At 42.9% G+C, this 71914-nt stretch overlaps 5 protein-coding genes across 6 annotated transcripts in view; 4 read left to right on the top strand and 1 right to left on the bottom strand.

Annotated features, from left to right (window-relative positions):
* Positions 1-5866, bottom strand: part of trim46a (tripartite motif containing 46a) — a 39715-nt gene extending 33849 nt beyond the window's left edge. Inside the window, exons 1-2 of the mRNA XM_038977049.1 lie at positions 5779-5866; positions 3973-4231 (exon numbers count right to left, since the gene is read on the bottom strand). Of these exons, the coding sequence (XP_038832977.1) occupies positions 3973-4231; positions 5779-5838 (319 nt within the window). The 5' untranslated portion in view covers positions 5839-5866. The remainder of the gene's footprint in view (positions 1-3972; positions 4232-5778) is intronic.
* Positions 5867-7592: 1726 nt separating this feature from the next.
* On the top strand, positions 7593-10660 carry LOC120031246 (transmembrane protein 107-like). 2 transcript variants are annotated; one of them, XM_038976911.1, is made up of 6 exons: positions 7593-7788; positions 8052-8177; positions 8397-8464; positions 8644-8744; positions 9198-9294; positions 9677-10660. In XM_038976911.1, exons 2-6 carry the CDS (start codon positions 8091-8093, stop codon positions 9744-9746), a joined length of 423 nt encoding a protein of 140 aa, XP_038832839.1. In that variant the 5' UTR covers positions 7593-7788; positions 8052-8090; the 3' UTR covers positions 9747-10660. The 2 variants fall into 2 exon arrangements, with proteins under 2 accessions (XP_038832839.1, XP_038832838.1); XM_038976910.1 differs by lacking the exon at positions 9198-9294 and adding an exon at positions 9355-9451.
* Positions 10661-11731: 1071 nt separating this feature from the next.
* On the top strand, positions 11732-15993 carry LOC120031192 (keratinocyte-associated protein 2-like). Its single transcript, XM_038976829.1, has 5 exons — positions 11732-11868; positions 12394-12548; positions 13531-13594; positions 13763-13829; positions 14758-15993. Exons 1-5 carry the CDS (start codon positions 11865-11867, stop codon positions 14876-14878), a joined length of 411 nt encoding a protein of 136 aa, XP_038832757.1. The 5' UTR covers positions 11732-11864; the 3' UTR covers positions 14879-15993.
* A 6134-nt stretch (positions 15994-22127) lies between these two features.
* Positions 22128-26023, top strand: LOC120031236 (protein S100-A1-like). Its single transcript, XM_038976900.1, has 3 exons — positions 22128-22211; positions 25379-25538; positions 25745-26023. Exons 2-3 carry the CDS (start codon positions 25398-25400, stop codon positions 25907-25909), a joined length of 306 nt encoding a protein of 101 aa, XP_038832828.1. The 5' UTR covers positions 22128-22211; positions 25379-25397; the 3' UTR covers positions 25910-26023.
* A 12506-nt stretch (positions 26024-38529) lies between these two features.
* Positions 38530-42177, top strand: LOC120031267 (protein S100-A1-like). The gene is made up of 3 exons (XM_038976944.1): positions 38530-38616; positions 41601-41762; positions 41991-42177. Exons 2-3 carry the CDS (start codon positions 41622-41624, stop codon positions 42153-42155), a joined length of 306 nt encoding a protein of 101 aa, XP_038832872.1. The 5' UTR covers positions 38530-38616; positions 41601-41621; the 3' UTR covers positions 42156-42177.
* The last annotated feature ends 29737 nt before the right edge of the window (positions 42178-71914 follow it).

Genomic DNA, 71914 nt, shown 5'->3' on the forward strand with positions numbered 1-71914 from the left:
GGTGAACGAATGATCTCCGTATGTGTAGTTCCCACCTTGAAGCATGGAAGAGGAGGTGTGATGGTGCTTGCATGTGACAGTGTCTGTGATTTATTTAGAATTCAAGGCACACTTAACCAGCATGGCTACCACAACATTCTGCAGCGATTCGACATCCCATCTGTTTTGCACTTAGTGGGACTATTATTTGTTTTTCAACAGGACAATGACCCAACACACCTCCAGGCTGTGTAAGGGCTATTTGACCAAGAAGGACTGCCCGTTCCATGATCTCGCCATCACGGTTGACAACTCCATTGTGTCCTCCTCCCAGAGTGCTAAGAACCTTGGCGTGATCCTGGACAACACCCTGTCGTTCTCAACTCACATCAAGGCGGTGACCCGTTCCTGTAGGTTCATGCTCTACAACATTCGCAGAGTACGACCCTGCCTCACACAGGAAGCGGCGCAGGTCCTAATCCAGGCACTTGTCATCTCCCGTCTGGATTACTGCAACTCGCTGTTGGCTGGGCTCCCTGCCTGTGCCATTAAACCCCTACAACTCATCCAGAACGCCGCAGCCCGTCTGGTGTTCAACCTTCCCAAGTTCTCTCACGTCACCCCGCTCCTCCGCTCTCTCCACTGGCTTCCAGTTGAAGCTCGCATCCGCTACAAGACCATGGTGCTTGCCTACGGAGCTGTGAGGGGAACGGCACCTCCGTACCTCCAGGCTCTGATCAGGCCCTACACCCAAACAAGGGCACTGCGTTCATCCACCTCTGGCCTGCTCGCCTCCCTACCTCTGAGGAAGTACAGTTCCCGCTCAGCCCAGTCAAAACTGTTCGCTGCTCTGGCACCCCAATGGTGGAACAAACTCCCTCACGACGCCAGGTCAGCGGAGTCAATCACCACCTTCCGGAGACACCTGAAACCCCACCTCTTTAAGGAATACCTAGGATAGGATAAAGTAATCCTTCTAACCCCCCCCTCCCCCTTAAAAGAGTTAGATGCACTATTGTAAAGTGGTTGTTCCACTGGATATCATAAGGTGAATGCACCAATTTGTAAGTCGCTCTGGATAAGAGCGTCTGCTAAATGACTTAAATGTAAAATGTAAATGTAAGGAGAGTGATGGAGCGCTGCATCAGATGACCTGGCCTCCACAATCACCTGACCTCAACCCAATTGAGACGGTTCGGGATGAGTTGGACCACAGAGTGAAGGAAAAGCAGCCAACAAGTGCTCATCATATGTGGGAACTCCTTCTAGACTGTTGGGAAAGCATTCCAGGTGAAGCTGGTTGAGAGAATGCCAAGAGTGTGCAAAGTTGTCATCAAGGCAAAGGGTGGCTACTTTCAAGAATCTCAAATATAAAATATATTTTGATTTGTTTAACACTTTTTTGCTTACTACATGATTCATCATGACTGGTTGCATCACTGCCTGGTATGGCAACTGCTCAGCCTCCGACCGCAAGGCACTACAGAGGGTCGTGCGTACGGCCCAGTACATCACTGGGGCCAAGATTCCTGCCATCCAGGACCTCTATACCAGGCGTTGTCAGAGGAAGGTCCTAAAAATTGTCAAAGACTCCAGCCACCCTAGTCATAGACTGTTTTCTCTGCTACCGCACGGCAAGTGGTACCAGAGGGCCAAGTCGAGGTTCAAAAGGCTTCTTAACAGCTTCTACCCCCAAGCCATAAGACTCCTGAACAGCTAATCAAAGGGCTACCCAGACCCCTCGTTTACGCAGCTGCTACTCTCTGTTTATAATCTATGCATAGTCACTTTAACTCTACCTACATGTACATATTACCTCAATTAACCGGTGCCCCCGCACATTGACTCTGTACCGGTACCCCCTGTATATAGCCTCCACATTGACTCGGTACCGGTACCCCCTGTATATAGCCTCCACATTGACTCTGTACCGGTACCCCCTGTATATAGCCTCCACATTGACTCTGTACCGGTACCCCCTGTATATAGCCTCCACATTGACTCTGTACCGGTACCCCCTGTATATAGCCTCCACATTGACTCTGTACCGGTACCCCCTGTATATAGCCTCCACATTGACTCTGTACCGGTACCCCCTGTATATAGCCTCCACATTGACTCTGTACCGGTACCACCTGTATATAGCCTCCACATTGACTCTGTACCGGTACCCCCTGTATATAGCCTCCACATTGACTCTGTACCGGTACCACCTGTATATAGCCTCCACATTGACTCTGTACCGGTACCCCCTGTATATAGCCTCCACATTGACTCTGTACCGGTACCCCCTGTATATAGCCTCCACATTGACTCTGTACCGGTACCCCCTGTATATAGCCTCCACATTGACTCTGTACCGGTACCCCCTGTATATAGCCTCCACATTGACTCTGTACCGGTACCCCCTGTATATAGCCTCCACATTGACTCTGTACCGGTACCCCCTGTATATAGCCTCCACATTGACTCTGTACTGGTAGCCCCTGTATATAGCCTCCACATTGACTCTGTACCGGTACCCCCTGTATATAGCCTCCACGTTGACTCTGTACCGGTACCCCCTGTATATAACCCAGCTTGTTATTTTACTGCTGCTGTTTAATTATTTGTTACTTCTATTTTCAATTTTTTACTTAACACTTATTTTCATTTGTTTTTGTAACTTCTTAAAGCATTGTTGGTTAAGGGCTTGTAAGTAAACATTTCACTCTAAGGTCTAAGCCTGTTGTATTCGGGACATGTGACAAATAAAATTGGATTTGATTCCATATGTGTTATTTCATAGTTTTGATGTATTCACTATTATTTTACAATGTAGAAAATAGTACAAATAAAGAAAAACCCTTGAATGAGTAGGTGTGTCCAAACCTTTGACTGGTACTGTAAATACACTACCGTTCAAAGGTTTGGGGTCACTGAAAAATGTCCTTGTTTTTGAAAGAAAAGCACATTTTTTGTCCATTAAAATAACATCAAATTGATCAGAAATACAGTGTAGATGTTGTTAATGTTGTAAATGACTTTTGTAGCTGGAAACGGCATATTTTTTTATGGAATATCTACATAGGCGTACAGAGGCCCATTATCAGCAACCATCACTCCTGTGTTCCAATGGCACGTTGTGTTAGCTAATCCAAGTTTATCCCTTTAAAAGGCTAATTGATCAGAAGAAGCAATACAACTGGCCTTCTTTAGACTAGTTGAGTATCTGTAGCATCAGCATTTGTGGGTTCGATTACAGGCTCAAAATGTCCAGAAACAAAGCCCCTTTTTCTGAAACTTGTCAGTCTATTCTTGTTCTGAGAAATGAAGGCTATTCCATGCGAGAAATTGCCAAGAAACTGAAGATCTCGTACAGCGCTGTGTACTACTCAACGTCAACCGTGAAGAGGCGACTCCGGGATGCTGGCCTTCTAGGCAGAGTTCCTCTGTCCAGTGTCATACATACATTTACATTTAAGTCATTTAGCAGACGCTCTTATCCAGAGCGACTTACAAAGTGTCTGTGTTCTTTTGCCCATCTTAATCTTTTCTTTTTATTGGACAGTCTGATATATGGCTTTTTCTTTGCAACTCCGCCTAGAACTCCGCCTAGACTGACGAGTTTCAGAAAAAGGGGCTTTGTTCGGAACACAGGAGTGATGGTTGCTGATAATGGGCCTCTGTACGCCTATGTAGATATTCCATTAAAAATCTGCCGATTCCAGCTACAATAGTCATTTACAACATTAACAACATCTACACTGTATTTCTGATCTCTTTCTTTCTGATTTAATGGACAAAAAATGTGCTTTTCTTTCAAAAACAAGGACATTTCTAAGTGACCCCAAACTTTGGAATGGTAGTATATATATGGCTCTGGTATGAAAACCATCTTCACTGGCCAGTAAAACAAAGTCAGATGCTGATCTGATGATGATGTCACTCTCATCTGCAGGCACTGGCACACAAGTGAGATCGACATCAGCATTCACACACACGTTAACCCACCTGGTCTGAGGACGCGGTCCAGGCGGTCGGTGGTCTTGGGCGGGGGTCTGCGTGCCCCGCGCGGGGAGCGTGTGTTGGGGGAGGCAGCCGGGGAGTTGGGCTCTGGGGGGAGGTCTGGGGGAGGGTATCCTCTCTGGATTAACACCTCAGCAGCACACAGCAGACACACACTGTGCTGGCACGGCAGGATGATGGGCTGCTTCACCATCTCAGTACACACCGGGCAATGCAGCTCCCGCTCCATACTCTTTATGTTAGACTGGAGGATGAGAAAGGGAGGGGGGATAAGGGGTTGGAGATAGAAGAGAGACGGGGAGAGGAGTTAGAGGAGCAGGGAGGGGGGAAGCAAATAAAGGGTGAGTGAGCAGGGGAGAGGGTGTGAGGAGAAAGAGGGGGAAGTGAAAACAGGAGTGAGAATGAGGCAGAGGAATAATTTAACTGCTCTAAATAGAGGAGAGAGAGAGAGAGATGAGAGAGAGGGAGAGGGAGAGAGAGAAACAGCATCTTACATTATTTAACCATTCCTGGTTTAGAATTTATGTTGGACACATGAAAGGAGAAAGCAGGTGTGTGTGTGTGTGTATAAATACCCAGGCCAGGGCTGACTAAGGCGCTAAGGCGCTACAGCCAGTCTCCTTAAATATGAGTCTAATCACTTCATTCCAGCTGTCTGGCCAACAGCATGATGTAAACCCAGTATAGAGGAGTAATAGATCCTTTTATCTATAGCTTTGTTGTAGGACTAGTTGCTTTTAACCTTCCTCAGTTCAGTTAACACAAGCCACCATGATGGTGGGAAGAGATTAATTTTATGGGAACAACTAATTACATTAAATTGTATTTCAACGCACAAAATAGGCTATATTACCGGGCAAGGCCTAGCCGACTTCACCTTCCCTAGGCCGGCTATGGACATTTCAATGGGATTCATGATAGGCCACCGGGAAAATAGCATTCACATCGATTAGGCTTCGATAAGAATGATTACACCTCTCTCTCTCCTCTATCAATGTTTTTTCTTTCCCTGGCTCGGCAGAATAGTCGGTGTCAGCGGGTCCTTTCTGCGCCCAGGGGGGTTTCTGCACCTATGTTGCGCGAGAGCCAAGACCGCCGCCGCGTGCTGGCGCTCCCTGAATAACGTTTCTATGGCGACAAACATCATCCGTTCCCTGCTCACCGTGTTGCGAGATAGCAAATCATATCAACGGACCCCTTGTTTTTGTCTGTGCATGCGGGGGTACGCATTCGACCGATAGGCTTCAAAAATATATATATTGGCTATCCATTTAATCCTCCTTTCACCCTTTACCTCATAGCTAGGTGTGTCAATAACCAGCCGATAGTGACCAGCCGCTGGCGTCAAGCCAAAGTGTTGGAGCCAAATACCACCCATTTCTAATTTATAGCTCAGACTTATTAATGAATGTCTGGTTCAATTTTAGTCAATCTAAGAACAAAAGCAGACCATTTCACATTGAAGAAAAATATAGCCTAAGAATTATGTATGAAGGATGATGAAATGTTGATGCCAAAATGTATGTGAAGGCCTCTATATCTTATGTAGGCTAGCCTACGTGGCGTGCTGAACAGTTTAACTAAAAACATTATGCAATATTAATAACATTATATATATAGCTTAGCTGAGGAATTTCTCTTTGAACGGCCAGTTGAAATAAAGGTAACCTTACCACATTTATGTTTGCTATAGCCTCGGTCTGGTGGCCTACAGAATAACAAAATAGGCTCCAGTCTCCACATCACATTTATGGTAAACAAATAGGTCTAATTAACCATCACCACACTTACGCTGATTTGAACGAGTGCGTCCATCATAGACGTAAACGCCTGTAGTTCTGCTTCAGCCATCCTTTAGGATCAAAACGCGGTGTTGATGTTGAATGTAGCCTGGTCTGTCAAATTCACAATCGTAGCCTAGGCCTAGTAATATATTCAAATATGTTGTCCTAGGGTGAATGAAAAAAAAATGTTAAAAGCTTGGTCAATCAACCATATGTAGCCTAGGTATAGGCTATCGCATAATAGTCTGACCGGATGTATATGGTCTGGAGTGCGCAGCGTTGACTTCTGTCCCTTTCCACTGGGCTCGCGCTGATAAGCTGATGTTCAATAGTGGGGGATAGAGCATGCGTGGTGATTTCTGCTGAGTGAAACAGGTTCAAGTGCTCTCTCTCTCCCGCTATCTGTGTGTGTGTGTGTGTGTGTGTGCGTGTGCAGTGGCGGTTCTAGCACCCCACCCAAAAAAGCACCATTCTGCACTAACTGTCATTTTTATTCTGACATTTGGAACAACACAAATAAATAAACATAACATTTAAAAATATATAAATATAAAAATATATTAAAAAATAAGACTCATAAATAACAAAAATTTGTTACAAAGACAAATAGAAACAAATTTGGGTTGATTTGTCACTCGACCATCAATACATTACCCATCCCCCAACACTGTCAACCAAGAGTCAAGACTAAACCAATTCACCTTGGTGTTGTGCAGACTGGTTTTATTTTATTCTTAACAATTTCGCACACACCAGAAAAAAATGCAACAATATGTCTGTGAAACTATATATTATTCACAGTATTATGAATGAATTGTGGTTTATTTGGTAGCATTTCGTAGTGTGAATGATTTTACTAATTGCATTTGTACTGTACAAAGTTAGAGGTGCGCTATTTCATAGATTCCCCTGCTCCCCCTACCTCCGGCTTCCAGTGGGGAGATCTGAGGTCACCTACCCCCGCCCCCCTCCCCATCTCATACTTCTGAGTGGGAGACCTTCCCAGGCAGTAGCCTGCCTAGCTCACAAACTAGAATCAGGGCGCCCACTCCGACAAGGTTAATTGACCCACAGTCCCACACGGTGACATGATATAATTGACGTGACGTGCAAATGAGCGATAGAAAACTGATCGCGCAAATGCCACCATTCCAAAAAAAAATTGTGCGGGCGCCTCGTGCTGCCCCCGGCAAGATGCCCATGTCGCCTATACCTACATCCGCTACTGTGTGTGTGTGTGTGTCACTGTGTAGGCCTATACACGTAATCATTCTGAATATTTTGGGCAGATTTGGTTTGAAATGTAATTGTCACAAAAATGAATTACATTATTTTACTGCCACTGCATATCATGTCTGGTGAAAACAAAACACTGATATTGATGCATACATTGCATATGACCCTACCTACATGACAATTGTTTCACTTTAATAATATTTACATACTGCTCTACTTATCTCATATACTGTACTCTATTCTACTGTATTTTAGTCAACGCCACTCCGACATTGCTCATCCTAATATTTATATAATTCTTAATTCCATTCTTTTACTTTTAGATTTGTGTGTATTGTTAGAAACTACTGCACTGTTGGAGCTATGAACACAAGCATTTCGCTACACCCGCAATAACATCTACTAAATATGTGTATGTGACCAATAAAATTAGATTTTATTCTTGCCACTAGATGGCAACGTGAGATTATAAAACGCTACTAAAATGACGCGTTCACGAAGAAGCGTTCCTCATCCTCAACTGGTCTGTTTCCGTCCTAAATCGTTAACGAAACCCTACGTTCTTGAACGCACCCCAGATTTAAGTTGTTGTAGCAACGAGCTAAGCCATGCCTGCAGCTGAAGCGTCTGTTGTTTCTAGTCCTAGACACAGTTGTTTCAATTAATGGTAAATAAATCATCAAATGTGGCTAGTTTTTGGCTCCAAATATTGACTAACAAGTTGAACAACGTCGTATGTTCTGTATTGGGTACATTAGATAGCTAAGTTAGCACTATCAAGGTGAGTGTGCGGAAAAATTAGCTTATACATTTACTAATAGTAACGTTACTTAGTCTACACATTGTATGTAAAGTGCTGTTAACATTCATTTGTGTAGTCTTAACGTTAACGTTAGTAGTCTAGCTAACTAGCTAACATTTACAGCCAATATTGTGTTGCATTGTAGCAGGCTCAAGTCAACACACGGATTTTGTTGTTTCTATTGGAAATATTAACATTAACGTTACTTGTCAACGTTTGCCTATTCCGCCTCTTTATTCTAGGTACCATAGTACCCATACAGGCACATCTTTGCTGGAGCAATGTCTGCAGTCAGCAGCCTGGTCCCAGCTCGATTCCTGACTCTCACTGCTCACCTCGTCATCGTCATCACCATTTTCTGGTCACGGGTATGTTCACGAGTTCTGAGTACTGTCAAGGTTCTGGACAAACCATATCCTCTGTGTGTGACATGTCTCATGTCTGTATCTGGCATCTAGAAGACACCAGTTGTTCTTCACGACATCATCAACATGCTCGTCTATAATATATTGTGTCTCAACCGTGCTCAGAATCTAGTGATACTGTGTAGATCTATCTCTGAAGTAATCATACTCATTGTCCCACAGGAGAACAATGTTGAAGCTTGCCTGCCTTTGGATTTCACACAGGACCAATACGACAAGGAGGACACCAAGTAAGCATCTTTCACCCAGGACAGGACTCCTAACCCTGCACCCACACAGTCTATCCAAAAATAATTGCTATAGGTTTTAATAAATCACTTGTCTTACACACTCTCTCTCTATATATATATATATCTTTCTCTCCTCTATCTTTCTCTCCTCTCTATCTTTCTCTGTCTCTCTCTTCTAGGTTGGTGGTAGCGTTGTCAGTCACCATGGGTCTGTTTGCTATAGAGCTGGCTGGCTTCTTCTCTGGTGTGTCTATGTTCAACTGCACCCAGGGCCTCCTCTGTATCCTTTACATGTTCTCAAAACTCTTCCACAAAACCCTGTACATTACCAAAGTACACATAATGCATAGTACAGCAGTGGTCACCAGTCCTAGTCCTGGAGAACTACAGTTTGTTTTCGTTCTTGCCTAGTCCTAATTTTGTGTGGCCAGTCACATCAACAAGTAGGCTACTCAAGGTCTTGATGTTTTGTTGAGTAGCTGAGTGTTGGTGCTGGGCAAGAATGAAAGCCTGCACACAGTGTGACTCTCCAGGAATAGTGAAGAACATGGGAGGGAATCGATAGATGTAAGCAATATGCAGGAAGTTATACCCTTCTTTCAGATCAGCAAGGAGACATTAATATGGGCACAGATATAAGGTTGAGGAAGTAATCTTTTTATTGGTTTGGTTAAGATTCCCTGACTCAGGACTCCCTCCCCATACACCATCCATCTCTCCATCCACACACTAGCGACTGCAGCCCATGCCAGTGCCTCTTTGGCTCTGCTGTTCTTTCTGTTTGAACAATGGGCATGTGAAATATACTGGTGGATCCTTGCTTTCTGCAGGTCAGTGTGTGTGTGTGAGATTCTCAGAGGTTTTGTTTCCCTGACTGACGTCTCCTCCAGCGTTGGCTGTCCACTGCAGTGCATCCGTCTCCCTGTCTTTCTTTGTCTTCCAGAGATGGGAGTGTTGGACATACTGGCTTATTTTTGCCTTCTGCAGGTTTGTGTGTGTGTGACAGACAGACAGACAGACATCGTGTGTGTGTGACAGACAGACAGACATCGTGTGTGTGTGACAGACAGACAGACAGACATCGTGTGTGTGTGACAGACAGACAGACATCGTGTGTGTGTGTGTGTGTGTCCTGGAGTTATTTGGGTCATTTTTGCCTCGTGCAGGTTGATGCTTTGCTTATAATGCTGCCATCCTCTCTATCTCCTGTAGTGTTCTCCCTGCGTTTGTGGAGATCCTACTCTTCATCGCAGTGTTCGGACTGAAGAAGAAGCCACTATAACCGAGAGCAGTGTTTCACATCGATGTTCGGTCTGGAATGTAGTGTCCATCCTTCCCAGCACTTGTACACAGCTGTCCAAGTGTGTGACACATTGTGACTGTTCAACAGTGTCAAGGAGACATATCGGATGTTAGTGATGTTGGATGGTGATCGTAGTGACAAAGACAAAAGAGCTGGTTAAGATGTGGGTGGTCGTAGCTGCAGTATCCGATACGGTGACAGCATAGGTTCGAATCTGGCCTTCTGACACAACCTTTCTCTATCCATCAATAGTCAGATTATTTTATTTATTAATTTAAAGCTGTGGTCTGTGTTTCAGGATTCAACGGTTGTGTGGACTGTGGACGTTGTAGATGGAAACAGAGCTACTGTATGTACCAAGTGTAGGAGTTATTGTTACATATAGAGGCGGATATCACACTATTGAGCAAAAGAGGAGAAGGAGGAGAAGGCAACACGTGAGTGCATTTGCCATTCTGGTAAAAAACAGGAAACCAAAGATTAAACAGATAGTAAAATGGCTGAAGCCATACGTGCTTTAAAGTGCATTTATGGAAAGAGCAGGACACCATTATGAAGATTAAATAGAGAGGAAAGGCCATAAGTGCTTAGGGTAAAGGCCATAAGTGCTTAGGGTAAGATAGACATATATTAATTTTAGGACACGAGAGGGTCCTGCCACCATTATAATCGAATCAAGAGCGGATACAGGCGTTATTGGGCGTAAACAAGCAGGAAGCCGAAATAAAAGATAATGGTGGCAGATGACCTAGGAGAAGTAATTGAATTAACATATGTGATGAACTCATGTGCTGTGTGTGTATAAAGACAGAGCCAGTGCTCTGGGAAGGTGTGTGTCCCGCGGACCATCTAGGCTAATGATATACTTTGTATTAAAGCCTATATTGAATTTACAAGTTCTTGTAAGAGTGTTATATTTCTGAGACGATTATCCACGACACAAGGCAGAGAGGACAATTTCTAAAAACTCCAGCGTAGTGATCCTAATTGCTACGCTGAATGTATAGACACAAGTAACCATCTTTCTCTTCACCATGCTAAATGGTGAACCATAGGATTTTAGTACCACCTTTTTAAAACGTTTACCTAAAAAATATGTTTTATCAAGCTGTAGCTATTGTAAGAAATACCATTGTAAATAACACAAGCATATTGCTATTACATTGTTATAACTAACTTCTTTCTAAGCAGGGTTTCTCACACACCCAAAGATAGATGGCTGGCACAGACCTTTCATAAACACTGATAAGGAAAGGCCTTGATCAAAAGAGTGCTTGGGTCCGCATTTCACGAAATAATGAGACACACACATAACCAAGGACAGAGGGCTGACTACGCACACACAAAATCTCCTGTTTTAGCTGAACATTTGATAACAAAGAACTTTTGCTATAAGACTCAGAAGGATGACGCACAGCTCATCAGGACCAATCTGAGAAGACAACAACCTGATCAGGACCAACCAGAAAACCAGATCTACCAGACTCTACCTACTTTCTGTGCTGTATAAAATGACTATGTATTTCTGTTATCTGGGCTCTGTCTGCAGGTTCCTTAAGAGCTGAATGAACGAGTCCAAGCATGCTTGTATCAGATATCTTTACCTCTGAATAAAACTGCTTTTTATTATACGAATATCCACCCTGTCCAGAGTCTCTACTTCGTCTCAGTTCTCCAGTAAACTTGTGTCATCAACACTATCCCAGTTTGTTTTGCATTTCATTGTAGTCACTCCATTCCTTCGCTTTTAATATGCTTTTTAAATGAATCTAAAATGTGGTGATATCTTATGGTAGCTACACCCCTATATGTCAAAGTGTTAATAATTTTTTTTTACGATTAAAGTATTTTACCTGTGTAATCTAGTATTTATTTCATAAACCCCCCTTGAAAAATGTGTGCAGTGGGTCTTGACGCAGGTTTTGCGTTGCTATAATCTGATTGGCACTTCACATTCGACTCCTACGTATGCCACCTCTCACCGGTTCCGGGTAGCAGAAACGGAGCTTGTTCCTGGAGCTGCCTGTGTTTTGAAAGGATATCGAAAACGCATGATCTTTTGTGTCAAAAACGTAATTATTGATAAAATATCAAAACATGGGTAAGTTCTGCAAGGCTAACGTTACTGTTTAATTTTGATCAATGTTTGTGCGTTGAAAATCAATATTGAGGGATAGAAAACGTAAAGGTATCTAGCTGTGTAACGGTAGGCTTGCCATTTATTGCTAACTTTGTTAGCTACGTAGCTATTTTGTGCAGAATACACTTGCCAACAATATATATTTCTTCAGTTTAACGTTAGGTAGGCTGTGTTGTCAAAATGTATGATAAAGTTCTCTTGTAGCTACCTAGCTAGGTATTTTCAGTATTCGAGAGAGGTTGTTTCCACACGGGAATCTTTCAATAGTGTACACTGACGTGGCGCAAAGATTGCGGTTAGGATGCAGTGAAATGTTTCGTATAGGCTAGTTATTTTATGTTTCTGTCACTCAAAGATTAAATATAAACCCAATTGTTGATATTATTATTATGTTAGAATCTGGCATCTTCAGTCCAGCTGCAGCCCCTTAGATGATTGTTCTACTACTTTCACAAACTATGTGTAATCTGCCTCCCCTCCCTCCAGCGGTGAACACAGGCACATCCCTGGTTCTGTCCAGTCTGTTCTCTGTGTTGGTGTTTGCTGGGATGCAGATGTTCAGCAGACAGCTGGGCTCTACAGAGTTGCTCACCATCCTGGGAGGCTTCCTGGGCTCTGTCCTCTTCATCTGCTCCCTCACTGTATCCTCTTTACACCAAAACACACCACAACATAGCAGCACTGCATACAATGCAATTTAGGTAGACCTCAGATAGGCTTAGGGTTTTAAACTTGTCCGAGTAAGCTGTTTGTAAAGCCAGACAGCTAAAGTATTTTGTTTATGTTCTGTGCTCCCTTGAGTTCCCAAGTGATGGAAGCAGACAGTCAGATGGTTGGTTCTATAGTCCACATGCAGCACTGTGAGTCATGGTGGCAGGATTTTTTTTATTTATTATTTCACCTTTATTTATCAGGTAGGCTAGTTGAGAACAAATCAAATGTATTTATATAGCCCTTCTTACATCAGCTGATATCTCAAAGGGCTGTACAGAAACCCAGCCTAAAACCCCAAACAGCAAGGAAAGCAGGTTTAGAAGCACGGTGGCTAGGAAAAACTCCCTAGAAAGGCCAAAACCTAGGAAGAAACCAGGCTATGAGGGTTGGCAAGTCCTCTTCTGGCTGTGCCGGGTGGAGATTATAACAGAACATGGCCAAAATGTTCATAAATGACCAGCGTGGTCAAATAATAACAAGTTCTCATTTACAACTGCGACCTGGCCAAGGCTAAAGCAAAGCAGTTCGACACATACAACAACACAGAGTTACACATGGAATAAACAAACATACAGTAGGAAAAAAAATCTACATACAGTGTGTGCAAATGAGGTAAGATAAGGGAGGTAAGGCAATAAATAGGCCATGTGTGCGAAGTAATTACAATATACCAATTAAACACTGGAGTGATGAATGTGCAAGTAGAGATACTGGGGTGCAAAGGAGCAAGACAAAAATAAATACAGTATGGGGATAAATAAATACAGTAAAGGGATACATAAATACAGTAAGGGGATAAATAAATACAGTAAGGATCACTGAACGTCTAAAGGTCTAATGAAGCCACCACATTAGGTGTCTCTTCTCTCCCACTGTGTGTTTCCCTCCTTAACCCTTTCTCCAACCCAGGCCTTCAGTAACCTGGAAAACCTCATCTTCGGCAAGGGATTCCAGGTCAAGATCTTCCCAGAGAGTAAGTCTGTCTCCACAACTACAGAGTGATGCACAGAATCTATTTCCTGTGTTTCACACACATTCACTGAGCCTCTTGTCATGTGTATGGGTGCATCTGAATAGTATAGCGGCTCAGCACGCACACAGTCCTGTTTTAATGGGTGTTCATTTCTCTCCTCTCCACCAGTCCTGGTGTGCCTGTGCCTCTCTCTGTTTGCCTCTGGGCTGGTGCACCGTGTGTGTGTCACCACATGGTAAGTATGAACTCAGACTACTGACAAACCCAGGCGCACCACACCCAGAAACTCTCTTGACAACTGAACTCAGTGATGAAATGAAGGACTTATGGAATAGCAGAGAGCCTATCCAACTGACAATCTCTTAGAAGAAATAGAAACTATTGGAACCAAGATTTTAAAATTACTTCCATCTTGTGCCAATAACAGTTATGTTGGATCATAACTAACGAGATTACAGTTAACTAAAATGTATGCTTAATCCAGTATAAATTAATGTATTGAATTTATTATACAAGAGACAAAATTCACAAATTCTACAGGACAACAGCAGAGATGTCTAAAGCGTAAAACTACTACTGACTCAATAATTCATGACCTTCTGAAAATGTTATAAAATCCAAAAGTTATGGGTGGAGTTGGAAAGATGGCTCAGAAGTATTACAATGTAAATTAGCTTTTAATTAGTCTGCCTGCATATTTAAAGACATGGCATATGAGGGTGCAGTGAGATACCCAATGGGTAGGACAACACTTTTCTCATCAATCATTTAAAAAACATATACTTCAACTGGAAATCAACCAATCATCTGTCGTTCACGCAATGGAAAGGTCAAATGCTTTAGGATGTAAAAATTGAAAGTGCGCGGGTGACGGAGAGAAACAAATGTGTGCTGTTTGAGGCCATGTGGCAGAAAGTGATAAGGGGGTGAGGGCTGGTGGGTCTGGGCAGGACTGATGTAGTTGATGTTTGTATGATGTCGTCGTTTGTTTGTGTATGTTTTGTATTGTTGATCAAATAAAATCTTATAGGAAAAAAGGAATAGTAATGATGATGATAACAGTACTACTATTATCAATGAACTTGGGGTGAAGTTTTTTTTCTTCTCCTCAAACCATATTGTGCTGTTGCTGTACTGACTGTTTTATTTTGTTCTTTCTCCAGTCTGATATTCTCTCTGTTCGCCCTCTACTACATCAACAAAGTGTCTGCTGCTCTGTACCAGGCAGGCGTTCCCACGGTAATGCCAGCCAAGGCTGCCAGCAAGGGCAAGAAAAAGAACTAAGTCACTAATTAGATCAAACTTTCATACCGTCATCCAATCAGCATCCACTACAACGGCTAACCAGTCAAGGGAGAAATGGTGTAGGTTAGCCAATGACAGCGTACCCCAGTTTCCATTTTGTAGGTCGTGCCAACCAGCGTTCTTACATATTTTCCTTGACTTCTTAACTCTATGATCACTGATCTCCAAGGACTGGACATCTCTCAGCACTATAGATAGCCTGAGACCTACCCAGCCCATCCATACACTGTTCTCAGCACTATAGATAGCCCGAGACCTACCCAGCCCATCCATACACTGTTCTCAGCACTATAGATAGCCCGAGACCTACCCAGCCCATCCATACACTGTTCTCAGCACTATAGATAGCCCGAGACCTACCCAGCCCATCCATACACTGTTCTCAGCAGTATAGATAGCCTGAGACCTACCCAGCCCATCCATACACTGTTCTCAGCACTATAGATAGCCCGAGACCTACCCAGCCCATCCATACACTGTTCTCAGCACTATAGATAGCCCGAGACCTACCCAGCCCATCCATACACTGTTCTCAGCAGTATAGATAGCCTGAGACCTACCCAGCCCATCCATACACTGTTCTCAGCAGTATAGATAGCCTGAGACCTACCCAGCCCATCCATACACTGTTCTCAGCACTATAGATAGCCTGAGACCTACCCAGGCCATCCATACACTGTTCTCAGCACTATAGATAGCCTGAGACCTACCCAGGCCATCCATACACTGTTCTCAGCACTATAGATAGCCTGAGACCTACCCAGGCCATCCATACACTGTTCTCAGCACTATAGATAGCCTGAGACCTACCCAGGCCATCCATACACTGTTCTCAGCAGTATAGATAGCCCGAGACCTACCCAGCCCATCCATAAACTGTTCTCAGCAGTCATGAGGCCTGGGGTGGAGGAAAGGAAGTAGTTTGGGATCTAGCCAGAATCATGTCTCTACATTCCCTACATCATCCCCATGTACTGAGCACTTGTTTCAAACTGCTTGTCTACAGATCCATATTTTTGATTGATTGTCCTTTTTGTTTTGGTATGAAAACTTTGTTGTTAAGGGAATTTGTAATTAAAACCCATTGAAAATAGTGTCTGTCTCTAGATTTTTCTTGGTTTAAGCTACTTGAAACAGACAAGTCCAGGTAAGCACTGTCGCTTCAGTGCTGCTATGGGCAAAGTTCCCCTTATAGATGCTCCAGGTACACACACATCTGACATCCCTTTTACAGAGCAACCATGTACTAAGATGCTACATGACTCCATATGTGTTATTTCATAGTTTTGATGTCTACACTATTATTCTACAATGTAGAAAATAGTCAAGATAAAAACCCTGGAATAAGTAGGTGTCCAAACTTTAGACTGGTACTGTACATCACTGAAGACAAAACCAAGCCTACTCTCAAATGTGAACTTTCACTAGAAAACTAGCAGACCCACCCCTCCTACCACAGACACATGGAGAGAACCAGCAGACCCACCCCTCCTACCACAGACACATGGAGAGATCCATAGAAAACTAGCAGACCCACCCCTCCTACCACAGACACATGGAGAGATCCAGAGAAAACCAGCAGACCCACACCTCCTACCACAGACACATGGAGAGATCCATAGAAAACTAGCAGACCCACCCCTCCTACCACAGACACATGGAGAGATCCATAGAAAACTAGCAGACCCATCCCTCCTACCACAGACACATGGAGAGATCCAGAGAAAACTAGCAGACCCACACCTACCACAGACACATGGAGAGATCCATAGAAAACTAGCAGACCCACCCCTCCTACCACAGACACATGGAGAGATCCATAGAAAACTAGCAGACCCATCCCTCCTACCACAGACACATGGAGAGATCCATAGAAAACTAGCAGACCCATCCCTCCTACCACAGACACATTGAGAGATCCAGAGAAAACTAGCAGACCCACCCCTCCTACCACAGACACATGGAGAGATCCATAGAAAACTAGCAGACCCACCCCTCTTACCACAGACACATGGAGAGATCCATAGAAAACTAGCAGACCCATCCCTCCTACCACAGACACATGGAGAGATCCAGAGAAAACTAGCAGACCCACCCCTCCTACCACAGACACATGGAGAGATCCATAGACAACCTGCCGATGTGCCCTTGAACAAGGCATTTAACCCTAATTTGCTCATAAACAACACATTTCACGGCACCTAACTGGTGTACGTGACAAAAAAACATATATTGTTTATGTGCAGAATGAAAGAAAGTAAAAGAGGCAAACAATATACAGTGAAGTCGGAAGTTTACATACACCTTAGCCAAATACATTTTAACTCAGTTTTTCACAATTCCTGACATTTAATCCAAGTAAAAATTCTCTGTCTTAGGTCAGTTAGGATCACCACTTTATTTTAAGAATGTGAAATGTCAGAATAATAGTAGAGAGAATGATTTATTTCAGCTTTTATTTCTTTCATCACATTCCCAGTGGGTCAGAAGTTTACATACACTCAATTAGTATTTGGTAGCATTGCCTTTAAATTGTTTGACTTGGGTCAAACATTTCGGGTAGCCTTCCACAAGCTTCCCACAATAAGTTGGGGGAATTTTGGCCCATTCCTCCTGACAGAGCTGGTGTAACTGAGTCAGGTTTGTAGGCCTCCTTACTCGCACACGCTTATCAAGTTCTGCCCCAAAATTCTCGATGGGATTGAGGTCAGGGCTTTGTGATGGCCACTCCAATACCTTGACTTTGTTGTCCTTAAGCTATTTTCCACAACTTTGGAAGTACGCTTGGGGTCATTGTCCATTTGGAAGACCCATTTGTGACCAAGCTTTAACTTCCTGACTGATGTCTTGAGATGTTGCTTCAATATATCCACATCATTTTCCTTCTCATGATGCTATCTATTTTGTGAAGTGCACCAGTCCCTCCTTCAGCAAAGCACCCCCACAACATGATGCTGCCACCCCCGTGCTTCACGGTTGGGATGGTGTTCTTCGGCTTGCTAGGCTCCCCTTTTCTCCTCCAAACATAACGATGGTCATTATGGCCAAACAATTATATTTTTGTTTCATCAGACCAGAGGACATTTCTCCAAAAAGTACTATCTTTGTCCCCATGTGCAGTTGCAACCCGTAGTTTGGCTTTTTTATAGCGGTTTTGGAGCAGTGGCTTCTTCCTTGCTGAGCGGCCTTTCAGGTTATGTCGATATAGGACTCGTTTTACTGTGGATGTAGATACTTTTGTACCTGTTTCCTCCAGCATCTTCACAAGGTCCTTTGCTGTTGTTCTGGGATTGATTTGCACTTTTCGCACCTAAGTACGTTCATCTCTAGGAGACAGAACGCGTCTCCTTCCTGAGCGGTATGACGGCTGCGTGGTCCCATTACGTTTATACTTGCGTACTATTGTTTGTACAGATGAACGTGGTACCTTCAGGCATTTGGAAATTGCTCCCAAGGATGAAACAGACTTGTGGAGGTCTACAATTTTTTTTCTGAGGTCTTTGCTGATTTCTTTTGATTTTCCCATGATGTCAAGCAAAGAGGCACTGAGTTTGAAGGGAGGCCTTGAATTACATCCACAGGAACACCTCCAATTGACTCAAATGATGTCAATTAGCCTAATTTTCCAAGCTGTTTAAAGGCACAGTCAACTTAGTGTATGTAAACTTCTGACCCACTGGAATTGTGATACAGTGAATTATAAGTGAAATAGTCTGTAAACAATTGTTGTAAAAATTACTTGTGTCATGCACAAAGTAGATGTCCTAACCGACTTGCCAAAACTATAGTTTGTTAACAAGAAATTTGTGGAGTTGTTGAAAAATGAGTTTTAATGACTCCAACCTAAGTGTAAACTTCCGACTTCAACTGTATGTATATAGAAAGAGGTTAATTATACTATGTAACACAAGACCCAGAAGAGGGAGAGTTGATTCTCATGACTATCAGTGACTGGCTGTGCTGTTCTGATGCTGGGGAAGCAAAAGGACAGCAGCTTGGAATATCCATCACATATGTGTCAGAAGAACACATGCTTTGACTATTACTTCTTCTTCTGGTCAGGAGGACTATTGTATACTGTATTAAATTGATGATGCCAAACACCAATATACAGCCAACTCCTGATAAGTGTGCATCAAAGGAGGTTGGTGGCACATTCATTGGGGAGGACGGGCTCGTGATAATGGCTGGAGCGGAATCGGTGAAATCGTATCAAACACATGGTTACCATTCCGGCCATTATTTTGAGCCGTCCTCCCATCAGCAACCTCCTGTGGTGTGCATAGTGCATTGCAGTTTACCAATCTTCATTTTGGAGATTGAACAATCTTTTGTATATTGTGTTGCTTTTTATCGGTATCTGTTTGTGCCAGTTAAATGCACGCATTAATAACTGTCTCAAAGCCAATGACGCTCCAACTGATCTAAATGTGTTCTCTCTCTGGGGACAATAAAATTACATTCTATTCAAACTTCATCCCAACCTCTACATCCATAGAACTATTCTTACAAACATACTAGTGTGCACTCTTGTCACCCCTCTCTCCATCTGTGTTATTTCATCATGTTTAAGTTGAGATAACTGAAAGATGACATCAAGCCTTATCTCAAATTCCCTCTCCCCTTCCTTGCTCTCTCTCAGCAGCTCTGGTCTCATAGACTAGATGTAACATAGAAAATGTGAATCCGAGACAATCAATTTAGTATGATATGTTACGTTTGGTATGGTTACATAAGGCAATTCCCTCTCCCCTTCCTTGCTCTCTCTCAGCAGCTCTGGTCTCATAGACTAGATGTAACATAGAAAATGTGAATCCGAGACAATCAATTTAGTATGATATGTTACGTTTGGTATGGTTACATAAGACAGATAGTTCCTTAAAGGTTGTGAGTTTGACAACTCATAGACAACTTTAGTATTTTAGCTAATTAGCAACTTTTCAACTAAACTCAGCAAAAAAAAGAAACGTCCTTTTTTCAGGACCCTGTCTTTCAAAGATAATTCGTAAAAATCTGAATAATTTCACAGATCTTCATTGTAAAGGGTTTAAACACTGTTTCCCATGCTTGTTCAATGAACCATAAACAATTAATGAACATACACCTGTGGAACAGTCATTAAGACACGAACAGCTTACAGACAGTAGGCAATTAAGGTCACAGTTATGAAAACGTAGGACACTAAAGAGGCCTTTCTACTGATTCTGAAAAACACCAAAAGAAAGATGCCCAGGGTCCCTGCTCATCTGCGTGAATGTGCCTTAGGAATGCTGCAAGGAGGCATGAGGATTGCAGATGAGGCCAGGGCAATAAATTGCAATGTCCGTACTGTGAGACGCCTATGACAGCGCTACAGGGAGACAGGACGGACAGCTGATCATCCTCGCAGTGGCAGACCACGTGTAACAACACCTGCACAGGATCGGTACAGCCGAACATCACACCTGCGGGACAGGTACAGGATGGCAACAACAACTGCCCGAGTTACATCAGGAATGCACAATCCCTCCATCAGTGCTCAGACTGTCCGCAATAGGCTGAGGGAGGCTGGACTGAGGGCATGTAGGCCTGTTGTAAGGCAGGCCTACAAGACATCAATGGCAACAACGTTGCCTATGGGCACAAACCCAGCGTCGCTGGACCAGACAAGACTGGCAAAAAGTGCTCTTCACTGACGAGTCACAGTTTTGTCTCACAAGGGGTGATGGTCGAACTCGCGTTTATCGTCAACGGAATGAGCGTTACACCGAGGCCTGTTATCTGGAGCAGGATCGATTTGGAGGTGGAGGGTTCGTTATGGTCTGGGGCGGTGTGTCACAGCATCATCGGACTGAGCTTGTTGTCATTGCAGGCAATCTCAACGCTGTGCATTACAGGGAAGACATCCTCCTCCCTCATTTGGTACCCTTCCTGCAGGCTCATCCTGACATGACCCTCCAGCATGACAATGCCACCAGCCATACTGCTCGTTCTGTGCGTGATTTCCTGCAAGACAGGAATGTCAGTGTACTTTGCAACTACTTAGCATGTTAGCTAACCCTTCCCCTAACTAAACCTTTAAACTTAACCCTAACCACTAGCCCAGCTAATGTTAGCCAGTTAGCTAATGTTAGCCACCTAGCTAGAATTCGTAAAATAGCATATGTTTAGCAAATTTGAAACATGAATCAAATCAAATATTATTGGATGCATACACATATACTGAACAAAAATATAAACGCAACATGTAAATTCCCAGAAATGTTCCATACGCACAAAAAGGTTATTTCTCAAAAATGTTGAGCACAAATTAGTTTACATCCCTGTTACTGAGCATTTCTCCTTTGCCTAGATAAGCCATCCACCTGACAGGTGTGGCATATTAAGAACCTGATTAAACAGCATGATCATTACACAGGTGCACCTTGTGCTGGGGACAATAAAAGGCCAATTTAAAATGTGCAGTTTTGTCACACAACACAAGGCCACAGATGTCTCAAGCGTTGAGGGAGTGTGCAATTGGCATGCTGGATCCAGGAATGTCCACCAGAGCTGTTGCCAGATAATTGAATGTGTATTTCTCTACCATAAGCTGCCTCCAACATCATTTTAGAGAATTTGGCAATACGTCCAACCGTCTCACAACCATAGACCACGTGTAACCATGCCAGCCCAGGATCTCCACATTCGGCTTCTTCACCTGTGGGATCGTCTGAGAGGGGGGTTGCTGTCTGTAAAAAAGCCATTTTGTGGGGAAAACTGATTCTGATTGCCTGGGCCTGGCTCCCCAGTGGGTGGGCCTGGGTGCCAACCCATGGCTGAGCCCCTGCCCAGTCATGTGAAATCCATAGATTAGGGCCAAATGTATTTATTTCAAATGACTGATTTCCTTATATGAACTGTAACTCAGTAAAATCTTTGAAATTGTTGCATGCTGTGTTTATATATTTTTTCAGTATATTTAGCAGATGTTATTGCGGGTGTAGCGAAATGCTTGTCATATAGTACGTTTTGCAAATTCATAACATATTGTACATTTTGCAAATTCGAAACATATAATACGAATTATAATTCGTAACATAACATATCATACGAAATGGGGATGGACATCGACAATTTAATACATAACGTTACCATACGAAACGTAACATATACTAAATGGAGTGCCTCGGATTTACATAAATAATAATACGAAATGCTCTGAGACCAGGCTCTCAGACATCGTCTCTTGGATACACAGGCTAAAACACACAATCAGATGGGCGTTGACTGCTCTCTTTAAATTCTCGTAGCTCTTGCGCAGTACGCTACTTCCCCAGCGGCTTTCAGTTCGGTAAGTAACCGTTTTTCGCTTATTCTATACAGTAGCGTCCATCGTTTAACGGAGTAGGTTATCTACTGTAATAAACAGGTCTCAAACAACTTTAATAACTGTTTTGGGTTTATAAAGTGTGCCTAGCTAATGATCTGTCTCGTCAATGGCAAACTTGTAGGCTTAAATGTTTATCAGTCTTTACTTACTTTGATTCAAAAATCAGTTATTCTATGGTTTGTTATGCAGTTTGATGGGCCATACTACTTACTGATTGACATAGTGTAGTATATCTATAGGCTAACCTTTTCATGTTTCATTGAAGCAATGTTTTTGTTTTTAGAACTCTTTGGCCTACAAACGTTTTTCTCAGCGGGTTCAAGTCATTTTATAGGCATTATTACTCACCAATTTTCAACAGCCAGATCTTCTTTACACTGAACTGTTGCAAAACCAGAGGTTAAAGGACAGTCTACACAGCTAGAGATGTTGGATGTTCCTAAAGAAAAGGGGCAGGCACTAAAAGAAAGAGGGGTCGACAGTAGAGGGAATGTGTGATAAGGAGTGGAAGGAATGGAACTCTACAGCAGCCAAGGAATGTGATTACAGAGCCAAAGAAGGCCAACTCCTATCCTCTCCTCTCTAAAAGTGCATTGTGTGTTTGCCTTAAAGACTAATTGTGGGGGTAGGCTATATTATCTGTCTAATAGAGATAAGAAGTAGTGATTTAATGGAACTGGCCTGAGTTGGGTTTGAACCAGCAGCCTGGCTGTTGCAGGATCTCCAGTGTGTAAGTGTACTTAGATACAGGGACTACAGTAGTACACCCACCCTAAATTACATCATCTAGCATCGAATAGTCCCCGCGATATGCAACTGTTCAGGGAAGTCAGGAACCAATACACGCAGTCAGTCAGGAAAGCAAAGGCCAGCTTTTTCAAGCAGAAATTTGCATCCTGTAGCTCTAACTCCAAAAAGTTCTGGGACACTGTAAAGTCCATGGAGAACAAGAGCACCTCCTCCCAGCTGCCCACTGCACTGAGGCTAGGTAACACGGTCACCACCGATAAATCCGTGATAATCGAAGACTTCAACAAGCATTTCTCAACGGCTGGCCATGCCTTCCTCCTGGCTACTCCAACCTTGGCCAACAGCTCCGCCCCCCCCGCTGCTACTCGCCCAAGCCTCCCCAGCTTCTCCTTTACCCAAATCCAGATAGCAGATGTTCTGAAAGAGCTGCAAAACCTGGACCCATACAAATCAGCTGGGCTTGACAATCTGGACCCTCTATTTCTGAAACTGTCCGCCGCCATTGTCGCACCCCCTATTACCAGCCTGTTCAACCTCTCCTTCGTATCATCTGAGATCCCCAAGGATTGGAAAGCTGCCGCGGTCATCCCCCTCTTCAAAGGGGGAGACACCCTGGACCCAAACTGTTACAGACCTATATCCATCCTGCCCTGCCTATCTAAGGTCTTCGAAAGCCAAGTCACAAACAGATCACTGACCATCTCGAATCCCACTGTACCTTCTCCGCTGTGCAATCCGGTTTCCGAGCCGGTCACGGGTGCACCTCAGCCACGCTCAAGGTACTAAACGATATCATAACCGCCATCGATAAAAGACAGTACTGTGCAGCCGTCTTCATCGACCTGGCCAAGGCTTTCGACTCTGTCAATCACCATATTCTTATCGGCAGACTCAGTAGCCTCGGTTTTTCTAATGACTGCCTTGCCTGGTTCACCAACTACTTCGCAGACAGAGTTCAGTGTGTCAAATCGGAGGGCATGTTGTCCGGTCCTCTGGCAGGGGAGTATGGGGGTACCACAGGGTTCAATTCTCGGGCCGACTCTTTTCTCTGTATATATCAATGATGTTGTTCTTGCTGCGGGCGATTCCCTGATCCACCTCTACGCAGACGACACCATTCTGTATATTTCTGGCCCTTCCTTGGACACTGTGCTATCTAACCTCCAAACGAGCTTCAATGCCATACAACACTCCTTCCGTGGCCTCCAACTGCTCTTAAACGCTAGTAAAACCAAATGCATGCTTTTCAACCGGTCGCTGCCTGCACCCGCACGCCCGACTAGCATCACCACCCTGGATGGTTCCGACCTAGAATATGTGGACATCTATAAGTACCTAGGTGTCTGGCTAGACTGCAAACTCTCCTTCCAGACTCATATCAAACATCTCCAATCCAAAATCAAATCTAGAGTCGGCTTTCTATTTCGCAACAAAGCCTCCTTCACTCACGCCGCCAAACTTACCCTACTAAAACTGACTATCCTACCGATCCTCGACTTCGGCGATGTCATCTACAAAATAGCTTCCAATACTCTACTCAGCAAACTGGATGCAGTTTATCACAGTGCCATCCGTTTTGTTACTAAAGCACCTTATACGACCCACCACTGCGACCTGTATGCCCTAGTCGGCTGGCCCTCGCTACATGTTCGTCGTCAGACCCACTGGCTCCAGGTCATCTACAAGGCTATGCTAGGTAAAGCGCCGCCTTATCTCAGTTCACTGGTCACGATGGCAACACCCACCCGTAGCACGCGCTCCAGCAGGTATATCTCACTGATCATCCCTAAAGCCAAAACCTCATTTGGCCGCCTTTCCTTCCAGTTCTCTGCTGCCTGCGACTGGAACGAATTGCAAAAATCTCTGAAGTTGGAGACTTTTATCTCCCTCAACAACTTTAAACATCTGCTATCTGAGCAGCTAACCGATCGCTGCAGCTGTACATAGTCCATCGGTATATAGCCCACCCAATTTACCTACCTCATCCCCATACTGTTTTTATTTATTTACTTTTCTGCTCTTTTGCACACCAGTATCTCTACTTGCACATGATCATCTGATGATTTATCACCCCAGTGTTAATCTGCTAAATTGTAATTATTTGCTCCTATGGCCTATTTATTGCCTACCTCATGCCTTTTGCACACATTGTATATAGATTCTCTTTTTTTTTCTTTTTTTTCTCCTACTATGTTATTGACTTGTTTATTGTTTACTCCATGTGTAACTCTGTGTTGTTGTCTGTTCACACTGCTATGCTTTATCTTGGCCAGGTCGCAGTTGCAAATGAGAACTTGTTCTCAACTAGCCTACCTGGTTAAATAAAGGTGAAATTAAAAAAAAGAAAAAGAAAATAAAATCTCTCTCCCCCTCCTCAGTGTGTCAATATCTGCAGCCATGCCGTCTGAGTTGGAGAGTTCCATGGAGTCCCTGATCATGGTGTTCCATCGCTATGCTGAAAAGGATGGTGACGGCAACACACTGAGCAAGAAGGAGCTCAAAGAGCTGATGCAGACAGAACTGGCCAGCTTCCTGAAGGTAACACAGACATCCCTCTCTCTCTCTCTCTTTTATGTCCCTCTACACTTTCTCTCTCTTTCTCATCTCACGCTCTTTCCCTCTCATTCTGATTTCTCTCTCTCACTTTATTAGAATAAAGAGTATCCAAAGTAAATCTACCCTCTCCCCTCCCATCTCTCTCTTACTCACTCTCTTCATCTCCTCCATCTCTCCTTCCCTCTCAGTCCCAGAAGGACCCAGCCGCCATAGACACGATCATGAAGGATCTGGACCAGAATGGTGATGGGAAGGTGAACTTTGAGGAGTTTGTCTCTCTGGTGGTGGGCCTCTCCATCGCCTGTGAACAGATCTACCAGCTCTACACCCAGAAGGTTGCTGCCAAGAAATGAAGGAGGACAGGACAGGAGAAGCCGAGATTAATGCTTTTCTATATGTCAAATAAGTCATTTTTATAAATGTCTTACTGTTGTGAATAAACAGTGGCTTTCCCACTCTCTCTGTTTGTCACATTTGTCTGACGTGTGTCTGTTTGTTGTATTTGTCCTGTAAGTGTAAGACAGAATAGACAGTACCAGTCACTTCTTCCTAGTTCAGTATTGACACAATTTCTTAGTAAACCTTAGAACAAAGCCTTTCTAGTTCCTGTGCTAAAACTACTATAACTACAAACTGATTAAATCAATTTTGTTTCAATGTCATTTGTTAACCTATTGTGATGTGGAAAATACATTGGATTTGCAAAAAGTCCTTGAGGGTGACATTCCAACCACAGGATTATGTTATCATGTTAACCAATTTTATAAATATGTTGAATTTATTACTTTGCAATAATGTCAGCTCTTCAACATTATATCAACTATAAGAAAAAACACTAGGATGGGCAGCACGTCCTGGATGGAGCATTTAATTATCTACAGCTATCACTTTGGGTACCCATTCAGGGTTCTAACCAAGCCCTGCTGAGTTTGTCACTGACTATTACCAATGTACTATATTGAGCATGATTGTTGAGAAATCTCCACTAAATAGATTCACTGTTGCTATGTAAGTCATTCCAAGGGGTAGATTTAACAGAGCAAATTAAATGTAACCATACTTTATCAATGATGCTATTTGATTATATAGAATTGGGAAGTTATCAACAGCTGTTTAAATTCAGTCCAGGATTCTGCTAAAAATAGACAATACATATAGGCCTAGGGTTTTAAAATGGAATCTACAAGTCAATAAATATGTTGGATTCATGTCTCCATGTTAACCAAAAATCTAAGTTAAAGAATAGGACTAAATCAAATCAAACTGTATTTAAAACACATTTAAAGTTTGATTTAGTCCTATTCTTTAACTTAGATTTTTGGTTGAAATGGAGACGTGTGGCAGGGACTCCAGATAATCCCGGATTACAGAGGAAAAACCAGCCACGTCGCGGACACTGACGTCTTGCTCCCAGACAAGCTAAACACCTTATTCACCTTCTTTGAGGATAACACAGTGTCACCATTGTTCCTGTACCCAAGAAAGCGAAGGTAACTGAACTAAATGACTATTGCCCTGTAGCACGCACTTCTGTCATCATGAATTGATTTGAGAGGCTAATGAAGGATCATATCACCTCCACATTACCTGACACCCAAGACCCACTTCAATTTGCACACCGCCCCAATAGATCTACAGACGATGCAATCACCATTGCACTCACTGCACATTGCCCTATCTCATCTGGACAAGAGAAATACCTATCTAAGAATGACATAAAATGGCGCCAGAAGAATGGCAGCAGTTTTACGGGCTCTTAACCAACTGTGCTATGAGTTTTTTTACTTATTTTGAACATAATGTTTCTGCCACCGTATCTTAATGCAAAACATAGCTTCTGGATATCAGGACAGCGATCACTCATCTTGGATTAGGCAAATATTTTTTCTTCAACAAGCAGGATGCACAGAACGTACTTTGAACACCCGACAAGGCCATCATCCCCGTCATTGGCAAGAGAAAGAGCCGCAGGTACAGAGTACACAGAGCAGGGTGCCTCGTTAGGATCCACAGACGGCGAGTGGGAAAGCTGCCGTTACCGTCAGTATTACTTGCTAAAGTACAGTCATTGCCTGCATCCGTTATGGGTCCGCGGTCAAACGACCACCCCTCATCACTGTCAAACGCTCCCTAAAACACTTCTGCGAGCAGGCCTTTCTAATCGACCTGGCCCGGGTATCCTGGAAGAATATTGACCTCATCCCGTCAATACAACCGATGGTTGTTATTTAAAAGTAATTTCCTCACCATCTTAAATAAGCATGCCCCTTTCAAATGTAGAACTATGAACAAATATAGCCCTTGGTTCACTCCAGACCTGACTGCCCTCGACCAGCACAAAAACTAGCATCGAATAGTCCCCGCGATATTCAACTTTTCAGGGAAGTCAGGAACCAATACACGCAGTCAGTTAGGAAAGCAAAGGCTAGCTTTTTCAAAGAAAAATTTGCATCCTGTAGCTCTAACTCCAAAAAGTTTTGGGACACTGTAAAGTCCATGGAGAATAAGAGCAACTCCTCCCAGCTGCCAACTGCACTGAGGCTAGGAAACACTGTCACCACCAATAAATCCACGATAATCGAGAATTTCAATAAGCATTTCTCTACGGCTGGCCATGCTTTCCTTCTGGGTACCCCAACCCCGGCCAACAGCTCCGCACCCCCCGCAGCTACTTGCCCAAGCATCCCCAGCTTCTCCTTCACCCAAATTCAGATAGCAGATGTTCTGAAAGAGCTGCAAAACCTGGACCCGTACAAATCAGCTGGGCTAGACAATCTGGACCCTCTCTTTCTATAATTATCCGCCGCCATTGTTGCAACACCTATTACCAGTATGTTCAACCAATCTTTCGTAGCGTCCGAGATACCTAAAGATTGGAAAGCTGCCGCGGTCATCCCCCTCTTCAAAAGGGGTGAGACTCTAGACCCAAACTGTTACAGACCTATATCCATCCTGCCCTGCCTTTCTAAAGTCTTCGAAAGCCAAGTTAACAAACAGATCACTGACCATTTCGAATCCCACCGTACCTTCTCCGCTGTGCAATCCGGTTTCCGAGCTGGTCACGGGTGCACCTCAGCCACGCTCAAGGTACTAAATGATATCATAACCGCCATCGATAAAAGACAGTACTGTGCAGCCGTCTTCATCGACCTGGCCAAGGCTTTCGACTCTGTCATTCAACGTATTCTTTTCGGCAGACTCAACATCCTTGGTTTCTCAAATGACTTCCTCGCCTGGTTCACCAACTACTTCTCAGATAGAGTTCAGTGTGTCAAATCGGAGGGCCTGTTGTATGGACCTCTGGCAGTCTCTATGGGGGTACCACAGGGTTCAATTCTCGGGCTGACTCTTTTCTCTGTATATATCAATGATGTCACTCTTGCTGCGGGTGATTCCCTGATCAACCTCTATGCAGACGACACCATTCTGTATAGATCTGGCCCTTCTTTGGACACTGTGTTAACAAACCTCCAAACGAGCTTCAATGCCACTCCTTCCATGGCCTCCAACTGCTCTTAAACGCTAGTAAAACTAAATGCATGCTTTTCAACCGATCGCTGCCTGCACCAGCCCGCCCAACTAGCATCACCACCCTGGACGGTTCTGACTTAGAATATGTGGACAACTCCAAATACCTAGGTGTCTGGCTAGACTGTAAACTCTCCTTCAAGACTCATATCAAACATCTCCAATCCAAAATCAAATCTAGAATCCGCTTCCTATTTCGCAACAAAGCCTCCTTCACTCACACCGCCAAACATACCCTCGTAAAACTGACTATCCTACCGATCCTCGACTTCGGCGATGTCATTTACAAAATAGCCTCCAACACTCTACTCAGCAAACTGGATGTAGTCTATCACAGTGCCATCCATTTTGTCACCAAAGCCCCATATACCACCCACCACTGCGACCTGTATGCTCTCGTCGGCTGGCCCTCGCAACATATTCGTCGCCAGACCCACTGGCTCCAGGTCATCTATAAGTCTTTGCTAGGTAAAGCTCCACCTTATCTCAGCTCACTGGTCACGATAACAACACCCATCCGTAGCACGCGCTCCAGCAGGTATATCTCACTGGTCACCCACAAAGCCAGTCATCGCCTCCTTTGGCCGTCTTTCCTTCCAGTTCTCTGCTGCCAATGACTGGAACGAATTGCAAAAATCGCTGAAGTTGGAGACTTATATCTCCCTCACTAACTTTAAACATCAGCTATCTGAGCAGCTAACCGATTGCTGCAGCTGTACACAGCCCATCTGTAAATAGCCCATCCAATCTACCTACCTCATCCCCATATTGTTTTTATTTACTTTTTTGCTCTTTTGCACACCAGTATTTCTACTTGCACATCATTCTGCACATCTATCACTCCAGTGTTAATTTCTTAAATTGTAATTACTTTGCTACTATGGCCTATTTATTGCCTTACCTCCTCACGCCATTTGCACACACTGTATATAAACTTTTTTTTCTATTGTGTTATTGACTGTACGTTTGTTTATTCCATGTGTAACTCTGTGTTGTTGTTTGTGTCGCACTGCTTTGCTTTATCTTGGCCAGGTCGCAGTTGTAAATGAGAACTTGTTCTCAACTGGCTTACCTGGTTAAATAAAGGTGAAATAAAATAAGAAATCACAGCCTGGTACGGCAACTGGACCGCCTGCAACCGCAGGGCTCTCTAGAGGGTGGTGCGGTCTGCCCAACGCATCACCGGGGGCACAATGCCTGCCTTCCAGGACAGCTACAGCACCCGATGTCAAAGGAAGGCCAAAAAGATAGTCAAGGACAACAACCACCTGAGCCACGGCCTGTTCATCCCGTTATCATCCAGAAGACGAAGTCAGTATAGGTGCATCAAAGCTGGGACCGAGAAACTGAACTTAGTCACTGTCACTAGCCGGCTACCACCCGGCTACTCAACCCTGCACCTTAGAGGCTGCTGCCCTATGTACATGGAATCACTGGTCACTTTAATAATGGAACACTAGTCACTTTAATAATGTTTACATACGGTTTTACTCATTTCATATGTATGTATGAAATATGTAGTGTATTCTAGTCAACGCCACTCCGACATTGCTCATCGTAATATTTATTTATTTCTTAATTCCATTCTTTTACTTTGAGATTTGTGTGTATTGTTGTGAATTGAAAAATACTACTGCATTGTTGGAGCTAGGACCACAAGCATTCCGCTACACCCGCAATAACATCTGCTAAATATGTGTATGTGACCTATACAATTTTATTTTGATTTGATTTGAAACTTTTGGCTGTCTTTTTTAGTGGGTGAAAATAGGTTGTAATCTTATTAATCAACATATCAACCAAATATTACCCAATTCTCCACGTTGAAATGATGTGGTGGTAAACACTTACAAACTTAAACAAACTCATCAGGGAATACTTAACATTACATATTGAATGTCACACATAGCCTAATCTCTCATGGACAGATCTATGTAAACATAACTGGTACCGTAGAATCTGTATGAGGCTGAACGGGAAACGTAGGATAATGATCAGATGTAGTTCTGCTTTCGGGGTTTTTCCTCACTGGTTATTTGGACAAATCACGATTTCACAGGTGTCAGCATCTTTCGAATTTCGAAGGGGAGGGAGTAGTCTGCCCGTAACTTGTAAAAAGAGAGGTTGGAGCTCCTCGTTCCGGTTCTCCTCCTCGTTCTAGTAAATTACCTGGGTGAATAATTACCTGGGTTAACCAAGATTACACATATCCCTTTGTTGCCTGTAATATTAACTCATGATACAAACTTTTACTAAACATCATTTAATTTATACTTTATTATACCTTTGTGAGGATGACTTCATGGGTGAATGTGTGTCAGTGTCTGTCTGTCTGTCTGTCTGTCTGTCTGTCTGTCTGTCTGTCTGTCTGTCTGTCTGTCTGTCTGTCTGTCTGTCTGTCTGTCTGTCTGTCTGTCTGTCTGTCTGTCTGTCTGTCTGTCTGTCTGTCTGTCTGTCTGTCTGTCTGTCTGTCTGTCTGTCTGTCTGTCTGTCTGTCTGTCTGTCTGCAGCTCTGTGGTTTACGATGACATCATCAATGTGTTGATTGTGGAGATGAAAATAATCCAAAACTCACCATAGATGTCATGAGAACTCTTAAAGTACTGCTTGACCTCCATCTCTCCTCCCTTCCTCCCTCAATGACGATATCGTTATGCCACAGTTTCTGTTTGTTTGTTCATTTGGGCTATGACAGTCTATTACGAATCAGTCGGACAGTATTTTTGACAGTAATTAAATCTGAAGACAGAATAGTTTGAAGTAACTGAAATGCATCAGAAAGGTATTGGGAAGTTCCAAAGATCATTAGGCAATAATGTTGCATGATTTTCTGTGTAGAAAAGAACACAATTGATTATCTTTTCCCCTCAGTCTGATTTATTGCTGGTCTTGCCAACTTGGTGCTAACGACTTGTGGACATGGTAAAGGGAAATAGTACGTACCTACATGCAGGGTTGGGTAGGTTACTTTCTAAATGTAATCTGTTACAGTTACAAGTTACCTGTCCAAAATTGTAATCGATAACTTTTGGATTACCCAAATTCATTAACGTAATCTGATTACATTCCATTTAGATTACTTTCCCCTTAAGAGGCATTAGAAGAAGACAACATTTATGTTACCAATTGAACATCTAATTCAGGATAAATCAATGTTAAAGTTTACATAGCTGGCCAAATATGGATTTTACATTTTACTTTATGGGTTGGACTTGGAAATATGGAAGTATAGATTTGCCAATTGTTTTACCTGGGCATGACCCCATAACTAAGGACTTATTAGCCAGCCCTACTCCGTTGTTTATGATTTTGTTGTCAATGAGGACTGATTGGGCTCATTGATTCAAGTTGAAAAATAAATGCTGCGCTCATGGAATGGCATGCTTTGCCAAGAGTGTGCAAAGCTGTCATCAAGGCAAAGGGTGGCTATTTTGAAGAATCTAAAATAAAAAATAAAATAAAAATTTGTTTCACACTTTTTTGGTTACTACATGATTCCTTGTGTGTTATTTCATAGTTCTGATGTCTTCACTATTATTCTACAGTAAATAGTAAAAATAAAGAAAATCACTTGAATGAGTAGGTGTGTCCAAACTTTTGACTGGTACTGTATATATGATTTATATAGCAACTACAGATTGTCCCTTAAGTCTATCAAACGTGTGCAAGTTTGAGCATGTGTCCATTAGGCCTATGGATTCGTTTTTTTATGAGCATCAATTAGGATTGAGCAATAAAAGCCCCATTTTTATTCCATAGGCTTGGAACCGCACTATGCAACTGTTGATAGAGCGCTTTTTCATTGGCTGTCCACTGGTTTCAAAAACAATGATTGATAGGCAGCTTAAATTTCTTGAATTCAACCATTGTTGGGTTCAAATATACATATAGATTTGTGAACAGCCATCCACAACAACCACAATCCGTAAGGCGCAAATAGCTAAATGAGAGAGCAGCAGTGTTATTCACGTCAATGCGCTATGTAGACATCAATAATAAGCGAAATCCGTATCGCTGTAAACTACATCGCACCAGTCGTCCTCCAACAGCAGCTAGACTGTAGCCAACAAAAGCTTATTCGTGCTCTTTTCCAACAATACATCAAACACATTTGCTGTGTCGTTGTAGTGTCTCTGACTTTTTGTCAGACTCGCTCAGGTGGAACAAATTTAAACTTGCGCTTTTTTTTGTTTGTTGTCCTGCCCAATGCATTCCCGAAGTAGTCAAGACTATCGACAAAGAGCTTGGCTAATGAGACCTCTTTGAAATAAATCTTAATCCCCAAAGCTTTATTAAAATATCAAGTTTGGGAGCAGGAAAACAATGAGTGGACATCCATATGTATCTATGTATTGTACATTATTTTATCTATGTAGTGTACATTATTTTATATATGTATTGTACATTATTTTAGTCAGCTCCTGTTGTCATTTTGGATGTGCATAAAACTCCTGGTAGTGAAATCGGAAAACCCGGAAGAATTTGGGTTGTAAAATAAATATCTAAAATGTTTTGCCATTGCATTATTGATATAAATGATCATGGGATTGGGGTAGAAGAGAGAAAAAAACATGGGATATTTATATATGGTCCCCATTCTGCATGTAGAGCTCTCAGCTCTGTTTATATATGGTTCCCATTCTGTATGGAGAGCTCTCAGCTCTGTTTATAGATGGTCCCCATTCTGCATGTAGAGCTCTCAGCTCTGTTTATAGATGGTCCCCATTCTGTATGGAAAGCTCTCAGCTCTGTTTATAGATGGTCCCCATTCTGTATGGAGAGCTCTCAGCTCTGTTTATATATGGTCCCCATTCTGTATGGAAAGCTCTCAGCTCTGTTTATATATGGTCCCCATTCTGCATGTAGAGCTCTCAGCTCTGTTTATATATGGTCCACATTCTGTATGGAGAGCTCTCAGCTCTGTTTATATATGGTTCCCATTCTGCATGTAGAGCTCTCAGCTCTGTTTATATATGGTCCCCATTCTGTATGGAGAGCTCTCAGCTCTGTTTATATATGGTCCCCATTCTGTATGGAGAGCTCTCAGCTCTGTTTATATATGGTCCCCATTCTGTATGGAGAGCTCTCAGCTCTGTTTATATATGGTCCCCATTCTGTATGGAGAGCTCTCATCTCTGTTTATATATGGTCCCCATTCTGTATGGAGAGCTCTCAGCTCTGTTTATATATGGTCCACATTCTGTATGGAGAGCTCTCAGCTCTGTTTATATATGGTCCCCATTCTGTATGGAGAGCTCTCAGCTCTGTTTATATATGGTCCCCATTCTGCATGGAGAGCTCTCAGCTCTGTTTATATATGGTCCCCATTCTGTAAGGAGAGCTCTCAGCTCTGTTTATATATGCTCCCCATTCTGCATGGAGAGCTCTCAGCTCTGTTTATATATGGTCCCCATTCTGTATGGAGAGCTCTCATCTCTGTTTATATATGGTTCCCATTCTGCATGGAGAGCTCTCAGCTCTGTTTATATATGGTCCCCATTCTGTAAGGAGAGCTCTCAGCTCTGTTTATATATGGTCCCCATTCTGCATGGAGAGCTCTCAGCTCTGTTTATATATGGTCCACATTCTGTATGGAGAGCTCTCAGCTCTGTTTATATATGGTCCCCATTCTGCATGGAGAGCTCTCAGCTCTGTTTATATATGGTCCCCATTCTGTATGGAGAGCTCTCAGCTCTGTTTATATATGGTCCCCATTCTGTATGGAGAGCTCTCAGCTCTGTTTATATATGGTCCCCATTCTGTATGGAGAGCTCTCAGCTCTGTTTATAGATGGTCCCCATTCTGTATGGAGAGCTCTCAGCTCTGTTTATATATGGTCCCCATTCTGTATGGAGAGCTCTCAGCTCTGTTTATAGATGGTCCCCATTCTGTATGGAGAGCTCTCAGCTCTGTTTATATATGGTCCCCATTCTGTATGGAGAGCTCTCAGCTCTGTTTATATATGGTCCCCATTCTGCATGGAGAGCTCTCAGCTCTGTTTATATATGGTCCCCATTCTGTATGGAGAGCTCTCAGCTCTGTTAATATATGGTCCCCATTCTGCATGGAGAGCTCTCAGCTCTGTTTATATATGGTCCCCATTCTGCATGTAGAGCTCTCAGCTCAGTTTTGTAACTGGTGTGCTCATGATATGCTCCAGCAGACCCACCACTCCTACCACAGACACATGGAGAGATCCAGAGATAACCAGCAGACCCACCACTCCTACCACAGGCACATGGAGAGATCCAGAGATAACCGTCAGGACCTCCCCTCCCAGCTGTCCCAGTCCTTAAGAGGAGCAGGGAGGGTGGGGAGGAACCTCAGGCCTCCACATACTCCAAGAGGAGCAGGGATGAACACTCTTTGTAACGGCTATCGTCATATTCTTCCTCCTCCTCGGACGAGGAGAGGAGAGAAGGATCGGAGGACCAATGTGCAGCGTGGTAATTTTCCATTAATTTAATTAACACAAAGACAAGACACTGACAAACAAATACAAAACAACAAACGACCGTGAAGCTACAAACGAAAGTGCAATACACAAGCTACTAACGTTAGACATAGACACTATACAAAATAACAAACGAACTAACCGTCACAGTGTGGCACAAACACTAACACAGGAACAATCACCCACAAAATCCCAACACAAAACAAGCCACCTATATTAGATTCTCAATCAGGGACAACGATTGACAGCTGCCTCTGATTGAGAACCATATCAGGCTGGACACAGAAACAGACAAACTAGACACAACATAGAATTCCCACCCAGCTCACGTCCTGACCAACACTAAACAAGCAAAACATACAAGAACTATGGTCAGGACGTGACACTCTTACACAATCCACAGGATGTCCCCAGGCACTGAAATTACTTTGAAGTTGATATGCAATTTGTCATGCTTGATACCTTTACTAATGAGTTTACTGATAATTTAGAGTTACTTTAGTAAGAATTTAAATAAATATGTTTCTTGTTCTTTAACACTTGAGTGTTGTAATACAATCACATAGAGTAGGCTAGTTATTGAGTATTTTGCAGAATGAAAGAAAGGTAGTAGAAGAGGTCAATAATATCTGGATATAGAAAGAGGTAAGGGGCAGCCCATTACTGCAGTGGAATACATCAGGGTCAAGAGTGTTTCTTGGTAGTCTTAAACAAATCTACTTTGAAACAAAAGCACACACTTAACACACAATTTTGAGTTTGCATCCCAATATTACACTTTTTATACATCATAGAAGACTGAAATATAACAACACTGTATGACATAGAAACACCAGACTTTCTGTGTTTTAATGTGTATTTATTAATTATGAATGATGAAATTATGAAAATGATGAATAACGTTCCAGCCATGAGACCACTAGAGAGCGCTTTTGATCATCTGACTGCAGGAAAGGCTACTTATACTACCGTATGTAACACAAGACCCAGAAGAGGGAGAGTCTCATGACTATCAGTGACTGGCTGTTATGTTATATATAATTATTTTATTTACCCTTTATTTAACTAGGCAAGTCAGTTAAGAACAAATTCTTATTTACCATGACGGCCTACTAAATGCTGGGGAGTAATAGAACATCAGCTTGGAATATCCATCAAATATGTGTCAGAAGAACACATGCTTTGCCTTTTACTTACTTCCAGGTTTCTTCTTCTGGTCAGGAGGACTATTGTATACTGTATTAAACTGATGATGCCAAACACCAGTATACAGCAGCCTCCTGTGGTGTGCATAGTGCATTGCAGTTTACCAATCTTCATTTTGGAGATTGAACAATCTTTTGGTGATTGTGTTGCTTTTTATCTGTATCTGTTTGTGCCAGTTAAATGCACGCCTTCATGACCGTCTCAAAGCCAATGCTAGGCCAACATTAAGAGTTGAGTCCGGAGTGTCTGATGTGACTTTTCCTGTTTTTCTGCATGTTTCAGCCTGCAAGAGAGAGTTATGCTCCCATCTCTCTCTGTCTGTTCTCTGTATGGTGTTGCCAAGCTGACTGTAATAGAATATAGTAGATACTGATCTGCTTGACTGTTCCATAACACACAGGGAGTGGTAGGCCACTGTGTGCTGAGGCAGAGTGTAACGTGTGGAAGCTGGGAGTCAGGAAGCAAGTACAGGGAGTGACTTTAATAATAATAACACAAGGAACAAAACCAGAAACACAAGTAGCGTACAGACATGAAACACTGAAACAGAAACAATAATGCCTGGGGAAGGAACCAAAGGGAGTGACAGATATAGGGGAGGTAATCAGGGAGGTGATGAAGTCCAGGTGAGTCTGATGAGGCGTTGGTGCACCTAACGATGGTGACAGGTGTGTGTAATGATGAGCAGACTGGCGACCTCGAACGCCAGAGAGGGAGTATACGTGACAAAATGGCATTTAATTCAAGAAACTTCATCCCATCCTCTTCATCCATAGAACTATTCTTCCAAACATGCTAGTGTGTACTCTTTTCACCCCTCTCTCAATCTGTGTTCAGCATCATTTGTATAGATTCAGAATCACTGGTATAGATTCAGCATCATTGGCATATATTCAGCATCATTGGTATATATTCAGCATTATTGGTATATATTCAGCATTATTGGTATATATTCAGCATCATTGGTATATATTCAGCATCATTGGTATAGATTCAGCATTATTGGTATATATTCAGCATCATTGGTATATATATTCAGCATCATTGGTATATATTCAGCATCACTGGTATATATTCAGCATCATTGGTATATATTCAGCATTATTGGTATATATTCAGCATCATTGGTATATATTCAGCATCATTGGTATATATTCAGCATTATTGGTATAGATTCAGCATCATTGGTATATATTCAGCATCATTGGTATATATTCAGCATTATTGGTATAGATTCAGCATCATTGGTATATATTCAGCATCATTGGTATAGATTCAGCATCATTGGTATATATTCAGCATCATTGGTATATATTCAGCATCATTTGTATATATTCAGCATCATTGGTCTATATTCAGCATTATTGGTATAGATTCAGCATCATTGGTATATATTCAGCATCATTGGTATATATTCAGCATTATTGGTATAGATTCAGCATCATTGGTATAGATTCAGCATCATTGGTATATATTCAGCATCATTGGTATAGATTCAGCATCATTGGTATAGATTTGCGTGAATGAGATCAGTGTGTTCTCAGTGTGTTAATGCGATAAGAAAAACATTCCAGGTGATCAATGTCTATTTTATCACGTTGAATTCAAAGATGAGAGGAGTCAAAGACATCAAGCCTAAACTCTAACCTCCTCTCTCCTCTCCCTCCCTCCCTCCCTCCATCCCTCCCACACACACACACACCTCCACTATAGGCTACACACACTCACAATTAGGCAGGCGTTATGTTCTCTATAAATTCTTTCTCTTTATAAAATCTTTCTCACAGCTCTTGCTCAGTAGATTCAGCATCAGTGGTATATATTCAGCAGTACGCTACTTCCCCTGTTCTGTTAGCTGCTCTCCTCTGTTCGGTAAGTAACCCTTTTTCACTTATTCTACTATTACTATTGGTGTCTTTGGTTTAACGGAGTAGGTTATCTAGTGTAATAAACAGGTCTCACACAACTGTAACAACTGTTTCCAAGTGTGACTAGCTACTGATCTGTCTCGTCCGGAAAACTTGTAGGCTATAATGTTCATTAGTCTGCACTTGATTTGATTCAAAAATCTGTTATTCTATGGTTTGTTGTGCAGGATGACGGGACATACTATTTACTGATTAAGACATAATGTAGTCTATCTATAGGAAAACCTTTGAACATTGAAGCAATGTTTTTGTTTTAGAACTCTATTAGACCTACAAACATATTTCTCAGCCGGTTCAAGTCATTATATAGGCGTTATTACTCACCAATTATAATCAGCCGGATTTCTTTACACGGAACTGTTGCAAAACCCTTTCCTCTCCTGTCACACCCCTCTCCATCCCCAAATCCCCACACTTTCACACTTATGATGATGTGTCACATGGTCAAGCTATGACAGAGGTTATTTAACCTTTATTTAACTAGGCAAGTCAGTTAGAACAAGTTTTTATTTACAATGACGGCCTACCCCAGGCCAAACCTGGTTAAAGGACAATCTACCCAGCTAGAGATGTTGGATGTTCCCAAAGAAAGGGGGAGGCACCAAAAGAAAGAGGACGGGTCAGAGGTAGAGGGAATGTGTAAAGGAGTGGAAGATGACAGCTTAAATGCCACTAAGTAACAGACTGTGCTTACAGAGACAAAGAAAGCCAACTCCCATCCTCCCTAAATGTGCATTGTTAATTAGTTAGCTTCAAAGGGATAGTTTGCTATTAGTCAGCATATTAGTGTGATCTATCAGGTATGAAGGGAAGACCCAGATGCAGACCACGTCGAATAAACAATAGTTTGATGTTGCAAACAGGGGCAGGCAAAAAACAGATCAAGGCAGGCAGGGGTCAGAAAACCAGAGGTGGGGCAACAGTACCGGACAGCAGGCAGGCTCAAGGTCAGGGTAAGGCAGAGATCGGTAATCCAGAGGGGGGCAGAGGTACAGATCGACAGGCAGGCTCAGGGACAGGTAGAGTGGTCAGGCAGGCTGGCTCAGAGTCAGGACAGGCAAGAGTCAAAACCAGGAGTGCGAGAAAAGAGAGTCTGGAAAAAGCAGGAGCTGAGACACAAAACGCTGGTTGACTTGAACAAACAAGACGAACTGGCAACAGATAAACAGAAAACACAGGTATAAATACACAGGGGATAAATGGGGAAGATGGGCGACACCTGGAGGGGGGTGGAGACAATCACAAAGGTGAAACAGATCAGAGTGTGACACCATCATGACACTCACTGTACTGAGCATGTATCAAATCAAATCAAATTTTAGTCACATGCGCCGAATACAACAGGTGTAGGTAGATCTTACAGTGAAATGTTTACTCACGAGCCCCTAACCAACAATGCAGTTTAAAAAATGTTTTGAATAAGAAATAAAAGTAACAAGTAGTTAAAGAGCAGCAGTAAAATAATAATAGCGAGACTATATACAGGGGGGTACCGGCACAGAGTCAATGTGCTGAGGCACCGGTTAGTCGAAGTAATATGTACATGTAGGTAAAGTTATTAAAGTGACTTTTGAGGAGCTGATGACCAATGCCAAATCTTTTCAGTCTCCTGAGGGGGAATAGGTTTTGTCGAGCCCTCTTCACGACTGTCTTGGAGTACTTGGACCATGTTAGTTTGTTGGTGATGTGGACACCAAGGAACTTGAAGCTCTCAACCTGCTCCATTGCAGCCCCGTCGATGAGAATGGGGGCGTGCTCAGTCCTCTTTTTCCTGTAGTCCACAATCATCTCCTTTGTCTTGATCACATTGAGGGAGAGGTTGTTGTCCTGGCACCACACGGCCAGGTCTCTGACCTCCTCCCTATAGGCTGTCTCGTTGTTGTCGGTGATCAGGCCTACCACTGTTGTGTCTTCGGCAAACTTAATGATGGTGTTGTAGTCGTACCTGGCCGTGCAGTCATGAGTGAACAGGGAGTACAGGAGGGGACTGAGCACGCACCCCTGAGGGGCCCTTGTGTTGAGAATCAGCGTGGTGGATGTGTTGTTACCTACCCTTACCACCTGGGGGCGGCCCGTCAGGAAGTCCAGGATCCAATTGCAGAAGGAGGTGTTTAGTCCCAGGATCCTTAGCTTATTGATGAGCTATGAGCTCACTATGGTGTTGAACGCTGAGCTGTAGTCAATGAACAGCATTCTCACATAGGTGTTCCTTTTGTCCAGGTGGAAAAGGGCAGTGTGGAGTGCAATTGAGATTGCATCATCTGTGGATCTGTTAGGGTGGTATGCAAATTGGAGTGGGTCTAGGTTTTCTGGGATGATGTTGTTGATGTGAGCCATGGCCAGCCTTTCAAAGCACTTCATGGCTACAGACGTGAGCGCTACGGGTCGGTAGTCATTTAGGCAGGTTACCTTAATGTTCTTGGGCACAAGGACTATGGTGGTCTGCTTAAAACATGTTGGTATTACAGACTCGGACAGGGAGAGGTTGAAAATGTCAGTGAAGACACTTGCCAGTTGGTCAGCGCACGCTCGCAGTACACGTTCTGGTAATCCATCTGGCCCGGCGGCCTTGTGAATGTTGACCTGTTTAAAGGTCTTACTCATCGGATACGGAGATCGTGATCACACAGTCGTCCGGAACATTTGGTGCTCTCATGCATGTTTCAGGGTTATTTGCCTCGAAGCGAGCATAGAAGTAGTTTAGCTCGTCTGGTAGGCTCGTGTCACCGTGCTTCCCTTTGTAGTCTGTAATGGTTTGCAAGCCCTGCCACATCCGGCGGGTGTCAGAGCCGGTGTAGTACGACTCGATCTTAGTCTTAATCTTTATCTGCCACTGTAATTTACATCCCCCTCCTCCCTCTGTCCCCTCCCATCTCCCCCTTCTCTCTCTCCCCTCCCATCTCCCCGCTCCCTCTCTCCCCTCCTCAGTGTATCCTTCTCTCTGCAGCCATGCCGTCTCAGTTGGAGAGATCCATGCAGTCCCTGATCACGGTGTTCCATCGCTATGCCGACAAGGACGGTGACTGTAACACACTGAGCAAAAAGGAGCTGAAAGAACTCATGCAGACAGAACTGGGCAGCTTCCTGAAGGTACCATAGATATCCCTCTCACTTTCTCTCTCTCTCTTTTCTATCCCTCTGTTTTTATCTCACTGTCCCTCAACACTTTCTCTGTCTTTCTCATCTCACGCTCTTTCCCTCTCATTCTGATTTCTCTCTCTCACTTTATTAGAATAAAGAGTATCCAAAGTAAATCTACCCCCCCTCTCCCCTCCCATCTCTCTCTTACTCACTCTCTTCATCTCCTCTATCTCTCAGTCCCAGAAGGACCCAGCCGCCATAGACACGATCATGAAGAATCTGGACCAGAATGGTGATGGGAAGGTGAACTTTGAGGAGTTTGTCTCTCTGGTGGTGGGCCTCTCCATCGCCTGTGAACAGATCTACCAGCTCTACACCCAGAAGGTTGCTGCCAAGAAATGAAGGAGGACAGGACAGGAGAAGCAGAGATGGATGCTTTTCTATGTGTCATTTTGTTTTTCTACACGTCAAATAAGTCATTTTATAAATAAGTATTACTGTTGTGAATAAACAGTGGCTTTCCCACTCTGTATCTCTGTTTGTCACATTTGTTTGACATGTGTCTGTCTGTTGTATTTGGCCTGTAATTTGTCCCGTAAGTGTAAGACAGAATAGACAGTACCAGTCACTTCTTAGTTCAGTATTGACACAACTACTTAGTAAACCTTGGCGCAAAGCCTTTCTAGATCCTATGCTAAAACTACTATAACTACCCACTGGGCACAAACTGGTTAAATCAACGTTGTTTCAATGTAATTTGTCAACCTATTGTGATGTGGAATCTAAGTGGAAAATACATTGGATTTGCAAAAAGTCATTGACGTAAACTGTTTTGAGGGTGAAATTCCAACCACAGGATTACACCATCATGTTAACCAAATTTCAACAGACAAATCTTATGTAAATATGTTGAATGTATTACTTTGAAACAACATCAGATCTTCAATGTAATATCCACTATTATCAGAACCAAGGTAAGACCCAGATGCAGACTGTCAAAGTAACAATGTTTATTGTAGCAACAGGGAAGGCAAAGACAGGTCAAGGCAGGCAGGGGTCGATAATCCAGCGTGGGGCAGAGGTAAAGGTCGGCAGGCAGACTCAGGGACAGGCAGGGAGGTCAGGCAGGCGGGCTCTGAGTCAGAACAGGCAAGGGTCAAAACCAGGAGGATGAGAAAAGAGAGGCTGGGAAAAGATAGGCGCTGATGGGACAACATGCTGGTAAACAAACAAGACGAACTGGCAACAAACAGACAGAGAACACAGGTATAAATACACAGGGGCTGATTGGGAAGATGGGAGAAACCTGGAGGGTGTTGGAGACAAGCACAAGGACAGGTTAAACAGATCAGGGCGTGACAACTATAAGAAAAAACAATATGGTGGGCAGCACGTCCTGGATGGAGCATTTAATTATCTACAGCTATCACTTTGGGTACCCATTCAGGGTTCTAACCAAGCCCTGCTGAGTTTGTCACTGACTATTACCAATGTACTATATTGAGCATGATTGTTGAGAAATCTCCACTAAATAGATTCACTGTTGCTATGTAAGTCATTCCAAGGGGTAGATTTAACAGAGCAAATTAAATGTAACCATACTTTATCAATGATGCTATTTGCTTATATAGAATTGGGAAGTCATCAACAGCTATTAAATTCAACAGCTTTTAAATTCAGCCCAGGATTCTACTAAAACTAGACCATACATACAGGCCTAGGGTTTCAAGCTTTGGTTGTTTTCAAATGGAGTCTACTTAATAATAAATATGTTCGATTCACGTCTCCATGTTAAGAAAAAATCCAAGTTAAAGAATAGGACTAAATCAAATCAAACTGTATTTAAAACACATTTCAAGTTTGATTTGATTTAGTCCTATTCTTTAACTTAGATTTTTGGTTGAAATGGAGACGTGAATCCAACATATCAATTATTAATTTGAAGATCAACTGGAACTCAGTGGCACAGATGGAACTATCCAAGCAGTAGATACAGTGCATTCGGAAACTATTCAGACCCCTTGACTTTTTCCACATTTTGTTATGTTACAGCCTTGTTCTAAAATTGATTAAATTGTTGTTGTTTTTTCATCATACATACTACATAACAAAGCAAAAACAGGTTTTTAGAAATATTTGCAAATGTATTAAAATACAAAAATGAAATATCACATTTACATAAGTATTCAGACCCTTTACTCAGTACTTTGTTGAAGAACCTTTGGCAGCGATTACACCCTTGTGTAACGGCAGTCTAAGTCGTCCTCCTCCTCAGACGAGGAGAGGCGAGAAGGATCAGAGGACTAATACGCAGCGTGGTAATTTTCCATAATGAATTTAATCAACACAAAACAATACACTATACAAAATAACAAAAGAACATACCGTTACAGTCCTAGCTGGTGCAGAACACAAACACAGAGACAGGAAATAACCACCCACAATCCCCAACACAAAACAAGCCACCTATATATGATTCTCAATCAGGGACAACGATTGACAGCTGTCTCTGATTGAGAACCATATTAGGCTGAACATAGAAACAGACGAACTAGACACACAACATAGAATTCCCACCCAGCTCACGTCCTGACCAACACTAAACAAGCAAAACACATAAGAACTCTGGTCAGGACGTTACACCCTTGAGTCTTCTTGGGTATGACACTACAAGGTTGGCAGACCTGTATTTTGGAAGTTTCTGCCATTATTCTCTGCAGATCCTCTCAAGCTCTGTCAGGATGGATGTTCGATCGGGTTCAAGTCCGGGCTCTGGCTAGGCCACTCAAGGACATTCAGAGACTTGTCCTGAGCCACTCCTGTGTTGTCTTGGCTGTGTGCTTAGGGTCGTTGTCCTGTTGGAAGGTGAACCATCGCCTCAGTCTGAGGTCCTGAGCTCTCTGGAGCAGGTTTTCATCAAGGATCTCTCTGTACTTTGCTCCGTTCATCTTTCCCTCAATCCTGACTAGTCTCCGCTGAAAGACATCCCCACAGCATGATCCTGCCACCACCATGCTTCACCGTAGGGATGGTGCCAAGTTTCCTCCAGAAGTGACGCTTTGCATTCAGGCCAAATAGTTCAATCTTGGTTTCATCAGACCAGAGAATCTTGTTTCTTATGGTCAGAGTCCTTTAGTTGCCTTTTGGCAAACTCCAAATGGGCTGTCATGTGCTTTTTACTGAGGAGTGGCTTCCGTCTGGCCACTCTACCATAAGGGCCTGATTGGTGGAGTGCTGCAGAGATGATTGTCCTTCTGGAAGATTCTCCGATCTACACAGAGGAACTGGAGCTCTGTCAGAGTGACCATCAGGTTCTTGGTCACCTCCCTGAACAAGGCCCTTCTCCCCCGATTTCTCAGTTTGGCAGGGCAGCCTAACTTCTTCCATTTAAGAATGATGGAGGCCACTGTGTTCTTGGGAACATTCAATGCTGCATACATTTTTTGGTACCCTTCCCCAGATCTGTGCCTCGACACAATCCTGTCTTGGAGCTCTACGGACAATTCCTTCGACCTCATGGCTTGGTTTTTGCTCTGACATACACTGTCAACTGTGGGACCTTATATAGACAGGTGTGTGCCTTTCCAAATCATGTATAATCAATTGAATTTATCCAATCAAATTGTAGAAACATTTCAAGGATGATCAATGGAAACAGTATGCACCTGAGCTCAATTTCAAGTCTCATAGAAAAGGGTCTGAAAATGTATGTATATAAGGTACCTGTTTTTTATGTTTAATAAATTAGCTAAAAAAATTTTTTTAAACAGTTTCGCTTTGTAATTATGGGGAATTGATGAGGAAATGTTTTCATTGTCACGGTTTTCTAAAGTTGAACCCAGAAGCAGACCAGGACAAGGAGAGTAAGACGAAGGTGAGTATTTATTTACAAGTTTGAATGTAGTGATAGAAAAATCCAAGTGACGGAGCGGGCAGCGGAGGTGAGTTGATGTGATTGAATAGGCAGATCCAAGGAAGTAACTGAAGTCACCGACGACCAGGTAGGGATGAGATGAGTGTTCCGGGTGAATGACTGTAGACAGAAAAAACGGAGGTGAGTTCAAGGCAAGCAAAACGTACAAAACAACAAAACAAACTCTATCAAACTGGAGGCTGATACACTGGCACAACATACTGTTCATGGCTAACGATCCGGCAGGGAATGGATGTCAGGTCAGTGCTTATGAAGTGGAGGGGTGATGATCAGGACCAGGTGTGCAGATAGCGGATTGGAAACAGGTGCGGTAATCAGAGATCTCCCAACCAGCTACGTCGCCCGGCAACCAGACAGGGTGCGTTCCAGGACACCGGAAAAAACACTCCAGGACAGAACACAGGCAAAAACATTCGTGACATTCATTTATTTTAGAATAAGCCTGTAACGTAACAAAATGTGGAAAAGGGAAGCGGTCTGAATACTTTCCAAATGCCCTGTAGATGTCCTTTAAATGTTATTATTTGGTTGCGTTGTCAACCATACACAATTCAATATTACTTTTGTAATACAGTAAATAGCCTAAAGTTAAGGCTTTCTTACAACCTAATGTATATAACTGCAATGTAACAGTATTTATTCAACTTGAGTATTGAGTAACATACACATCCATGTCCACATTTTGAGTTTACAGTAACAATAAATGTCTTATGTAATCATAGAGAGCATGCATGTTCAAGAGCACGCAAAGATCGCCAGAGTGTGGAGATCTTCACAATTGCTATAATAATCTGAGCAGAATCTCGAATGGCATTGATAATTTGCACCATGTACTTTAATGTAATCTCAACTGAAATCAGTTGGTTGTGCTGTTAGAATAGGCACAGTGATAACACATTACATTGTTGTATAAATAAACAAAATATCTGAAATTGTAATCCCATTTGAACTTTGCTGTGCTTTTAAATGGTTGAAAACACAATGATAACACATTTAGGTGACAACTAAACCAAAAAGATTTTCCAAATGAATTTGGTTGTGATTTTAGATTGTTGAAAGCATAGTGATAACACATTGGAAATTCAACTTCGTATGCAAACAGTGCAGTTATGCCGTCCGTAAGGCAATCAAACAGGCAAAATGTCAGTACAGAGACAAAATGGAGTCGCAATTCAACGGCTCAGACACAAGATGTATTTGGCAGGGACTCCAGACAATCACGGATTACAAAGGGATAACCAGCCACATTGCAGACACCGACGCCTTGCTCCCAGACAAGCTAAACAGCTTCTTCGCCTGCTTTGAGGATAACACAGTGCCACCATTGTTCCTGTACCCAAGAAAGCAAAGGTGACTGAATTAAATTACCATCACCCCATGGCACTCACTTCTGTCATCATGAAGTGCTTTGAGAGGCAAGTTAAGGATCATATCACCTGTTGTACTCGGAACGAGGAAGAGCTCGGTTTTGTTTGTTTGGAAAGTTTGTTGTTTAAAAGTATATTGGAAAGTTCTTGGTAGCTACCTAGCTTCTTATGTTTGATACCGCGACGCAGTTGGCATCAGTTGCTGGGACTGCTTGTATCTTTCCAGTGATCCTGCCGACCAAGAACGGGTCTGAGGAGCTATTTGGCGTCACAGCAAGCCTAGCTGCTAGCTAGCTGGACATCAAGGAAGCGAGGTGTTATTGATGGCAGCCCGCGATGCGGTTAGCCATTGTGGCTGGGACCGCGGATTGTCCCGGGTTTGTGGCTGTCTAGATAGATCCCTGCTGTTTGTTGTTTCAATTTTCCCCGTGACCTGCCCTGTCTGGAACTGCGAGAAGTAACAGCCTAACATACATGGCTAGCTACCATGACAAAGACCAAAGCTGGCGGGAGTATCGTTGAGGACAGTGCCAGTGGTGTCTCTCTATCACACGTGAAGGATCTTTTAAACGAACAAAAAGAGACCTATAAGCAGCTGTTACAACAACAAGTAAATAGTTTCAAGTGTTTTGTCCAAAATACTTGTGGATTCTACTAATAAAATAATTGATGACCTGACCAGAAGTCCAGGACCTGAAGAACAGTTTGCAGTTCTCCCAGGGTCAGCTCGATGAGTTGAAACAGGAGAACGGCAAGATAACAACAATCTATAAGTCATTGAGAGAGGACATCAGTTTTGTGTGTGAATCCATGATAACAATGACAGATAAATTAGACTATCTCGATGGACAATCAAGGCGAAACAACATGGATGTGGACGGAATTGCAGAATCTCCACATGAGACCTGGATGGAGTCTGAGGACAAAGTGAGGGAAATGATCTCTGAGAAATTGAAGATGGACCACAGGAAGATTGAGGTGGAGCGCGCCCACAGGATTGGAAAACCCACCACCGGCCCAGGTGATAGTGTTCAACACCATAGTACCCTCAAAGCTCATCACTAAGCTAAGGAACCTGGGACTAAACATCTCCCTCTGCAACTGGATCCTGGACTTCCTGACGGGTCACCCCCAGGTGGTGAGGGTAGGTAGAAACACATCTGCCACACTGATCCTCAACACTGGAGCTCCCCAGGGGTGCGTGCTCAGTCCCCTCCTGTACTCCCTGTTCACCCACGACTGCATGGCCAGGCACGAGTCCAACACCATCATTACGTTTGCAGACGACACAGTGGTAGGCCTGATCACCGACAACGACGAGACAGCCTATAGGGAGGAGGTCAGAGACCTGGCCGGGTGGTGCCAGAATAACAACCTATCCCTCAACGTAACCAAGACTAAGGAGATGATTGTGGACTACAGGAAAAGGAGCACCGAGCACATCCCCATTCTCATCGACTGGGCTGTAGTGGAGCAGGTTGAGAGCATCAAATTCCTTGGTGTCCACATCAACAACAAACTAGAATGGTCCAAACACACCAAGACAGTCGTGAAGAGAGCACGACAAAGCCTATTCCCCCTCAGGAAACTAAAAAGATTTGGCATGGTTCCTGAGATCCTCAAAAGGTTCTACAGCTGCAACATCGAGAGCATCCTGACCGGTTGCATCACTGCCTGGTACGGCAATTCCTCGGCCTCTGACCGCAAGGCACTTCAGATGATTGATTAATGGACTGCTGAATGTATATATTTTTCCTCTTGCTTTGTCTGCTCGTTTCAGTATTATGTCTGTCTCTGATAAGCTACCCAGGAAAGGGCTGAAAATAGCCCATATTAATATATGTAGCCTTAGAAATAAGGTTTATGAAATCAATAACTTGCTAACATCAGATAACATTCATATATTAGCCATTTCTGAGACTCACTTAGATAATTCATTTGATGATACATCAGTAGAAATACAAGGATATAAAAGGACAGAAGAGACAGAAATGCTTATGGGGGAGGTGTTGCTGTATATATTCAGAGCCATATCCCTGTAATGCTCACGTGTTATTGAAGTGTTGTGGTCGCAGGTTCACCTGGCACATCTGAAGCCTTTTCTTATGGGGTGTTGCTAGAGGCCATCAAGTGCTAACAGTCAGGATCTAAATAATGTGTGAAATGCTTGATAGTGTATGTGATGTAAACAGAGAGGTCTACTTTCTTGGGGACCTGAATATTGACTGGTTTTCATCAAGCTGTCCGCTCAAGAGGAAGCTTCTTACTGTAACCAGTGCCTGTAATCTGGTTCAGGTTATTAATCAACCTACCAGGGTGTTTACAAACACTACAGGAACAAGATCATCCACATGTATCAATCACATTTTTACTAATGCTGTAGAAATTTGTTCTAAAGCTATATCCGTACCCATTGGATGCAGTGATCCCAATATAGTGGCTATATCCAGGAAAGCCAAAGTTCCAACAGCTGGGCCTAAAATAGTGTATAAGAGATCATACAAAAGATTTTGCTGTGGCTCTTATGTGGATGATGTTAAAAATATTTGTTGGTCTGATGTGATTAATGAGGAGCATCCAGACGCTGCACTTGATGAATTTATGAAATTGCTTCTTCCAATTATTGATAAACATGTACCTGTTAACAAACTTACTGTTACAACTGTTAAGGCTCAAAGGATTGATGAGGAATTGAAAAACTGCATGGTTGAAAGAGATGGGGAAAAAGGAGTGGCTAATAAGTCTGGCTGTACATCTGACTGGCTTACTTACTGCAAATTGAGAAATTATGTGACTAATCTCAACAAAAAGAAGAAGAAACTTTACTATGATGCCAAGAAAAAAACTTTTGGAGTACTTTAAATTAAATTATGGGCAGAAAGACAAATTCAACTCCATCTTTCATCTAATAAAATGGCTTATTCATCACAAAACCATTTGATGTTGGCAATTATTTGAATGATTATTTAATTGGCAAAGTGGGCAAACTTAGGCAGGAAATGCCTACGACAAAGTGAGCAATTATATTCATGCATAAAAAAACAAATAATTGTAACGACTCTCGTGGGTTGAAGAGGGAGACCAAGGTGCATAAACTGAACACCGCAACAAAATAACAAAGTAGAAAACGAAAGCGAACAGTTCTGTCAGGCAACAAAACAGCTAAACAGAAAATAACTCCCCACAAAACCCAAACGGAAAATGACAACTTATATATGATCCCCAATCAGTGACAACGATATACAGCTGCCTCTGATTGGGAACCACACATGGCAAAAACAACAAAGAAATAGAAAACATAGAATCTCCCACCCGAGTCACACCCTGACCTAACCAAACATAGAGAATGAATAAGGATCTCTAAGGTCAGGGCGTGACAATAATGAAAGAAAAGCAGTGCAAGTTAGAATTTTGTAAAGTTAGTGTGGGAGAGGTGGAAAAATTATTGTTAACGATCAATACTGACAAACCTCCTGGCATTGACAACTTAGATGGAAAGCTACCGAGGATGGTGGCTGACTCTATAGCCACTCCTATCTGTCATATTTTTAATCTGAGCCTAGATTAAAGTCTTTGTCCTCAGGCCTGGAGGGAAGCCAAAGTAATTCCACTACACAAGAGTGGTAAAGCGGCCTTTACTGGTTCTAACAGCAGACCTATAAACTTGCTGCCAGCTCTTAGCAAACTGTTGGGAAAAATAGTGTTTGACCAAATACAATGCTATTTCTCTGTAAACAAATGAACAACAGACGTTCAGCATGCTTATAGAGAAGGGCACTCAACATGTACTGCACTGACACAAATGACTGATGATTAGTTGAAAGAAATTGACCCCCCCCCCAAGGTGCGGACTCCGGCAAACCGGAACTGATAGGGGAGGGTCCCGATGCGACACAGACCCTGCCCTGCTTTAGGCTCCCCCCACTTCGGTGGCGCCTCCGGTGCAGGGATCTATGCCGGGACCTCCGGACCGTAGATCATCGCCGGAGGCTCTGGACTGCAGAACGCCGGGGGCTCTGGACTGCAGATCGCCGCCGGAGGCTCGGGACTGCAGATCGCCGCCGGAGGCTCCGGACTGCGGACCGTCGCTGGGGGCTCCGGACTGAAGACCGTCGCTTGGAGGCTCTGGACCGCGGATCAACGCTGGAGGCTTTGTGCCATGGATTATCTCTGCAGGCTTCGTGCCATGGATCCTCGCTGCAGGCTCCGAGCCATGGATCATCACTGGAGGCTTTGTGCCATGTATCATCACTGGAGGCTTCGTGCCATGTATCATCACTGGAGGCTTCTTGCCATGGATCATCACTGGAGGCTTTGTACGTGGAGCCGGAACAGGTCTCACCAGGCTGAGGAGACGTACTGGAAGCCTGGTACGTGGAGCTGCCACAACGCATCCTGGCTGGATACCCACTTTAGCTCGATGAGTGTGGAGAGCTGGCACAGGACGCACTGGGCTATGACGGCGCACTGGAGGCAAAGTGCGTAGAGCCAGCACAGGACACACTGGACCGTGGAGGCGCACCGGAGGTCTGGAGCGCAGAGCTGGCACAACTCGTCCTGGCTGGATACCCCCTGTAGCCCGGCAAGTGCGGGGAGCTGGAACAGGCCGCACTGGGCTGTGCTGGCGAACCGGGGACACCGTTGGTAGAGCTGAAGCAAGGGTAACCTGGGCCGAAGAGACGCACCGGAGGCCAGGAACGCTGAGCCGGCACAATCGGTCCTGGCTGAATGCCCACTCTAGCACGGCCACTGCGGGGAGCTTGCACATAGCGCACCGGGCTGTGGATGCGCACTGAAGGAATGGTGTGCAAAACCGGATAGCACGGTGCTTGACCGGTCACTCGCTCCCCACGGTAAGCACGAGGAGTTGGCTCAGGTCTGAACCCTGACTCTGCCAATCCTCCCCGTGTGCCCCCTCCCCCCAAAAATTGGGGGCTGCCTCTCGATCTTGCCTCGTTGCTCCAACTCCTGGTAACGTCGCCGTTCCGCTTTTGCTGCTTCTTTCTCCTCCTTCGGACAGCGATACTCCCTGACCTGCGTCCAGGGTCCTTTTCCGTCCAGGATCTCCTCCCATGTCCACTCGTCCTTTTTACCACGCTGCTTGGTCCTTTGGTGGTGGGGAGTTCTGTAACGACTCTCGTGGGTTGAAGAAGGAGACCAAGGTGTAGCGTGGTAGGCTTTCATGATTTTTAATAAAACTGAACACCGCAACAAAATAACAAAGTAGAAAACGAAAGCGAACAGTTCTGTCAGGCAACAAAACAGCTAAACAGAAAATAACTCCCCACAAAACCCAAACGGAAAATCACAACTTATATATGATCCCCAATCAGTGACAACGATAGACAGCTGCCTCTGATTGGGAACCACACATGGCAAAAACAACAAAGAAATAGAAAACATAGAATCTCCCACCCGAGTCACACCCTGACCTAACCAAACATAGAAAATAAATAAGGATCTCTAAGGTCAGTGCGTGACAATAATGAAAGAAAAGCAGTGCAAGTTAGAATTTTGTAAAGTTAGTGTGGGAGAGGTGGAAAAATTATTGTTAACGATCAATACTGACAAACCTCCTGGCATTGACAACTTAGATGGAAAGCTACCGAGGATGATGGCTGACTCTATAGCCACTCCTATCTGTCATATTTTTAATCTGAGCCTAGATTAAAGTCTTTGTCCTCAGGCCTGGAGGGAAGCCAAAGTAATTCCACTACCCAAGAGTGGTAAAGCGGCCTTTACTGGTTCTAACAGCAGACCTATAAACTTGCTGCCAGCTCTTAGCAAACTGTTGGGAAAAATAGTGTTTGACCAAATACAATGCTATTTCTCTGTAAACAAATGATATTATTGACCATAACCTGTTGTTGAAAAAACTTAAGTGCTATGTCTTTTCAACCTCTGCCACATCATGAATTCAGAGCTATCTATCTAATAGAACTCAAAGGGTTTTCTTTAATGTAAGCATCTCTAATGTCAAACATGTAAAGTGTGGTGTACCGTAGGGCAGCTCTCTAGGCCCTCTACTCTTTTCTATTTTTACAAATGACCTGCCACTGGCATTAAACAAAGCATGTGTGTCCATGTATGCTAATGATTCAACCACATACGCATCAGCAACCACAGCTAATGAAGTCACTGAAACCCTTAACAAAGAGTTGCAGTCTGTTTTGGAATGGGTGGCCAGTAATAAACTGGTCCTGAACATCTCTAAAACTAAGAGCATTGTATTTGGTAGAAATCATTCCTTAAGTGCTAGATCTCAGCTGAATCTGATAATGAATGGTGTGGCTGTTGAACAAGTTGAGGAGACTAAATTACTTGGTGCTACCTTGGTGTAAACTGTCATGGTCAAAACATATAGATTCAATGGTTGTAAAGATGGGGAGAGGTCTAGCCGTAATAAAGAGATGCTCTGCTTTTTTGACACCACACTCCAAAAAGCAAGTTCTGCAGGCTCTGGTTTTGTCTAATCTTGATTATTGTCCAGTCTAATGGTTCAGTACGGCAAGGAAAGACCTAGTTAAGCTGTAGCTGGCCCAGAACAGAGTGACACGTTTTGCTCTTCATTGTAATCAGAGGGCTGATATAAATACTATGCATGCCAGTCTCTAAGAGTTGAGGAGAGACTGACTGCATCACTTCTTCTTTTTATAAGAAACATTAATGTGTTGAAAATCCCAAATTGTTTGCATAGTCAACTTACACACAGCTCTGACACACACACTTATCCCACCAGACATGCCACCAGGGGTCTTTTCATAGTTCCCAAATCCAGAACAAATTCAAGAAAGCGTACAGTATTATATAGAGCCCTTATTGCATGGAACTTCCTACCATCTCATATTGCTCAAATAAACAGCAAACCTGGTTTCAAAAAACAGATAAAGCAACACCTCGCGGCACAACGCCTCTCCCCTATTTGACCTAGATAGTTTGTGTGTATGCATTGATATGTAGGCTATGTGTGCCTTAAAACATGTATTTAGTTATGTTCTTGTCTAATGATGTTCTGTATTATGATGTTCTGTATTATGTTTCTTGTTTTGTGTGAACCCCAGGAAGAGTAGCTGCTGCTTTTGCAACAGCTAATGGAGATCCTAATAAAATACCCAATACCAAATACCTCCACCTTACCTGACACCCTAGACCCACTTCAATTTCCATACCGCCCCAATAGATCCACAATCGATGCAATTGCCATTGCACTGCACACTGCCCTATCCCATCTGTACAAGAGGAATAACTATGCAAGAATGCTGTTCATAGACTACAGCTCAGCCTTCAACACCATAGTACACTCCAAGCTTATCATTAAGCTCGGAGCCCTGGTTCTGAACCCCGACCTGTGCAACTGAGTCCTGGACTTCCTAACGGGCCGCCCCCAGGTGGTGAAGGTAGGAACAACACCCCACTACGCTGATCCTCAACACAGGGGCCCCACAAGGGTGCGTGCTCAGCCCCCTCCTGTACTCACTGGTCACCAATGACTGCATGGCCACGCACGTCTTCAACGCAATCATTATGTTTTCAGACGACACAACAGTTGTAGGTCTGATTACCAACAATGACGAGGCAGCCTATAGGGAGGAGATGATGCCCTGGCGGAGTGGTGCCAGGAAAATAACCTCTCCCTCAATGTCAACAAAACTAAGGAGATGATCGTGGACTTCAGGAGACAGCAGAGGGAGCACGCCCACATCAACGGGACCGCAGTAGAGAAGGTGAAAAGCTTCAAGTACCTTGGCATACACATCCCTGACAATCTGAAATGGTCCACCCACACAGACAGTGTGGTGAAGACAGCGCAACAGTTTCTCTTCAACCTCAGGAGGCTGAAGAAATATGGCTTGGTCCCTAAGACCCTCACAAGATTTTACAGATGCACCATTGAGAGCATCCTGTCAGCTGTATCACAGCCTGGTACAGCAACGGCACTGCTGGCAAACGCAGGGCTCTCCAGAGGGTGGTACGGTCTGCCCAACACATCACAGGGGGCAAACTACCTGCCCTCCAGTACACCTACAGCACCCGATGTCACAAGAAGGCCAAAAAGATCATCAAGGACATCAACCACCCGAACCATGGCCTGTTCACCCCACTATCATCCAGAAGGCGAGGTCAGTACAGGTGCATCAACGCTGGAAGAGAGAAACTGAAAGACAGCTTCTATCTCAAGGCAATCAGACTGTTAAATAGCCATCACTAGCCGGCCTCCACCCAGTACCGTGCCCTGAACTTAGTCACTGTCACTAGCCGGCTACCACCCAATTACTCAACCCTGCACCTCAGAGGCTGCTGCCCTATGTACATGGAATCACTGGTCACTTTAATAATGGAACACTGTTCACTTTAATAATATTCACATAGTGTTTTACTCATTTCATATGTATATAGTGTATTCTACTGTATCTAGTCAACGCCACTCCAACATTGCTCATCCTAATATTTATAATTCCATTCTTTTACTTTTACTTCTTTTACTTTGAGATTTGTGTGTATTGTTGTGAATTAATTATAGATACTACTGCACCGTTGGAGCTAGGAACACAAGCATTTCTCTACACCTTCAACAACATCTGCTGAGCATGTGACCAATAACATTTGATTTTGGCTGTCTATTTTAGTGGGTGAAAATAGGTTGTAATCTTATTGGTCAACATATCAACCAAATATTACCCAATTCTCCACGTTGAAATGATGTGGTGGTAAACACTTACAAACTTAAACAAACTCATCAGGGAATACTTAACATTACATATTGAATGTCACACATAGCCTAATCTCTCATGGACAGATCTACATAAACATAACTGGTACCGTAGAATCTGTATGAGGCTGAACGGGAAGCGTAGGATAACGAGCAGCAGTAGTTCTGCTTTAGGGGGTTTTTCCTCACTGGTTATTTGGACAAATCACGATTTCACAGGTGTCAGCATCTTTCGAATTTCGAAGGGGAGGGAGTAGTCTGCCCGTAACTTGTAAAAAGAGAGGTTGGAGCTCCTCGTTCCGGTTCTCCTCCTCATTCTAGTACAATTACCTGGGTGAATAATTACCTGGGTTAACCAAGATTACACATATCCCTTTGTTGCCTGTAATATTAACTCATGATACAAACTTTTACTAAACATCATTTAATTCATACTTTATTATACCTTTGTGAGGATGACTTCATGGGTGAATGTGTGTCAGTGTCTGTCTGTCTGTCTGTCTGTCTGTCTGTCTGTCTGTCTGTCTGTCTGTCTGTCTGTCTGTCTGTCTGTCTGTCTGTCTGTCTGTCTGTCTGTCTGTCTGTCTGTCTGTCTGTCTGTCTGTCTGTCTGTCTGCAGGTCTGTCTGTCTGCAGGTCTGTCTGTCTGTCTGCAGCTCTGTCTGTCTGCAGTGTCTGTCTGTCTGCAGTCTGTCTGTCTGAGGCCTGTCTGTCTGTCTGCAGCTCTGTGGTTTACGATGACATCGTCAATGTGTTGATTGTGGAGATCAAAATATCCAAAACTCACCACGAGATGTCATGAGAACTCTTAAAGTACTGCTTGTCCTCCATCTCTCCTCCCTTCCTCCCTCAATGACGATATCGTTATGCCACAGTTTCTGTTTGTTTGTTCATTTGGGCTATGACAGTCTATTACGAATCAGTCGGACAGTATTTTTGACAGTAATTAAATCTGAAGACAGAATAGTTTGAAGTGACTGAAATGCATCAGAAAGGTATTGGGAAGTTCCAAAGATCATTAGGCAATAATGTTGCATGATTTTCTGTGTAGAAAAGAACATAATTGATTATCTTTTCCCCTCAGTCTGATTTATTGCTGGTCTTGCCAACTTGGTGCTAACGACTTGTGGACATGGTAAAGGGAAATAGTACGTACCTACATGCAGGGTTGGGTAGGTTACTTTCTAAATGTAATCTGTTACAGTTACAAGTTACCTGTCCAAAATTGTAATCGGTAACACAACTTTTGGATTACCCAAATTCATTAACGTAATCTGATTGCATTCCATTTAGATTACTTTCCCCTTAAGAGGCATTAGAAGAAGACAACATTTATGTTACCAATTGAACATCTAATTCAGGATAAATCAATGTTAAAGTTTACATAGCTGGCCAAATATGCATTTTACATTTTACTTTATGGGTTGGACTTGAAAATATGGAAGTGTAGATTTGCCAATTGTTTTACCTGGGCATGACCCCAAAACTAAAGACTTATTAGCCAGCCCTACTCCGTTGTTTATGATTTTGTTGTCAATGAGGACTGATTGGGCTCATTGATTCAAGTTGAAAAATAAATGCTGCGCTCATGGAATGGCATGCTTTGCCAAGAGTGTGCAAAGCTGTCATCAAGGCAAAGGGTGGCTACTTTGAATCAAATCAAATCAAATCAAATGTATTTATATAGCCCTTTGTACATCAGCTAATATCTCAAAGTGCTGTACAGAAACCCAGCCTAAAACCCCAAACAGCAAGCAATGCAGGTGTAGAAGCACGAAGAATCTAAAATCTAAAAAAAAAAATGCTTTTGTTTCACACTTTTTTGGTTACTACATGATTCCTTGTGTGTTATTTCATAGTTCTGATGTCTTCACTATTATTTTACAGTAAATAGTAAAAATAAATGAAAACACTTGAATAAGTAGGTGTGTCCAAACTTTTGACTGCTACTGTATATATGATTTATATAGCAACTACAGATTGTCCCTTTACGTTTTTTTATGAGCATTAATTAGATTGAGCAATAAAAGCCCCACTTTTATTCTATAGGCTGGGATCTGCACTATGCAGCTGTTGATAGAGCGCATTTTTCACTGGCTGTCCACTGGTTTCAAAAACAATGATTGATAGGCAGCTTAAACTTCTTGAATTCAACCATTGTTGGGTTCAAATATACATATAGATTTGTGAACAGCCATCCACAACAACCACAATCCGTAAGGCGCAAATAGCTAAATGAGAGAGCAGCAGTTTTATTCACGTCAATGCGCTATGTAGATATCAATAATAAGTGATATCCATATCTCCGTAAACGACATCGCAGCTGTCATCCTTACCTCCAAGCGTTTATTCAAGTTGGATAATCTTTGGATGCTGATAGCAGCTTGGACTGTACCCTACAAAAGCCTATTCCTGCCCTTTTCCCGTAATACATCAAACATATTTGGTGTGTCATCATAGTGGTCTCTGACTTGTGGTCAGACTCACTCAGGTGGAACAAACTTAACCTTGCGCCTTTTGTCAATGCTGATTTGAAAGGCGAACATCCTTTCTGAATTTAAAAGTAATCCTCGAAGTAATCGTCTAGTTTTTCAAAAGTATCTGTAATCTGATTACAATATTTTAGCTGGTAACGTAACAGATTACAGTTACTTTAAAAAAGAATCCCTTACATGTAACGGGTTACATGTAATCTGTTATTCCCCAACCCTGCCAACATGTTCCTGAGAGTCTTATCTTTCAGTGATGGCGTCACAATACTTTGTAGCTTAAACCATTCAAAAGATAGAGCCACACTTGAAGGAAGATGTAACCCCAATTCTATGAACCAAGCGCACATTTTCTCCCCATTTTCAAATCAGGTGATGGGAAGCACTGCACCATGGGCTCTGTTTTGGGCTGACTTTGAGCCAGTGCAGTTGTCAAACACATGCTTGGCCATTTCGACTTGTTAAAGCAAGCACTCTTCTATTTTCTAACGCTAGGATCGGTAATTGACCTGTCTCATATGAGCTCGCGTGCGGTGAGGTGGGGGGGTGGCAATATCTGAGGTGTGTCCTTAAAAACTTTGCAGTACTAACATGGTTGGTTATGGTATGGATTTTGACAGCGGTAGCGCAGCCTATCCAGCTGTGATGCACAGTGCCTATATGCGCATTGGAACAAGATAAATGTATTTTTTGTGCCCGTAAACCTCGTATTTAGAAGAAAAATAACAAATGTTTTTGTTTCATTTGATTAAAAAAACAAGATTAGTCTCAATGAAGCCGTTTTCTTTTGTCCTGCCCAATGCATTCCCAAAGTAGTCAAGACTATCGATAAAGGGCTTGGCTAATGAGACCTCTTTGAAATAAATCTTAATCACCAAAGCTTTATTAAAAAATCAAGTTTGGGAGCAGAAAAACAATGAGTGGACATCCATATTTATCTATGTATTGTACATTATTTTATCTATGTATTGTACATTATTTAATCTATGTATTGTACATTATTTAATCTATGTATTGTACATTATTTAATCTATGTATTGTACATTATTTAATCTATGTATTGTAAATTATTTTATCTATGTATTGTACATTATTTTATCTATGTATTGTACATTATTTTATCTATGTATTGTACATTATTTTATCTATGTATTGTACATTATTTAATCTATGTATTGTACATTATTTAATCTATGTATTGTACATTATTTAATCTATGTATTGTAAATTATTTAATCTATGTATTGTACATTATTTTATATATGTATTGTACATTATTTAATCTATGTATTGTACATTATTTTATCTATGTATTGTACATTATTTAATCTATGTATTGTACATTATTTTATCTATGTATTGTACATTATTTTATCTATGTATTGTACATTATTTTATCTATCTATCTATTTTATCTAGCTTCTGTTGTCTAGCTTCTGTTGGGTTTTATGCACATTTGGATGTGCATAAAACCCCTGGTAGTGAAATAGGAATACTGGAAGAATTTGGGTTGTAAAAAATTATAACATGTTTTGCCATTGCATTATTGATATAAATTATCATGGGATTGGGGTAGAAGAGAGAAAAAACATGGGATATTTATATATGGTCCCCATTCTGCATGTAGAGCTCTCAGCTCTGTTTATATATGGTTCCCATTCTGCATGGAGAGCTCTCAGCTCTGTTTATATATGGTCCCCATTCTGTATGGAAAGCTCTCAGCTCTGTTTATATATGGTTCCCATTCTGCATGGAGAGCTCTCAGCTCTGTTTATATATGGTACCCATTCTGCATGGAGAGCTCTCAGCTCTGTTTATATATGGTCCCCATTCTGTATGGAGAGCTCTCAGCTCTGTTTATATATGGTCCCCATTCTGCATGGAGAGCTCTCAGCTCTGTTTATATATGGTTCCCATTCTGCATGTAGAGCTCTCAGCTCTGTTTATATATGGTCCCCATTCTGTATGGAGAGCTCTCAGCTCTGTTTATAGATGGTCCCCATTCTGTACGGAGAGCTCTCAGCTCTGTTTATATATGGTCCCCATTCTGTATGGAGAGCTCTCAGCTCTGTTAATATATGGTCCCCATTCTGTATGGAGAGCTCTCAGCTCTGTTAATATATGGTCCCCATTCTGCATGGAGAGCTCTCAGCTCTGTTTATATATGGTCCCCATTCTGTATGGAGAGCTCTCAGCTCTGTTATATATGGTCCCCATTCTGTACGGAGAGCTCTCAGCTCTGTTTATATATGGTTCCCATTCTGTATGGAGAGCTCTCAGCTCTGTTTATATATGCTCCCCATTCTGTATGGAGAGCTCTCAGCTCTGTTTATATATGGTTCCCATTCTGCATGGAGAGCTCTCAGCTCTGTTTATATATGGTCCCCATTCTGCATGGAGAGCTCTCAGCTCTGTTTATATATGGTCCCCATTCTGTATGGAAAGCTCTCAGCTCTGTTTATAGATGGTCCCCATTCTGCATGGAGAGCTCTCAGCTCTGTTTATATATGGTCCCCATTCTGTACGGAGAGCTCTCAGCTCTGTTTATATATGGTCCCCATTCTGCATGGAGAGCTCTCAGCTCTGTTTATATATGGTCCCCATTCTGTACGGAGAGCTCTCAGCTCTGTTTATATATGGTCCCCATTCTGTATGGAGAGCTCTCAGCTCTGTTTATATATGGTCCCCATTCTGTACGGAGAGCTCTCAGCTCTATTTATATATGGTCCCCATTCTGCATGGAGAGCTCTCAGCTCTGTTTATATATGGTTCCCATTCTGTATGGAGAGCTCTCAGCTCTGTTTATATATGGTTCCCATTCTGTATGGAGAGCTCTCAGCTCTGTTTATATATGGTTCCCATTCTGCATGTAGAGCTCTCAGCTCTGTTTATATATGGTCCCCATTCTGCATGGAGAGCTCTCAGCTCTGTTTATATATGGTTCCCATTCTGTATGGAGAGCTCTCAGCTCTGTTTATATATGGTCCCCATTCTGTATGGAGAGCTCTCAGCTCTATTTATATATGGTCCCCATTCTGTATGGAGAGCTCTCAGCTCTGTTTATAGATGGTCCCCATTCTGTACGGAGAGCTCTCAGCTCTGTTTATATATGGTCCCCATTCTGTATGGAGAGCTCTCAGCTCTGTTAATATATGGTCCCCATTCTGTATGGAGAGCTCTCAGCTCTGTTAATATATGGTCCCCATTCTGCATGGAGAGCTCTCAGCTCTGTTTATATATGGTCCCCATTCTGTATGGAGAGCTCTCAGCTCTGTTATATATGGTCCCCATTCTGTACGGAGAGCTCTCAGCTCTGTTTATATATGGTTCCCATTCTGTATGGAGAGCTCTCAGCTCTGTTTATATATGCTCCCCATTCTGTATGGAGAGCTCTCAGCTCTGTTTATATATGGTTCCCATTCTGCATGGAGAGCTCTCAGCTCTGTTTATATATGGTCCCCATTCTGCATGGAGAGCTCTCAGCTCTGTTTATATATGGTCCCCATTCTGTATGGAAAGCTCTCAGCTCTGTTTATAGATGGTCCCCATTCTGCATGGAGAGCTCTCAGCTCTGTTTATATATGGTCCCCATTCTGTACGGAGAGCTCTCAGCTCTGTTTATATATGGTCCCCATTCTGCATGGAGAGCTCTCAGCTCTGTTTATATATGGTCCCCATTCTGCATGGAGAGCTCTCAGCTCTGTTTATATATGGTCCCCATTCTGTATGGAGAGCTCTCAGCTCTGTTAATATATGGTCCCCATTCTGTACGGAGAGCTCTCAGCTCTATTTATATATGGTCCCCATTCTGCATGGAGAGCTCTCAGCTCTGTTTATATATGGTTCCCATTCTGTATGGAGAGCTCTCAGCTCTGTTTATATATGGTTCCCATTCTGTATGGAGAGCTCTCAGCTCTGTTTATATATGGTTCCCATTCTGTAAGGAGAGCTCTCAGCTCTGTTTATATATGGTCCCCATTCTGTAAGGAGAGCTCTCAGCTCTGTTTATATATGGTTCCCATTCTGTAAGGAGAGCTCTCAGCTCTGTTTATATATGGTCCCCATTCTGTATGGAGAGCTCTCAGCTCTGTTTATATATGGTACCCATTCTGTATGGAGAGCTCTCAGCTCTGTTTATATATGGTTCCCATTCTGTAAGGAGAGCTCTCAGCTCTGTTTATATATGGTTCCCATTCTGCATGGAGAGCTCTCAGCTCTGTTTATATATGGTTCCCATTCTGCATGGAGAGCTCTCAGCTCTGTTTATATATGGTTCCCATTCTGCATGGAGAGCTCTCAGCTCTGTTTATATATGGTTCCCATTCTGCATGGAGAGCTCTCAGCTCTGTTTATATATGGTTCCCATTCTGCATGGAGAGCTCTCAGCTCTGTTTATATATGGTCCCCATTCTGCATGGAGAGCTCTCAGCTCTGTTTATATATGGTTCCCATTCTGCATGTAGAGCTCTCAGCTCTGTTTATATATGGTTCCCATTCTGCATGTAGAGCTCTCAGCTCTGTTTTGTAACTGGTGCGTTCATGATATGCTCGTATCTATTCAGTTATGGAGGTTTGGAGTTGGACACGCACTCTGCTGTACGATGGACAGTTTAGTTTGAGTTAAATCAGGTCTCTCTCTCTCCCTCTCTGTCCTTTTCCCCTCACTTATAGGCGGTGCGTGAGTTTCAAGTTTTGGTTAAGCTAATGTTCACTGTAAAAATGCACCTTATAATAAAGCATTCCATGCATCTATCTATCATCACATTTGCAGACTTATGTAAAATATCCTAGTAAGCCTACTATTCCTAATGTGATGAGTAGATTAGATAGTCATAATTTAGGCTAATAATACAACTCAATCACTGTTTGCGTTAAAAGACTGCAGTGTTCAATGCATGGCTGAGCGTGTATTGGCGTAGAGTAGGCCTAAGCTATAAGCTATGTCAGATACGTTTCTTCTCCTTTCTTTTTGTGTTTATAAACACATTTCATGAAATTCTAATACACTTTATATGACTGGAGACATTAGCAGAATATTTTTTAATATGACAAAAATGACAGGGTTGTATCGGCCTATAGGCTACTGCTGACTCCGATAAACAGATATAAAAACCACCTTATCTGCACCCATCTAATCTTGGCCTATGAAAGGGGAGACACAAAATGCACAATATGTGACGTCCCTCCCACTCTGTCTGCTGGGATCTCCTGTTTGGTAGTCTGCTTGTTGCAGAAGGCCAATGGGCAGAGCTGGGAGGAACGTCAGCTGATGTGGTGCACCTGGGCAGAGTTGGCCTGTAGGCTATAAAGGGTGGCCACATCAGCCAACACTCTCTCTCTTCCCTGACTGGCAGGCTAGCTTCCACCACCTTTAGTGGTTTTTTGTCTGTTTTCACAATACAACACCCTCTCCTGTCTCCACTCATCAACACACTGCACACACTACTGATCCTACAGACGTCCACAGCTTGTTACAGTACATGTTTGGATTTATTGTTATTTAGTTGAATAAATGTATTCCTTTTTAAGTAATGCATGGTCTCCCTTTGTTGTCACGAGCTATGAACCAGGTCATAACAACTATGACATCCATCTAACCTGGAAGAGGAAATGATTGTCCAAATACAACGTTTCAAGTGGCACTGACCCAATGATAAAGAGTGAATTTGCACACAGCGCCCTCATTTGGGATATGGACAATGGTGCCAGTAAGAGGCTATTGTTTTCTCACCTTGACAATCTTGATGGCTACAAGACACTTTAGATTATTTTCATTGTCTTCTTTAACAGCAATAATAATTTGCTTTCCAAACTGTTGTCCCGTGATGAAATTGGGCGTAGAGGAGAGAAAAAAATATATATATTCAAACTGTACAACCAATCATTGACTATCGCGAGGTTGAATGAATGGGATTGAACGTTGACGATTCATTTCCTGTAGGCTCGCACTAGCAATAGCAACCTTCATTTGTCAAGGTCAATCAAAATCAAAATGTCGTCTCAGAAAATAAGATCAGAGTTTTTCGATCCTGGTCGACAAGCAAAAATAAACTGCAACCACAGCAGCCCAAAGGGATAAAGACCCTGGGACCGCTGCATCTAGCACCTGCAGCAGTCTACCCCACCAATGTCAATGAGGTCAATAAAACATGGCCAGCCTCCACGGAGCATGATGTCAACCTCAACCCAACCGGCGACTGCTGCAACAGCTCTGCGTTAGCCAGGCCCCACGCGGAGCATGCAAGGCCTACTACTGCACCCATAGAGAGAACAGGAAAAAAAGATCAACCTATTGGAGTATATTGAACGAGGGCTCAGTTCAGCACAAAACAGATTTTAGCTGCAATTTTGTGCAGATTTTTAAAAATGATTGTTCAGAATTGATCAAAGGGCCATTCTAAATTGTTAAACGGGCTGGATCTGGTCCGAGGGCCTCCAGTTGAATAGCCCTGCCATACATCATCCCAACGTACTCAGCACTTGTTTGAATTGGTTGCCTACAGACCCAGATTTTTGATTGAGGTCATTTTTGTTTTGGTCTGTTTATATTTTTGTTAAATTGGAATTTGTGTCAGAAAAGTTTTTTTTTTTTTTAACTCAATGACAAGAGTGTGCAAAGCTGTCAGCAAGGCAAAGGGTGGCTCCTTTGAAGAATCTCAAATATAAAATATATTTTGATTTGTTTAACACTTTTTTGGTTACTACATGATTCCATATGTGTTATTTCATAGTTTTGATGTCTTCACTATTATTCTACAATGTAGAACATAGTAAAAATAAAGAAAAACCTTTGAATGAGTAGGTGTGTCCAAACTTTTGACTGGTACTGTAGGTATGCTGAAGATCTGATGATCAAGAAGTGTCAAATCAAGGTAGAATGTAGGCCTACTTGTCAGAATAATGTTACATTACGAATGCTTACTCAACCATTCTACTCTACTTCTAAAAAGATTTACCTTGAAAGATGCCACGATGACGTCATAAATAAAGTCCTGGGACTATATACATAAAGCATCTCAGAATAGGAGTAGTGATCTAGGATCCGTTTTCCCTTTTGGATCATTTTGAATATGAGTTTTATGGACAGGGAGGACCTAATCTTAGATCAGCACTCCTGCTCTGATGCTTTGTAGATACGGTTCTGTAATGTTCTAGAATTTTGATTGTGTATATTATGGGAAGCAGAATGCTAAAATGTGAATTTTTATCCAAAAGATGCTCTGATCTTCATAACACACTGCACTTATAGAGTAGGCATGTGCTATTTATTTATTTATTTGACATTTTGCAGGATGAAATCTCTTGAGATGCCCCATCTAGTTTTCAATGTCTGTTGAAAAATTGTGCCAGTGTTTGGCTAGGATCTGCTAACAGCTGGGTGACATAGGTAAGGCTTTTAAAATATCACTTTAAAAGTAACATTTGTCCATAAAAATAAAATGGACAGATTTAATAATTGAATTCAACAACGGAAAAAAACATGTTTTCTTTGACTTTTACTTACAAGTTTGTCTTCTTTTGACAACACAGAATATATTCAGCTTGGCCCAAGATGGCTCCCCTCAGTTGTCCACATTGTGAAGGAGAAGAGTTGATCTTGGCCTTCGGGTGTGGCGAGACCCTGAAGCCTGCACATGGCCATAACTACATTACTTCTTTTACCACTACATCACTGATATTAGTAAAGAATCATGAGTAATATTCTAATAATTCATGTGAATGTGATAACACGATCATCCTTGTGCTCCATTAATGTCTGTTTGTTTGGAGCTTGATTAGTAATGCCTAGGAATACAAATGTGAACCCTATGTAATTTGAGAAAAGATTTTATGCAATTCATCATTACAGCGGACTGAACAGCAGCTAATGCTACTTGTCAGTGTGAATCATTTCTGATATTTCCCCCTTTCAGAGGTATAACATTGCAATTGTATAGCTAATAGAGAATGCTTACTTACAGGCTCTAACAAAATGTGTTTGTAGATGGACTGAGGTGAATGTGCTACTCCAGCGCAGCCACGGTGAGAGGTGTATGGGGAGAGAGGTGATCCGGCCGTTTGTGTAAGGGGTGCGTACTGGCGGCAGAGAAGTCAGGCGCAGGAGAGCAAAAACTGTGTTACAACGGCGCAGTTTAATAATAAAAATCACCGTAAACAGAACAATCGATACAATGGGTACAAAACCCGTCGCACACCAGAATACCGTGCACAAGCACTTACAATAAACAATTACGGACAAAGACATAGTGGGAACAGAGGGTTAAAAACACAACATGTAATGATGGAATTGAAACCAGGTGTGTGGGAAGACAAGACAAAACAAATGGAAAATTAAAGTGGATCGATGATGGCTAGAAGACCGGCGATGCCGACCGCCGAACGCCGCCCGAACAAGGAGAGGAACCAACTTCGGCGGAAGTCGTGACAGTACCCCCCACTTGACGCGCAGCTCCAGCAGCGCGCCGACACCGGCCTCGGGGATGACCCGGAGGGCGAGGCACAGGGCGATCCGGACGAAGACGGTGGAACTCCCGCAGCATTGAAGGGTCCAACACGTCCTCGACCGGAACCCAGCACCTTTCCTCCGGACCGTACCCCTCTCACTACACGAGATACTGAAGGCCCCTCGCCCGACGCCTCGAATCCAGTATGGAGCAAACGGAGTACGCCGGGGCCCCCTCGATGTCCAGAGGTACCCCAGTACGCACTGGAAGGGAGAGAGGTTAGTGGAGGAGTGGCGAAGCGAGTTCTGTGCCATCTCGGCCCAGGGCATGAACGCCGCCCACTCCCCCGGCCGGTCCCGGCAATAAGACTGCAGAAACCTGCCCACATCCTGGTTTACTCACTCCACCTGCCCATTACTCTCGGGGTGAAACCACGAAGTAAGGCTAATCGAGACCCCCAGACGTTCCATGAACGCCTTCCAGACCCTAGACGTGAACTGGGGACCTCGATCAGACACTATATCCTCAGGCACCCCGTAGTGCCGGAAGACGTGCGTAAACAAGGCCTCCGCAGTCTGTAGGGCCGTAGGGAGACCGGGCAGAGGGAGGAGACGACAGGACCTAGAAAACCTATCCACAATGACCCAGTGAGGGGGGGAGATCGGTAAGAAAATCCACCGACAGGTGCGACCAAGGCCGTTGTGGAACGGGTAAGGAGTGTAGCTTCCCTCTGGGCAGGTGCCTAGGAGCCTTGCACTGGGCGCACACCGAGCAGGAGGAAACATAAACCCTCACGTCCGTAGCCAAGGTAGGCCACCAGTACCTCCCGCTCAAACAGCGCACTATCCGACCAATCCCAGAATGACCAGAGGAGGGTGACGTGTGGGCCCAACTCACTCACTCACTCACTCACTCACTCACTCACTCACTCACTCACTCACTCACTCACTCTCTTCATCTCCTCCATCTTTCCTTCCCTCTCAGTCCCAGAAGGACCCAGCCGCCATAGACAAGATCATGAAGGATCTGGACCAGAATGGTGATGGGAAGGTGAGCTTTGAGGAGTTTGTCTTTCTGGTGGTGGGCCTCTCCATCGCCTGTGAACAGATCTACCAGCTCCACACCCAGAAGGTTGCTGCCAAGAAGTGAAGGAGGACAGGACAAGGAGAAAGAGAAGCAGAGATGGCTGTTTTTATATATGTCATTTTTATAAATAAGTCTTACTGTTGTGAATAAACACTGGCTTTCCCAAACTGTATCTCTGTTTGTCACATTTGTTGTATTTGGCCTGTAATTTGTCCCATACGTGTAAGACAGTATAGACAGTGCCAGTCACGATCCATCCATCCTCAGTTCTCTCCTATCACAGCCATTAAACTCTTTAACTGTTTTAAAGTCACCATTGGCCTCATGGTGAAATCCCTGAGCAGTTTCTTCCTCTCCGGCAGCCCAGAGGAATGTCTGCGGCTCCGCACCTAGTTAAAAATGACCCACCACGAGGGAGGTACGAGGCCTGCAGACGCTCTACATACAGCTGTCAGTCAAACTGAACAACCCATACCAGTTGCTAACATCAGTAGTCTGTACATAGATGGATGAATGTTTGTTGTTCACAAAACGTATCAACATTGACTCTCTGTTTGGAGAATCGTTTCTATGTCATACATTTAATTACTAACCAAGAAGAGAAAGTTTGAAAAGGTGTTCCCCGGTCATCGCATACGATAGTCTCATTTCTGAGTGTGCGTATCTGATTCAACGTATTTTTGTTCTTGTCACTGACAGTCATGTAGTAGACCTTTTCTCTATTGTACTGTGCTGCAACTGCAGTGGGATTCTTTTACCAGCAAGAAAAAACCAACATGCAGTTTCCAGGATGTATATTATTACAGCTCATCCCACAGCCCTTTCAAATGATTGGACAATAGTTGAATATTCCTACAATATGTCTCTCTAATATGGACCATCCCCATGTATGTCAGTAAGCTACATTGCTTCATTTAGGCCTGGTCCCATTGGGTTTGGGGTGCACTTCCTTCTCTACTTAATGTTGTTTGCTTGTCCATGTGTCCAGGTTCAGATTGATATACCTCAACTGACATCCTATTAAATCATATTATTAGCATATTGTCTCTGTCATGTCTCGGTTCAGCTGTAAATCTAAACTGTTCAAAAAAGCCTTGTCTGTTTCATAGGTATAGCAGTGTTATTATCACTGGCTCAGTCCCACGTAGTGGGCCCTGTGTTTCAACCGTCTTAGGTTAGGAGTGGTGATTTAAGGATCAGTTTTGCCTTTTTAGATCACAATGAATTAAATTACATGGACAGTGGGACCTGATCCTAGATCAGCACTATTAATCTGAGATGCTTTATATATTCAACCCCAGAGCCCTCTGGCTATAACAACTGTATTTGGCCGTGATATCATTATTCATTCATCCTGCAGGATTGTAATCACAGCAGGCCTGTTCTGATAAACCATCTTCCAAAAAGGCCTGTAATGAGAACAATGAGGAGTAGTTGGAAAAATTCCCATCCTCTTTTGTGGATGTGAGGGCATTCAGTACTGTATATTGTCCACTAGAGGGTGAGAAAGCTTCAGCAATCACTGCTTCCCTTCCATTCAGAGGGTTTTTCTTATTTGCAAAAGTCCGTCCTCTCTCCTCTGTCCTTTCCTCTGTGTCCCGGAAACCGATAAGTAGTCGAGGAGTATGTCAATGAATTAGTAAGCAAGCAGAAGATGGTCCTCCCCTCCTTGATAGCCTCCTTTTGCGAGGAAACACAAGGGGATCCTACCAAGGAATAGTTTTGATATCTGCCACACCCCCTTTGAATGGACTGTTTCCATCCACGTTCCTTCTCCTCGCCCCCTCTCCTCGATTTACCTTTGACCTTTTTCAAAAGGATCCGAGGAGAGGACGGAGGAATTAGGAAAACCAATTGAGAAAAGGCCCTTGACAAAATAGATTGTGTCCTTTCTTGTGTCCAGGCTTCTTGAGACGGAGTAATAACATCTGACATGGTTGGTTCAGGTGTATAAGCTATATGTGTATCAGCTATATGGGTGGATCCCTGCTTACACCTATTTGTGCTAACTTGGATCTAACACCTTGTTATCAAAGATTATTTCAAAGAAGGGAGGAAGGAAGGATGATATTTGAAGAGGACCTAATTTTCTTGTCTTTTGTAGGCTGATCAACGGTAGCCATAGGCTGTATCTTGCTTATTGAGAACGTGCCACACACATTTGACAATTTACGGGAGCCTGTAGTATTTTTTCATTTGAGGAGAATTGCGATGCATAAAGACATGTAGGCCTACTTATTGAAGCCAATTACAACAGTGTTATTACTCGTACCTGTAGCCTATGTTATTTAAGAAACTGTTGTCACGGCTCCTCCTCTGCAGTGCAGGGGGCGGTTCCTCCTGCAGGCAGAGGAGGGTCGTTAGTGATTGGAGCCACCTGGGCTCAGGGTATAAAACTGCTTACTAATCATCTCTCTCTCTCTCTGCTCCTCCAGGTATGCTCATGATTTGTTTGTTCCTTTGTAGTTTTGCATAGTTTTCACTCAGTCATGTTCACACACACATATTCACGCATCCATGCACTTTACATACACCTTACATTATGATACTTCCACACCTCATTCCTTTTTCTTAGTTTTAAGTTAATAGTTTGTTGTAGAATAAAGAACCTTTTTAAATTGGCCTATACCTGTTGTTCGTGTCCCCTCATTTTTGTCACAGGCTATGAGCCGGCTTGTGACACTGTAGTATCAATTGACAATGCAGCGACCTTCAATAACCTACAGAACTTCAGGAAACCGCATGCTGCATTAAGCCATGAAATGTGTTGATTTGCCAGTCAGTGACTAAGCCCCCGTCACACCTCCAACTTATTTATTCACCAAATAACCCAGCCCTTTCGTGCCACAGCCAGCTATTGCGCTCATAATTCCCGCTATGAAAATGGCAAAAATATTTCTGACACCCCAGATCTGTAGTGCTACCGCCAGCGCTAAGATTTACCATTGAGATAGGTTTGTTAACATAGAGCCCTCTGCGTCATTACGCGCAAACATATTCATATTTTGTAACTGTACATTAAGTACTGTACTTTATTCATCCCACAAGGGTCAATTGTGCAGCCAGCAATGCAATTAAATTAAACAACAATTTCTAAATTGAAGTAAAAACTTGTAGACCACAGTTTGTAGAGAGCAGACCTGGGTCCAAATACATGTGGATTTGGTATTAAAAATGTTTGTGTATTTTAGGATTTTCATGAAGCCAAGATCAATGATATAAAGAATGATGGAAAAAAACTTTGGGGTAATTTAAATGAAATGATGGGCAGAAGGACAAATTCAACTCCATCTTTCATCGAATCAGATGGCTTATTCATCACAAAACCATTTGATGTTACCAATTATTTTAATGATTATTTCATTGGCAACGTGGGCAAACTTAGGCAGGAAATGCCAACAACGAAAAGTGATCAATTGTATTCATGCATAAAAAAAGCTAATAATGAAAGAAAAGCGTTGCAAGTTTGAATTTTGTAAAGTTAGTGTGGGAGAGGTGGAAAAATTGTTATCGATCAATAATGACAAACCTCCTGGCCTTGACAACTTAGATGGGAAGCTACTGAGGATGGTAGCTGACTCTATAGCCACTCCTATCTGTCATATCTTTCATCTGAGCCTCGAGGAAAGTCTTTGTCCTCAGGACTGGAGGGAAGCCAAAGTAATTCCACTACCCAAGAGTGGTAAAGCGGCCTTTACTGGTTCTAACAGCAGACCTATAAGCTTGCTGCCAGCTCTTAGCAAACTGTTGGAAAAAATAGTGTTTGACCAAATACAATGCTATTTCTCTGTAAACAAATTAACAACAGACTTTCAGCATGCTTATAGAGAATGGGACTCAACATGTACTGCACTGACACAAATGACTGATGATTGGTTGAAATAAATAGATAATAAGAAGATTATGGGAGCTGTATTGTTAGATTTCAGTGCAGCCTTTGATATTATTGACCATAACCTGTTGTTGAAAAGTTAAGTGCTATGTCTTTTCAACCTCTGCTATAATGTGGATTCTGATCTAACTAATAGAACAAAGGGTTTTCTTTAATGGAAGCGTCTCTAATGTCAAACATGTAAAGTATGGTGCACCGCAGGGCAGCTCTCTAGGCCCTCTACTCTTTTCTATTTTTTAC

This window comes from Salvelinus namaycush, chromosome 37 (assembly GCF_016432855.1).
Source record: "Salvelinus namaycush isolate Seneca chromosome 37, SaNama_1.0, whole genome shotgun sequence".
Taxonomy (NCBI): Eukaryota; Metazoa; Chordata; class Actinopteri; order Salmoniformes; family Salmonidae; genus Salvelinus; species Salvelinus namaycush.

What these genes read in the sequence shown, in the direction of transcription:
- LOC120031246 (XM_038976911.1), top strand. Translation starts at nt 8,091, where the DNA reads ATGTCTGCAGTCAGCAGCCTGGTCCCAGCTCGATTCCTGACTCTCACT. An exon ending in TCACCATTTTCTGGTCACGG is followed by an intron (nt 8,178 to 8,396) that starts GTATGTTCACGA and finishes ATTGTCCCACAG; the next exon opens with GAGAACAATGTTGAAGCTTG. An exon ending in TACGACAAGGAGGACACCAA is followed by an intron (nt 8,465 to 8,643) that starts GTAAGCATCTTT and finishes TCTCTCTTCTAG; the next exon opens with GTTGGTGGTAGCGTTGTCAG.
- LOC120031236 (XM_038976900.1), top strand. Translation starts at nt 25,398, where the DNA reads ATGCCGTCTGAGTTGGAGAGTTCCATGGAGTCCCTGATCATGGTGTTC. An exon ending in AACTGGCCAGCTTCCTGAAG is followed by an intron (nt 25,539 to 25,744) that starts GTAACACAGACA and finishes CTTCCCTCTCAG; the next exon opens with TCCCAGAAGGACCCAGCCGC.
- LOC120031267 (XM_038976944.1), top strand. Translation starts at nt 41,622, where the DNA reads ATGCCGTCTCAGTTGGAGAGATCCATGCAGTCCCTGATCACGGTGTTC. An exon ending in AACTGGGCAGCTTCCTGAAG is followed by an intron (nt 41,763 to 41,990) that starts GTACCATAGATA and finishes TCTATCTCTCAG; the next exon opens with TCCCAGAAGGACCCAGCCGC.
- LOC120031192 (XM_038976829.1), top strand. An exon ending in TCTTCATCTGCTCCCTCACT is followed by an intron (nt 12,549 to 13,530) that starts GTATCCTCTTTA and finishes TCTCCAACCCAG; the next exon opens with GCCTTCAGTAACCTGGAAAA. An exon ending in GGTCAAGATCTTCCCAGAGA is followed by an intron (nt 13,595 to 13,762) that starts GTAAGTCTGTCT and finishes CCTCTCCACCAG; the next exon opens with TCCTGGTGTGCCTGTGCCTC.